At 29.9% G+C, this 72,089-nt stretch overlaps 2 protein-coding genes and 1 pseudogene across 2 annotated transcripts; all 3 read left to right on the forward strand.

Annotated features, from left to right (window-relative positions):
* The first annotated feature begins 8,740 nt into the window (after nt 1-8,740).
* LOC109802352 (NAC domain-containing protein 100) lies at nt 8,741-11,073 on the forward strand. Its single transcript, XM_020363687.3, has 4 exons — nt 8,741-9,047; nt 9,231-9,446; nt 9,578-9,855; nt 10,260-11,073. The coding sequence occupies exons 2-4, from the start codon at nt 9,248-9,250 to the stop codon at nt 10,854-10,856; spliced, it is 1,074 nt and encodes a 357-aa protein (XP_020219276.2). The 5' UTR covers nt 8,741-9,047; nt 9,231-9,247; the 3' UTR covers nt 10,857-11,073.
* A 14,039-nt stretch (nt 11,074-25,112) lies between these two features.
* LOC145954661 (uncharacterized) lies at nt 25,113-38,298 on the forward strand (annotated as a pseudogene).
* An 11,981-nt stretch (nt 38,299-50,279) lies between these two features.
* Nucleotides 50,280-53,166, forward strand: LOC109802091 (transcription factor MYB16). The gene is made up of 3 exons (XM_020363305.3): nt 50,280-50,548; nt 50,730-50,859; nt 51,708-53,166. Exons 1-3 carry the CDS (start codon nt 50,416-50,418, stop codon nt 52,693-52,695), a joined length of 1,251 nt encoding a protein of 416 aa, XP_020218894.1. The 5' UTR covers nt 50,280-50,415; the 3' UTR covers nt 52,696-53,166.
* Nucleotides 53,167-72,089: the final 18,923 nt, after the last annotated feature.

Here is a 72,089-nt window from a genome sequence, read left to right on the forward strand (position 1 = left end):
TTAAGATCATATAGTAAATTGTCAATAAGATTTTAGTTAAATAATTTAAAATAATTAATGTTTCAATTATATTGTTAATTAGTAAATAATTTATTCCAAAACTAATTAATTTTTTTTATATTAATTATTAGTAAAATTTAATAACTTTTAATTTGACAATTAATTGGATCGATGAAATTCAACACACACCATGAGTTATTGAGCGGAATAACTTTACCAAGAGTTATTTTGTAAGTTATCTTAAATCAAACATATAAAATTCAAAAAATGTATTTATCCATGTTTTATTTTTTAATTATCAACCATTAATAAAATACTAACTTAAAATCTTATCTAATTATATCATGATATTTTCATATCAAATTTAAAACTAGTTCTTACATTTTCGACAAATATAAATTTGTCTGAAATATTCTATTAATAATATAGCTTTTCCTACAAAAATTTTCTCATCGAAAATATAAATTTTTCGATAGATTTAATTTTGTTTTATAAGAAATCATCTTCGATTAATATAACATTTTGTATATATGAATTAAGAGTAAAAGATTTTCAATTTAACGGTTGAATTTACAAAATTCACATTTAATATAAAGTTATTGAGCGGTGTAACACTTAGTAAAATTTATACCATTGTAATTATAGCCCCCTCATATATATATATATATATATATATATATATATATTAAATGTGACTTTTACAAAGTATTACACCGCTCAATAACTTTATATTAAATGTGAATTTGGTAAATCCAACTGTTAGATTGAAAGTTCATATCTCTTGTAGATTATATATACAAAACTTTATATTAATCCAAGATGATTTGATACTTCATTTTTATAAAACAAAATTGATGTAATATATTCATTTCAAAATACACTAAAATATGAACACTTGGATTATCTTCCAGTTGTTGTTCAATTTTAACAAAATTTGATATACACGTATAAAGTGATATGAACTTTCAATTTAACGGATTTACAAAATTCACATTTAATATAAAGTTATAGAGCGGCATAATACTTAGTAAAAGTTACACCGGTATAATTATAACCCCCTATATTATATATATATATGTATATATATACATATATATACAATGACAGATGCACGTTTGGAATAGTGGGGCACTTGCCCCCACTACTATTTGACATATACATAATTTTTTATCTAAAAAAATAATATATTTTAAAAAATAAAAATTATATTCTAATAAAATAAATATGTAGATTCAGAAAAAATGTTTATTTATTTGATATCTGTCAAATTTTTGAAGGAAATTAATTCTAATGTGATAAAAAAATTTCTTAATAATGAATTAATTTTTTAAAAAAGTTTAATTATAATATATATATATGTATATATATATATATATATGTCTTAATATTCACATGTTTGTCTTTTGTATTTTTTATTTATTTTATACGTTGATTGAAAAAATCAAAATAGTAAAATTGTATACATTGATTAAAAAAATCAAAATAAGAAAAATCAGAAGATTTATGTTCCATTTAGAATTGTTATTATAAGATATATTTTAAAATAAATTATCATCTAAAAATATATATTAGATATTAAAAAAATATGTATATCATAAATAAATTAAACTTTATTTTTATAAAATTTAACGTATTTATTTTTATTCTTAATAGTGTTAAATTATTATAAAATAAGTCTTTATGATTGTAGTTCTACCCAAACATTTAAAAATTGTCTATGATAGATGAATAAGTCATACTTAAAATATATATTTTTAAAGAAAGTTAGGTTCAAACCAACTAATTTATAATAAAATATAGTGTAACCTAATTTATTTTCATCTTTAATACTAATCGTAAATATAAAAAAACTTGTAATAAATAATTATAATATATATTTAACTTGTAAATAATAATTATAATATATATTTTATGATCATCCCATCTCTTTCAAGTCATTTTTTTAATAATTAAATATATTAAATTTTATATGATAAACCCAACAGATCATAAACAAATAAATAATTTTAGCACCCTAACATAAACCAAAACATGCATACACAAAACCTCTTAACTTGAAGGAGCATATGCAAGAGCTTACAATTATATCACACATTTGTATGCATGTTAGATAGGGGTCACCTAAAACACCGGATTGTCATATGCTGTTAACCGACATTGTTCAGTTACAGTCCTTCTTTTTGTTGGTTGGAAGATCAGGTTCATTGGTTGTAGGTATCAAGCAAAATGAGTATGAGCCACTTCATACATGCATTCATTTCTTCTCCTAATTAATTTCACACATTAAATGTTTATTATACAATTAAAAATTATAAATAAATATAATAATTAGAAATTAAATTCATAAAAATACTCTTGTATAATATAGTAATTCATGCTCAATATAAACGAATTGATTGATGGAATTATTTAGTTACATGTTTGCATTTTGTAACAACATACACATGCACATTCCTCTAAACACTTCAATCGAAACCTATTATTTGGTATAAAGCGTATGATGAAAAAGAGAACGCTGAAAAAACAAATTGAAACAAGTACTTGAGCTATACAATGCATATATGTGCTATGAATTTCATATTGGAAATGAAGGAAGTACAATACTTGGGTCCACCCATTTGTTAGAATATAGTTTTCGCCAATAATGAATGTAATGTGAACCTCGTTTCAAGAAAGACAAATTTTTGGGCCGTTCACTTCTCATACTACCAAATCTCTAGCTAATTCATGAGTGGGTCATATATACCAACAAAAGGCTATGATACTATTTTTTCATAATTTTAGTATATTATTATTTAGTTAGCATTTAAAGTCTTAATTTAATTTAATTAATTATGATTACTTCAGTTGTGGAAAATCTTAGTAAAAGAATGTTAATTAAGTTGCTTTCCTAAATATAAAGAGTTGGTTTGTTTAAACTTTAAAAACTATTGTGGAAAAAAAATGCTTTTTTTAAGAAAAAAGTATTTTTTTTAAAAAATAAATAGAATTTAAAAAGTATTATAAAACATTTTTTTAAAAAAAACACGTTAAAAAAATTCAAAGCTATTTATTTTATTAAAAAAATCATTTCTTTTAGAAAAAAGTTAAACAAACGGGCCAAAATATAATTAAAATTTAACAAAAAAATATCTTGATAATTAAGTTGTTTTCATCATTAAAAAATACAAACATCTTTATGATAAATGAGTCTTTATTATGAAGAGAAAAAAAAAAGAGAAGAAATAAATACAACAGATGCAATCGGTGTAATGAGGAAATTGGATTCTATTTAAGCTACATTAATTAACATGCTTTCCCATTAATTATTCAACAATTTATAAGCTTTTATTAAAAATAAAAGTTGGTGCTAGCCAGTGGTGGACGTATATCTCTTTTGAATGATATTTATGGTTGATAATTTGAGATAAACATGAAGAAAGAATATCTTAATGCTTAAGCTATGCAAATTCATCTGCCACAAACGGTAATTAGATGTAATTTCTAAGTAGGTAAATATAAAATTTATCTGTTGTCAGCTTTTTCTCAAAAGTTAGTACAACTTTGCATGTATTGTTCCAAAACTAATTGTTTTTAAAAAAATATTTTATTTTCACGTAATTTATGTACTTTTGAGTGTGGATCACAGTTTTGGATAAGGTGGAGTTGGTCATATATGTTACTCAACGTTTATTCTTACTACATCTCACGAAAAGATTGTGTGCTTTTGGATAAATATCCAATCTCAAAATTAAACTAGAGAATAAATTGTTTGCTTTTGGAGGTATTTTGCTCGATCTCTTTATTTTTCATCCTCAGAAACAGAAGAATTCCAATTAGATAAATTAGAACTTGTTATTTTAAGCGTGTAGAAAGATCAAATTTTAGAACATATCTCATCTGTTAGTATAATAAGTGTTATGTTTGAAAAAAAAAATCTAAAATAAGTGCTAAATTATTATTAATGTTTTTTTCAGAAAATAATTATTATATTATGTCATTTTTAATAAAAAAAATTAGTTATAAAATTAGTTTTATAAATCAGCACTATTTTTTATATATTTATTATTTGTTTTTCTTAGTTTGTATGAAATATTTAATTTAAAATTTTATCATAAATCATTATAGCTAAATAAAGAAGTCAAAAGTTTTCGAGAAATGCGGCTATTATTATTATTATCAAAAAAATACCGGCATATTTTCTGCATATCTTTATTATTGTTTTAATATTTATTATTATTATTATTATTGAAAAAAAAATAGATAGAAAATGAAAAGGTGAGATCTAATTTTATAAATAAATCATCAATAAATTGTTGATTTAAGTGAAACTTGATCAAGTTGAATTTATTAAATAAAATTTTGAATTTAAATTTAATAAAAAAAATTACGAAGATAAAATCATACAAATTCTTGTAATTAACAAAGCTGATTTATCTTTGCATTAATAACAAAATTATTTGCAATATATATATAGAGAGAGAGAATCTTGTTAGATTTATTTCACCTAATAATAAAGCTGTCAAAACGGGTCAGTCCGGTCTATGTGAGTCGGTCCACCTTGACCCACTTTAAAAATGAGCCAACTCAACCCGATTTACTTTTAATTTTTTCAAAAATAATTTGGCCCGGCTCGGCCCGTCACTGTTGGTGGGTTATACGGGCCAGCCCACCAACCCACCAAAAGTAATAAAAAAATTATCAACAAAATTTAAAATTTTAAATTAATTATAAATTAACGTAATAGTCATAAAATTAGCATTATTAATAGTCATAAGTCATAACTCATCATACAAAATTAAATACAAATCATGATAAAAGTGTAAAATAAAAATTTTCAATATCCCATCATACAAAATTAACTACAAATCATACTTAAATTTTTATTGCAAAAAAAAATGGTGGGTTGGTGGGCTACCCGGCCCACCACGGGTTTAGCCCGGGTGAGCCGGATCAAAGTGGGCCAGGTTGAGATATACCCACCTATTATAAAACTTCAATTTCTTTTGGTCCGGCCCGGCCCATTTTCAAAGTGGGTCTGGTTGGCCCACGGGTTCCGACCCACTTTAACGGCTCTACTTAATAATTCATGTTATATATTTATTATTAGATTTCCTTAGTCTTTACTTTATGATATTTATCATGAATAGATGAAATATTTAATTTGAAGTTTTACCATAAATCATTATAGCTAAATAAAGAAGTCAAAGTCTTCAAAAAAGAACATAATCATCATTACTATTAACACTAGCGAAAATATTGACACATTTTTTGTTTATCTTTATTACAATTTTAATATTTATTACTATTATTGAATATAGAGAAAAAAATAAACAGATGGAAAATGAAAAGGTGAGAAATAATTATATAAATAAATTATCAACAAGTTGTTGATTTGAGGGAAACTCGATCAATTTGAATCTCACAAGTAAAGTCTTGAGTTTGAATTTTAATAAAAATATAATTAAGAAGATAAACCCTACTACAAATAGTTAACCAGATTTCAGACAAATATTAGTTATTAACAAAATTTATTAATTTCTGCACCAATAACACAATTATTTAAAGAATATATATATATATATATATATATATATATATATATATATATATATATATAGGGCTTAGCATATTTACTTCACTCAATAATTCATGAAATTTTTATTATATTATATCATTTTAATAAAAAAATCAATCATAAAGTTAATTTTATAAAATCAGTACTACTTTTTATATATTTATTATTGGTATTTCTTGGCATGTGCTTAAGATGACACTTATCATGAGTGGATGAAATATTTAATTTAAAGTTTTGACATAAATCATTATAACTAAATAAAGAAGCCTAAATTTTTGCCATTACCATTATTATCACTTGCGAAAATGTCGGCATATTTTATGTCTATCTTTATTACATTTTTAATATTTATTACTATTATTGAATAAAGAGAAAAAAAAACAAATAGAAAATGAAAAATATAGATCTAATGATATAAATAAATTGTCAACAAGGTATTGATTTCACTGAAACTTGATCTATTTGAATCTCTTAAGTAAGGTATTGAGTTTGAATTTTGTTAATAAAAAAGTAATATAATTAGAAAGATGTACCCTACTACAAATAGCTATAACCAGATTTTGGACAAATATTGGTTATTAATAAAACTAATTAATTTTTGCACCAATAACACAATTATTTACTATATATATACACACACATAAATATATATAGGGGTCTTAGCATATTTACTTCACTCAATAATTTATGTAAGTTTTATTGTATTATATCATTTTTAATAAAAAAAAATTATTCATAAGGTTAATTTTATATACTATTTTTATATGTTTATTATTAGTTTTTCTTAGCATGTGCTTAAGATGACACTTATCATGAATGGATGGAATATTTAATTTAAAGTTTTACCATAAATCATTATACCTAAATAAAGAAGCCAAAGTCTTCAAGAAACGTCTTCACCATTATTATTATCGCTTACGAAAATGCCGGCGTATTTTTTGTCTATCTTTATTGTCATTTTAACATTTATTACTATTATTAAATAAAGAGAAAAAATAGATAGAAAATGAAGAAGTTAGATCAAATGATATAAATAAATTATCAACAAGGTGTTGATTTGAGTAAAACTCGATCAATTTGAATCTTTTAACTAAGGTATCGAGTTTGAATTTTGTTAATAAAAAAAATATAATTAGAGCTAATCAGATTTTGGACAAATATTAGTTATTAACAAAACTGATTAATCTTTGCACCAATAACACAATTATTTACAGAATATAGACATACATATCTATAGTAAGTCTTAGCATGTTTATTTCATTCAATAATTCATGAAAAATTTATTGTATTATGTCATTTTTAATAAAAAAAAATTAATCATAAGGTTAATTTTATAAAATCAGTACTACTTTTTATATATTTATTATTAGTTTTTCTTAACATGTGCTTAAGATGACACTTAACATGAATGGATGAAATATTTAATTTAAAGTTTTACCATAAACCATTATAGCTAAATAAAGAAGCTAAAGTCTTCAAGAAACGTCTTCGCCTTTACTATTATCGCTTACGAAAATGTCGGCATATTTTCTATCTATCTTTATTACAGTTTTAATATTTATCACTATTATTGAATAAAGAGAGAAAAAAAACAGCTAGAAAATGAAAAAGTTAGATATAATGATATAAATAAATTATCAACAAGGTGTTGATTTGAGTGAAACTCGATCAATTTGAATCTTTTAAGTAAGGTATCAAGTTTGAATTTTGTTAATAAAAAAATAATATAATTAGGAAGATAAACCCTACTACAAATAGCCAACCAAATTTTGGACAAATATTAATTATTAATAAAATTAATTAATCTTTATACCAATAACATAATTATTTAAAGAAGATACACACACAAATTAAAAATTCTTAATATATAGATGAATTTTATAAAATTTTGTAAAAATTAAAAATCATATGATACTTTATTATATTATATAAAATAGTGTTAAAATTGAGGAACCTGAATTAAAAAGTGAAGGGATATTCAGTTAAACGTAATGAATAAATTAATAATAAAAAAGAGTGGAAGAGTACTTCGGCTACATAAGATAAAGGGTAAAATAATTAAAATATATATAAAACACAAAATCTTAATGCCTTTATTAATATTAGTGAGGTCGAGACACTTTATATTTTTATATTTGCTTAAAAATGTTGAATAATTACCAATATTTGTTGAATTAATTAGTGTTGTGCTTTGTCCTAAATCTCAATGTCTTTAGTTTGAGTCTTAGGTTTATAAGAATAAATAATTTTTAATATTATTTTTTATTTTTTAAAAATTTAAGACTAAAACAGTCTAAAAATTATGTACACGTAAATAGAGAATTATTTTTACAAATAGGTATAAATTACAGAAGATTATATTATTAAAATGGAATTTTTTTATGTTATACATATTATTCAAGTATGATTGATATATTTATACCTATGTATAAAGGAGATACATGAATTTATAATTATTTTTTCGTCTCCACAATTTTTAAACAATTTTACTCTTAAATCTTTAAATAATAAAAAATAATATGAAAAACTAATCAACCGTGTAACAATTCAAATAAGTTGACAACCTTTAATCACTCAAATTCTCAAATTGTTACACCCATATTACTTAACCTCAAATTTTATTTTATATTAAAATTTTTAAATAAAATTTAGAGAGACAATCACTCAGTACCTAGAATCACTAATAGTTTATAATTAAATAAAAAGCAGTAATAACGTAAAACTTTCTCAAACACTATTATCCAATCTTAAATTCTTATACATTAAGATTTTTTTAATAGTAACCTTAAGAATTATATTGAAAATAAATTTTAATTAATTAGTAACATAAAAATTTCCATTCATATATAATATATTAAAATTAATTTAACAACTAAAGTCGATCTATCAGTACGAGTGAGTTATAGTAGTATATGCATTATCTAAGATTTAAATCTTATTCTCGTTATTGAATTTTTTTTTCTTCTAAATATTAAAATTAGTTTCTTCTTTAAATACGTTGAACATGATTTAATTTTTAAGCCGAATTAAATTAAGAATTAACTACATGCATCTATTGTTATTTTCACTAATGTAGAAGCGTGTATATTCATGGTGATTAGCATGGTATTACATAATAAGATAATAAGAGAATGCGGTGACATCAAACAGTTGCGTGCAGGCTCACTTGGTGAGCTGTTCCTGGTCAAATTAAGGATGAAAAACAACCTCAAAAAAGTGAGAAACGACACATCCAAAAGCACCAAACCACAAGTTGCTGTGCAAGCCACGGTTCTCTGAATCCTCAAAACAAAACCACTATTTAAGGACTCATGTTTCTCACAACAGTCTTTTCTCAGCAACACCTTCACACACACACCTCAACACCACCTTTCTGAACCCTTCACTTCATTGTCTCTATCCCCTCCCTATTCTCTCTTCAGTTACACACATTCTCAGCGAAGCTTTGTGATTCTATATTGCCACATCCTTATCTAATCTTGTGTGACAGGTAGGCTATTTTGTTTCTGTTTGAGTTAAAGAGAAAAAAGAAGGGTCATCAAAAAACGTTTCTGATCTTTCATGTGTGTTAACTGATTCCCATGTTTTGTGGGAAGTTGTTGTCCTTTTGTCAGAATCACTGATTGAAACTGATGGGGTTGTTTCTCATCATGTGGCTTTTTGTGAAACACAGGACTTAAAAAGTGTGTGATGGAAGCAATGGAGAGCAATCAGAGAAATATAATGGAAGAGCAAAAGATGTTGGACTTGCCAGCAGGGTTCAGGTTTCATCCAACAGATGAAGAACTCATCACTTACTACCTCTCACAGAAGGTTCTTGATAGCTGCTTCTGTACAAGAGCCATTGGAGAAGCTGATTTGAACAAGTGTGAGCCATGGGATTTGCCTCGTGAGTCTTTTTTTTTTTTTTTTCTTTTTTTTTTTCTTGCCATGATTCTGTTTTGGTGATCATCATTCTTATGATTAGAATTGTGTTATGTCTATATTCTTATTTTTTTATGTTTTTTTTTTTCAATGAAGGGATGGCCAAAATGGGTGAAAAGGAGTGGTACTTTTTCTGTGTGAGGGACAGAAAATACCCAACTGGTCAAAGGACAAATAGGGCCACTGGTGCAGGCTATTGGAAGGCTACAGGCAAAGACAAAGAGATTCACAAGGCAAAGGCACTGATAGGAATGAAGAAAACTCTGGTTTTCTACAAGGGAAGAGCCCCACAGGGTGAAAAAACAAACTGGGTCATGCATGAATACAGATTGGAAAGTGAACATCCTGTGCACAATCTACCCAAAAAGGCCATGGTAAGGTTTTCTGTTTTCTATTTCAGTTCTATTATTTGATCATAACTTTATTTCTATTTTCACTTAACTTTTATCCTTTTGGTAAACACTCATCGCATAAGTACTTTACAAAAATAAATATTTTCTGGTAACACCGTTCAGATATGATGGCCGCATCTCTCTTATTCCGGCATATCTGAGATGTTACATGTAAAAAAAACCACTAAAGTTGGTCCAATAATAAAGTACATGGATATTTTTATGAATTCTTAAGTTCGATTCATATTGTAGTCATTTCACGCACACAGGAACAGTTGTTTCATAAAGAATATTACTCTTTCTGCTTTTGCTTCTGTTTTATACTATTCCATTTGGTGTTTTTGAATGTTTGTTGATGTGGTTGTTTTGTCTTGGTTTCTTTTCAGAATGACTGGGCCATCTGCAGGATTTTTCAGAAGGGTAACGGTGGGAAGAAAATGCAGATTCCTGGGTTGGTGAGGTTCAGCTCCTTTAGAAAGGACATGCCACCACTGATGGATTCTTCTCCATACAACAGTGAAGGAAAATCTGTCATGGGGGATTCATCACATTCACAGGCAACAACCTGCTTCTCTGGTCCAAATCAAAGTGAAGAACGAAGGACACAAGATGAAAACATAGTCGACAGCTTTGACAATACTATGTTTGCATCCAAATATTCCTCAAATAACCCCTCTGATATATTTTCCCCTGCCTCATGGAATTTTACCAAACCTGCCCCTACTGTGTCCCACCAATCACTCCAGTTTGGGAATTCACAGTGCCCAGATTATTACATGCTTCAAGATCATTCCATGTTGGAGATGTTGATTGAAAACCATGGATCAAGTATTCAGAAAGCTCAGGACAAGGACTCTTTTGATGCTGACATGTCCTCTGTTATGTACAGCAATGAAATGCTTCAAAGATCATTTGGGAATCAGGAATATCCACCAGCTTCTGTAGGACATGTGTATACTAGTAGTGGCCTATGGGGATTTTAAAGAAGGTTGAAGGACTCTATGTGGTTAAAAAATCAAAGAAAGTTTAGGGAATAATATTATTATACATGTAAATAAGTTGCATTAAAGTTAAAGTTATCCTGAAAGTACAGGAAATGGATGTTTTAGGAGAAATTAAATCGTCATTTTGGTTATAGTTCTCCAAAGTTGTATGGCTTGACAGTTTTATATTATAATAATTTTTTTTTTTTTGGTAGTATATTTTTATGGTAGTGCAAATTTTTTATTTTTCTCAACCTCCAATTTTTCCATGGAGAATTATATTCTTTGAGGTTAGTAGGTAGAACCAAAATTATGTTTCTTTGCATATTCAATAAGTTGAGTATTGAAACTTATTCAGTGAAGCGAAATCTGGGAGCTCTGCTGGTAATAGGACCCTGATTTCCTTTAATGAATTGGAATATTAACTTAATTTGTAGATTAGTAAGTACTATGTGATGATTTGCAAAACTATATACTCACATAGATGATTAACAAAAACAAATGAAAGCCATAGGAAGCATTGAATCTTTTGCTCTGGCAGAAGCAAAACTCAAAAGTCAGAGCCTCCAAATTAGTAGCAAAGTACTAGAATTAAGTTCCTTACTCTTGTACTTGATTCATTCAATAATAAATTTGTTCCGTTGTTGCTTATGATTATAATAGATATTGTCTGGTCGGGACTCATCATTGTATCTATTTAATTTTATAATCGGAGAATCCAGAATAAATACTCAAATCGATTATATAGTATCATTAGAGTTAATTTAGTAGTCGGGGGAGAGAGATTGGAATAGTTAGAATTAAGCAGACCTAGATTTTATCTTCATTGTTAGGGATGGAAATGAGGTGAGATAGATACGAGTTTCACTATCTTCATCTCTGTCCCTGTATCCTATACCTGTCTTCATTTTCATACTTGATAGGTATGAAATTTGTGTCTCTACTCTCATCTTCATCAGATATTGGATATACACTTACCCATCTCATACTTGTCTAAAAATTAAGTAAATATTTTTTTAAAAAAAATATAAAAAAAAACAAAAATTTCAAGGTAGAGTAATAATTACAAAATTATATTAATTAAGTTTTATTTGACATAAATTTAAAATAGAGGTAAAATTACATAAATATCAAGTAAATTTATAAAAAGTTTAAACTAAGTTTCTAAAAATTTAAAGTAAGTACGAGTACAGATATATGTACGAATACGAGATAGGTAAGTATATATCTATTCCGATCCCTATACCTAATTTAATATATTGAGTATTATTTATGTTCGTATCTGATCAAATTGGATATTTCCCATCAAAATCAGGGTAGATTTGAGTAATAGCCACAAGTAGGAGTTTACTTGTTAACCTTACTTATTTCGACTATCTTTATAGTCTTTTCTATCTCTACAAAATTTTTTTTGGCTATATCCTAAATCACTAAGATCAACTTAATAATAATAGATAGTGTATAGTGGTGACTCATAATTTTATCTATTTAATATTTTAATAGGAGAATTCAATATAAACACTTAAACTAATTATACACCACCATTAAGAAAAATGAGGGTAGAGGGAGAAAGTTACTATACAACTTCAATAGTTTTTACATCTCTATCATATAACATAATTGATTATGATTATAAAAGTGATTGATAAATAATTTTATTCATATAATTATATATGTATATATAAATAAATAATTGATTAAATATATACTAATTTTATATTTATTTATTTTAAAAGTTAAATAATTTAAAATATAAAAATACAAATAATAAATATAATTATTATAATAAATAAAATAATAATAATAATAAATTAAAATTTGTTAATTTAATTTTACTTAAACATACTTTTAGTTCTTATAAAATGAGTAAGTTTTGATTTGGTCCTTGTAATTTTTTTTCTTTATTTTTACTCCTGTAATCATTTTTAACTATTTATTCGTTCATTAAAAGGTTAAGTGCACTCATCTCAAATGTTATTTACAACTGTTAATAAAATCACATTAACATGCGACACCTCTAAAAAATTTTATAAGTCATTAAAATAAATGTTATTTATATGTCTTAAAATCAATTTTAAGGATAAAAAAATAGTGATTTTAAATTTTAAAGAGATAAAAGTCAAAGAAAAATATTTTAAAGGGGGCAAAGCCTAAATTTACTTACTTTACAAGGACCAAAACTATTTTATAAGAATAAAAATAATGTTTACAAATTTTAAAATAATAAAATATATATATATATATATATATATATATATATATTAATTATAGGGAGCAAAATCCAATCTAATCCATTTTGAAAAAAATATATAAAAATATACTTAAGCCTTCAATTTTTATTTAATTTAACTTAAATTAATTAAAAAAACGTTATATTTCTTTCACTTGTCTTCTACCCCTTCTCCTAAACAATCTCAATTTCTAATATATTTTATATCAATTTCCTTTCTTTTTTCTTCGCTTTCTCTTCTCTTTGCTTCTTTCTTTTGTACCGCATACTACTTTAATGTGAAGAAATATTTTCCTAGCCCTAACTTTCCACCTTTCTATGACTCATTCCGTTTGTAGAAAGTTGTGTTGAAGTTAAAAAGAATGTAGTGTGGAGATGGGGAAAATAATGACTCGAGTTATGAAAACTCGAAATGTTTTTGTCACAAAATTGTTAAAATTGGACAAATTAATGAAACAACTAGGCTTTCATGATATGGTAAGGATAATGATATTTCCACAAGTATCCAAAATTATTTCCTCCTCTTTTCATTTACTTTTTCTTGTTATCTCTATATGCTTCTCCTTTTTTCTCTTTCTTTATTTGTTTCTATTTTTTTCCCCTTCATTTTTTCACATTATATTACACCCGAAAATTGGAGTGATGAGGATCATTATCCACATGATAACGAGGGAAGTTTTTGCTATTTATACATGTTTAAACATCAAATATAATATATTTTATATTATTTTTATATAACGTGAATAACTCTCTCTTTTCAGTTAAACCAATTTTAAATAAAATAGTATCTTTAATAATAACTGAATATTCAAATACTCGACCAATTATTTTTAATTAAAAAGTACAAATATCAAATCATTTATACTAATAATTATTAATATAATCAAACACAATCTAGAAATAAATAAGTTAATAAATTATATATGTATATAACTATTAGTATAATAAAATAAAATTTAGAAATAAAAAAAATAAAAAAGTATATATTTGAAACATGAAAAAAAGGATTTGCATAATTTGATTAAAAAAACTTAAAATTTAATTAGAAAAAAGGTTTTTATCTAATTCTTCCTAAAATATATTAGTTTTTTTTATAGTAGTTAAATGTATTTAAGGATGAGGATGAATAGAGATGAGTATATATGTAATACGTTACAGGGCAACTAAGTCCTTTTATGTTTCTTTCGCATTATCCCAATTTAACGGATTCGGTAAGGTTGCTTTGCAATATAAACACGTTTCATTTTCATCATATGCAAATGGCTTAGTCGGCAAACTAAAGATAAAAATAAAAATAAAAATAATTAAAATTTAAAATTAAATTATTATAATTTATTTAAAAAGTATGGAATGTTACTTGTTAATAATTTATTAAGTTTCATAATAATAGCATTATAAATAAAATATTTTCTTTTGTCCTTAATTCACTAGATAACGGATTAATCTTGCTTACAATTCTATCACTGACCCAAAATACTTTTTTTAAAGAGAATATAATAAAGGACAAAACTTGAGCACTTCTTTAAATATGATTATTACTATTTTCTGATCAAAATTAGAATTTTATTTTGATAATATATACATTTATTTTTAATTAACGTAAATTTGACTAATTTAAAAAGAAAATACATATTAAAAGTAAAGATATATTACCAAAACAAAATTTTAATTCTAATTAAAAGACAACATCAACTATATTTAAGAAATTATAATTAAATTTTGTCCTACAATAAAATATTAATGTCCACGAGTTGGTCTTTGTTGACATGCGAATGAAACCTATTACATTAAGAAGTGGGTCAGGAGAATCCAGTTTTAATTTTTAGGATAGGTACGTATAAATTGAATTCAAACATCGAAATATTTAATATAAGTCACACACATAACTCAATTAACCGAGTTATGCTTTCTTAATTAGGTAGATAAGTTGAAAAGCTTCATAATAGCTTAGGTTATAATTAATTATGTTTTAGGTTTCTTTTTAAACTGGTATTTTACAATGCATAATGCACAAAATAAATATTTATTTTATATAAAAATAATTTATAATAAAGAAATAGTTTTGAATATATAAATTAAATATAATTAAAATTCATAATAAATATATTTTTAATATATACATTATATTTTTGAAAAATCATATATGTTGTAATAATAGGATTTTTTTAATTATTGGTATTTAAAATAAAATAAAATTCAATATAAAACCAAAACTAAAAAAAATTTTGAAAGAGATGAAAAGTTCAGAAAATTTCTTAAAAATAATTTTCTTGATAAATAAAAGGCTAAAAACACTCTTGTGGAATAATTGTCTCTAAAAGTATTTCATATAAAATAGTTATTCTAATTTATATAAAAAGATATTATTAGTATAATATAAATTTTAAGTAATTATTTATTATTTTTTCAATCGTACCTCTATTTAATAATTATGTCTAACTCTACTACTATTCTTACAATAGATGTTAAATGAAAATATTTTAGACTAAATATACTATTTTATGGATCATATTATATATATTTTTTAATTTGTGTTTATTAATCTTAAACATTAGTAGTGGTTTTTAACCTAATTAATTAAAGTAGTATTTAAACGAGTAACATATTTAGTACCCACTACTTGCACAAATCACAAATTAAATGGACTATGAGATGAATTTGAGTGTTTATTCTAAAGAAACAAAAAATAGAGAAGTAAAAGGACACATCATATTATGAAAATATGAAAATACAATAAAATACTAAATCATTTTTAAATGAAATGATTTAAAATAATATTAAAATTTAATAGATAATTAAGGTTTGTATCTTTTACACCATTAAGGTATAATGTCATATATAGTATGTTTATTAGAAACGATTTTGGAATGAGGTTTATCATGTCAAAAAGAAAAACACGAAAGCAAAAAATCTTAAAAAAATCACGTCAATTAATCATGGTTAGGACTCATATATAGAACTCAGCTAGAAATGGAGTAAAATCTAGAGGACTTAACCACTGTGGAAGTTTGCAAAATCTTATGTGATACATAATAAAAGCAATTCATACATTTATCTTTCTTTTAAAATATGTTTGTCCAAATTGTGTTTGCACTCTCAAATCCGAACCTTTCCCCAAAGAGAAACAATTGACGAATGATTTTTGTAGGAACTGTACGAGGAAGACCGTTTCCTAACCCTCTCATTTTCATTTTATTTTTCTTTACTTTGTTGGAATTCTAACTCCCATTTCATAATTACATTAATTATCGGTGTGTGAAAAGAAAAATCATGAGATAATTAGAATTATCAAGTATTTTTTATTTCAGTTAACTACTACATAATATATATCTAAAATTTTCAATCTATGAGCCAAAATTAATAACACTTTATTATATGTTATGTAAATACATTTAGAATCATTGAGGACATGGATTAACTAATATTGTATGGTTGTGGATTAATGTATTATTGTTTTAATTTAACCGGTAATAATCTTGAATTTGAATCATTTGAGTGTTTTTGCTACCTATAATAATTTCATAGACTAATTTAATATGATAGCTTGCGATAAAAGATGTATGTAGCATAGAAAGAGAAAAGAAATTCAGATACATGCACATGCACTAACTAGCTAGATTCGACAATAATTTATATGGATAAAGTGATTTCAAGCTTATCTTTGTTTATTATCCCCATATGTTACAAAAAATAAAATAAAACAAAACTGAGTTTCCTGATTTGGTATATATGAAAGAAACCTTTGTTTCCTTTCCATATATAGTGAATGATACACCGAATTGAACTGTGTTATTTCTCTTCATTCTCTTTAGCCACAATGTCTTAAAATCAATGTGTGACACATCTTTATTACTATATTAGTTATTGTTTCTATTTACCACGGCTTATACTAAGTGTCCATTGTTTTAAACTTTTTAGAGTACTCTATTTTGTAGTTTTTCCTTTTCTACGGTCAAAGAACTCGACTAGTACTTAGTTGCGCTTTTTAATTTCCATTAATATTAAATAATAAAGATTTATTTAAATATATTTTATTTAAAAAATAAAAAAAATACTTGTAATTAAAACACGACTAAACATAAATAAGAAATGTACTTAATTACTATGATATAAAATCAAAATAATATATATGTCTCTTATATATTAAGTCAGTCACACATACATGTGATAGGAGGAAAAGTTTAAAAGAAAGAAAATTAAATAACCAAAAGATTTTATAAGATAGAATTAAATATTTATTTTTATTTATTTTTAAATAATAAAATGTTAACACATAGATAATTATTATCTATTAATTAACATCAATTTAGATTTATATAAATATTTTTTTAATTTTATAATTAATAAGAAAAATTTGAACATTTATTTTGTAGTCTTATTTTCTTTTTATAACAAACCAAATACACGACGGAGCCAATAAAAGACAAAGAAAACGACATTCTATATAGGGATGGCAACGGGGCGGGTCGGGTACGGGTTTCATGATACCCGTCTCCGTTCCCGCGACTCAAACCTGTGACACCCTTACTACCCCAACACATATATTGTAATAATATAGATAAACTAAGGAAATCAAATTTTCAAAATAGGTAAAAGGGTTCACATAAAACCTTTAAAAACATTCTTCAATATCCAAAATATTCTGAAAATGAAACTTGGAAAATAAAACATAAGAGGTTACAAAATGTTTTCAAAATAATAGGTTCAACTCCGTATACAAATACAATTCATGTCCTAGAAATTCTCTGCCCCGATGTCACAATATCAGAGCATACCCATAAATCAACTGTTGACACTTTAGATGCCACTCATAGCTGGATCTTCCTCACCTAAAACATCCACAAATTGTACAGTGAGAAAAGAAAACATCTATATATAAAGCACATAAGGAAAATGCAACATATCGTCTCATTATGACTCTATACTTAAAATATTCATAAACATTTCAACATATCATAACTCGATCAATCATACATCATTATCACGTCATAATTCGCAATCACACCAATCATCACAAATCTTGCACTTCACACTATGCCAAGGTCACGTTACCCATTTAACAATCCAAGGTCGTGCTCACCCCCGATATAACACTGTGCCAAGGTCACGATCCCCCTATAGCATATCTAGCCCAGGGTCGTGCTCACCCCCGACATGTTATTCAAGGTCACGATACCCACGTAACAATCCAAGGCCGTGCTCACCCCTGATATAACACTATGCCGAGGTCACATTACCCCTAACCCAGGGTCGTGCTCACCCCCGACATGTTAACCAAGGTCACGATACCCATGTAACAATCCCGGGCCGTGCTCACCCCTGGTCATAGGTGTGAAGAACCACAATCACATCACAATCCACACAATTCTTACAATTAACTATGTCAAGGCCACGCCACAACTGACATAAGTGATACGTGTTAATTGTCTCACTCATCCCACATCATGCCAGGGTCACGCCCTCCCTGTAACATCACTTACCCAGGGGCCGTTCCATCCCTAGTCATTGATGTGAGGAACCTCAATCATAATCATATTCACATTCATCACATCTCATCTTATAGCTCAATAACATATCACATACACACCACGGATAAGTCCAACAAAATAAGGGTTTCATACACCTCAAGCAATTCACATATAAATCATCAATTCTTATCAATTGATATAACAATAATATTCATAAATTAATATAATACTCAACAAAATTACCAATTTAATATAATTTCAACATAAACAGTAAAATTCCCAATTGTTCCAAAACCTAGCTCACAGGCACTTTTCTACAATTTCGTTCTCTCTCCCAGATCATCATTCTTACAAATTATTAGTGTTGAGTGTCTTTTATGCATGATTTGCACTCAACTTTTTGGTACTCTTTTTGGTAATTGTAGATATTAAATATGTTATTTTACCCCCTTTATTTAAAGAATCAAGTTATACTAAAAGAGTAGAGGAGTAGTAGCAAAATCTTAAGGAATTTCCTTATTTTTTGCAGGTTTTTTAGGAAGGCAGAGATCCACAGCCATAGCTGTGGATCTGGAGCTCGAGCTGTGGAAATCTGGGGAGAAATTGTGAAGGTCAGAAACTTGCAGCTATAGCTGTGGTTCTGCAGCTATAGCTGTGGAAATCTGGAATGCTCATTTTTGGTTCCAGAGACTTGAAGCTATAGCTGTGGATCTGGAGCTCGAGCTGTGGAAATCTGAAATGCAAACTTGAAGCTCCAGAGAGTTGAAGCTAAAGCTGTGGACTCTCAGCTAAAGCCATGGAAGCACCCAGGACCCAACACCAACTCCAGAGATCCACAGCCATAGCTGTGGCTTCACCGCTTGAGCGTTGGAGGTTCCTTAAGTTTGAAGGAGTTGCCACAGCTATAGCTGTGAAACCACAGCTGCAGCCTTGGAGGTTTCTTCACCCTGAAGGACTCTCCATAGCTATAGCCGTGGATCTGCAGCTGCAGCCGTGGATATAAAAGTTACTTTTTGGCCTTGTTTTGAAGCCAATATAAAAGGGGAAAAACGGATAATACGGAGCACGAATTTAACAGAGAAAAACAGGGGAAAAGCTTGGGAAGAAGGAAGAACGAAGGAAGAACAGAGACTTGGAAGCTGGATCCTTTGGGAACGAAGATCAACTCCATTTCTTCATCCTTTGCTTTGTAATTTCTTCTTTTCACTCTTTGATTCTGTAATGGCCATGGGTGGCTAAACTTCTTAAGGATTGGTTAGATGTAACTACTAACTCCTCTTCTTCTTAAATATATGCATTTTGATCTCATTATTTGTGTAATGATTCTTCGCTTAACGCTTATATCGGCTTGATCAACCGTTGTATGATTTTTGGCTTTTGAATCCAGTTGGAAAATGCTTTCGAAAACCCGAACTGAATCTTGCACCTAATCACCTCTTGTTCTAGGAATAGACTTGATTTGGTTAGTCACATTGTTCAAGTTATTGTTCTTAATGCGAAGTGTTAGACTCAAAACATTGAGGAATCATGTTTTGAGCTTAATGACTTTAGGATTCAACCTTGAGGAATTTTGTTGGATTATTTAATGAACGTGGAAATAATGAAATTAGAATTGCATTTATGCTAAGAAGATCTATGAGTTAGCAAGTGCATCTGAGCCAATCCTTGTTTCTTAATCATTGTCTTTACTACATTTGCCTTATTGTGTTGTTTGAATCTGTTTTCACTCAATTGAATTTTTAAACTCATTCTCTTTTAAATCATTTGAGCGAGAGTTACTACACACGCAAATCCCTGAGGACGATCTTTAAATACTACTTCGAAACTTGGTTCACTTGCCAAGTGATAGGTTTGCGAAAATCTTCATCAATTAGCACATTTATAATCCTCAACACATACTGAATCTAATGAGATCATCAATTCCCCAAACGGAAATCATCCAATTTTCACAACCTAACTTACAGACACTTTTCTATAATTTCGTTCTCTCTCCCAGAGCATCATTTTTACCAATTAATCATATATCCATATTCCTAAATACATACAGAATCAAATAAGACCAATAATCATTCAAACAGAAATAATTATAAAATTACTCATAATCCTAAGGATTCTTCCTCTACCCAATTCCCTCATGTAACTCTACATATAAATAATTCCTTTTTCCCCCGTACCTGGATAAACAGCAGTTGAACTAAAACAGGGATCTCTTGGTTTCCTCCTCTAAGTGCCCCTTGGTCTTCAGAGAGAAGAATAGGGAAAGAAGAGAGAACAGAAGATAATAGGAAGAGAGAATGAGAGATGTGTGAAAATGACAGGTGAGGGGCGCTATTTATAGGATTTCAGGCTCACCTACCGGAACGGCCCGTTCCAAAAGTGGAACGCCCGTTCTGGACCCTTCAAACCTACGCAAATTTCTCAACTGGAACGGCCCGTTCTAAAACCGGAACGACCCGTTCTCAAACTCTGCAGAACGGCCCGTTCTACCTCCAGAACGGCCCGTTCTCCAAACTAGAACGACCCATTCTCCAAACCAGAACGGCCCGTTCTCCAATTGGAACGGCCCGTTCTCCCACTTCATTTTCTAAGCATTTTCTTATTTCGGAACGGCCCGTTTCACTTTTGAAACGGCCCGTTCCGGGCAACGAATTGGGCCCTTGGCCCAACGAAAAATTGGGCTGTTATAAAACCCATCCTCGTACCCGTCGGGTATGTAATTTTCGTCCCTATCTCCGTCCCCGTCGGGTATCGGGTATACCGATACCCGTACCTGTACCCGTAAAAAATTACTCCCTCCGTTTTTTTTTCATAGTCGTTTAAGGTTTTGCACGAGACTTAAGGAAATTATTGATATTTTAGTTTTCAAAAATATTTATTACTTACTTTTCTATTTTACCCTTTATTTATTTTTGCATTTTTGAGACTGTTGAACTGCAATCTACTCTATTAATTATTAATGCATTGATTACACATGAACTATAACCTACTGTATTTAATTATACCTATCCATGAATTAATGGTTATATTGTTTTTTTATAGTATTTTGTTGGGAACATATTACTCTTATAAATGCACATTAACTTTATATGGGTAGTTGGAGAAAAAATAGGTAGACATTAAAAATAAATACACACATTATTCAGTAAATATGTATTAATTATCAAGGGTAAAAATGGAGAAAAAAAATTAATAAGTCATTAATTTTAGTAAAATGACAATGAAAAAAAAATAACAAATTCTGACAAAACAACTATGAAAAAAAAACGGAGGGAGTATTATTTATCTTTTACAAAAAATATATAATATTTTTAAATTATTTCTTCATTATATTATAATTATAATTAAGTTGTTTGGTTTATTTATATTCTCTCGAATCAACGTTTTTGTCGACAAATTGAATTGAAAACTATAAGGGTGAATGTGTGGGCTATAAAGAAGCATTTGCATTCCAGGATTTATGCATGAAAGGAGACCAATATTTGTGTTCTATTAAGGAGAAGATCAGTAAAAAAATTCAAAACAGGAGAGGTTTAGGCTTGCAGTTTATTTTATATATATATAATATATAAAGAAAGATCCATTTATTTCAAGAGTAAGTTTACTTAAATTTACTTTGTTCAATATAAAAAAATATATATATATATAAACTAACACCTATTATTTATTAAAAAAATATCTATTATAAAGACTTTGAAGTAAAGTGTGAGTATATATATTGTATGTATATATATTAATAGATATTATATAATGTATATACATTATATTAATAGATGTTATTATATTTGTAAATAATAACAAATTGTTAGATTTGTTAAGTAAAACTTTATTTGACAAATTTGATGATCATGTTATCAATAATTTTTATTTTTATTTTGTATATATACAATATATATACACTACATTTTGCTTGGAAGTATATGGAATGGAGTATGAGGTGTCAATTTATATATGTATATATGCATAAGGAAAAAATAAACTTTCAAAAAAGTATTTTCTAAAAGAAAAAATATAATTATGAAAGATATATAAATTTATTTCTTTCAAAAAATACTTTTTCGAAGTATGTTTTAGCATCCCAAAATTCACGAGTAAAAATATATTTTTGAAAAGTACTTTTCAAAATATAAAAAAAAAAAAATTGGAAGATAAATAAATTTATTCTTTTCACAAAGTACTTTCTGGAAGTGTTTTTAGCACCCAAAATTCACTACTAAAAATATACTTGTAGAAAGTACTTTTTAAAAGATAAAAAATATACTTTTGGAAACAATACTTTTCGGAATTATATTTTAAGAATTAGAAAGCACAATTTAGGAATGATAATATTAAAAATTATGTTGCTTATAATCAATAATTAGTTGTAAAATTAGCATCTCATACTTTTGGAAACGATGTTTTCATAAAATTCATAGCCTTATATGATTCTAATATATGCAATATTAAAAATATAGTGAATAATTAATGTTTAAAAAATGTTAAAATTATGAGTGAAAAAGTAGGGTTTAAAAAAAATAAGGATGAATCACTAGAGGTGTTAATTGTTGGACAAAAAAATCAATAAAAAAAAAAACAATGACATACGAAGAGTGATTAGCAAGGTATAGAATAAGAAAGAAAAGGAGTGGAGGAAGAGGATGTAAAAGATAGTTTTAGAAAATAAAATTATGTGTATTTAAGAAAATTTTTTAAAAAAATTGAGACGAGAGATATTTCTCTTCCAATATTTTTTTGTTAGTTTTTTTATTCTAAAATTCAAGTGTAATAATTATTGTGACTTTTTTCTATTAACATATTTAGTATATGTAATAAATAAAAGGTAAATAAATAATTTATTCTCTTTTTATATTAAAAAAATGGTTAAAATTTGATAACGTGACAATCGTTTTTAGTTTTAATATGAAAAAACACATATATTTTATGTTAATCACATGTATCATCTTATAAATTGAACCACTATCATCAATCTAGTAGTGAGAGTTAAAATAGTATATACAAGATTTTAAATGTAAATCATGGTGCCAACATTGTAATTTTAATAGATAAAATTGAAATAATCCAACCCATTTTGTTAGCCACATGATTTTATGATTAAATAATGCACATTCATTTATTTTTATTGGACACATATTTATGATATAGTTTTATTAGATTGGACTAAAAAAGGTTCGTATTTAATTTAGACTCCAAATCTATAACTCAAATCTTATAATTATCAGTGAATTTAGATCAACTTAACAAGTCTGACTTATTTTATCGACTCTATTATTATGATTTTATCATAAAAAATAAATTAAAGAAAGAAACATATTTATAAAATTACTTTTAGTCTTGGCTTTTAAGTTATGTAAATTGTTTTGGTATATATATATATACATTATGAATAAATTAATTTGAATAAAAGCTTATAACATAATTACAAATATTTTATAATTCCTACCCTGCTACAGATCTATGTTGGTTTACAAGCAACTGATGGTGATCTATCAGAAACGCATAAAGCTTGCGGCAATTGGCTGTATGCTGTTTTCCATTTATAAATGCTTATAGCTAGTTAGATAATTCTTTTTCAAATAAACTCCTTAAAAGAAAATTTTCAGCATTTTTTTAAGTAATTTTTTTTTTTGGAAAATAATTTAAAAGGAGATATCAACTAATTGTTTTAACTTTTACCATCGAGTTTTTGTCAGTTAATTTTTGGGTCTCTCTTGGGCCAATATGTTTTGATGCGACGGGCTTGTGGAAGTATGTGAGTATGTGAGGAATATGGACCTTGTTGGTGTGTCTTTGAAGTTTGAAAGAGCATCATTTAGTAATATACATGTTGAGAAATATCTATTAAATGAACTGAAAACCGTAACGAAAGACAAACCAAAATTGGGCCATTTTACAAAACCCATTTGTCAATAAATTCAAAATATTATGGGCCCATACCTCTTTTGGTATGATTAACCAGTGAAGTGAGTCAACGAGGGTAGACCAATTGAAGTTAAAGCTCCTTCACATTTGCACTTCCCTCCCATTGGTACATCACAAAGGAAATAACTTATCAATGTTTTAATGGTGTAAGAAATAAGTAGTATATAATTATGTACATTATTGTAAAATTTTTTAGTTTAATATGCGATGTAATGATAAGCTAATTATAAGTAAACAAGTTCACAAAATCTTTTTTTCTTTTTATGTATGTTATTATTAATAATATATTGGTGATATCACTCTATAAATATCATATAAATATATATAATATTATATTTAATAATATATATGATTTGGAGGATGGGAGTTGCAATTGTAGTTACAAAATACCCTTATCGGTTTTGTACAATGGTAATTTCCTTTGATTAACATTCTTTATTTTATTGTATTTCCTTTTATGCATTCTTTTTACTTAAATGATTACATTAATTATTACATCAACCTTTTTTTAACAACCAGGATCAGAAGATTCTACAAAACATGTTGCAACAAATAGTAACATGAAAAAACTACAATGCAATTTCTTCACAAGTAATTAGTACTTGCGTTACAGTTAATCTTAAAAAAATCATTAGACAACCAATGTCAGTCATCAACTCTCTACATATAAAAACATTGAATTTTGATGACCAGGTTCGTATCTTCTAATGTCAATGTAAAAATAGAGTTTCTAATCTTTTATTTTATATAAGTCCATATTTCTTAAGAGACAGACAATGTTTAAGTTACATATGTTTTAATAATTATATGAATTTTTGGTATTTAGATATCAGATATTCAATCAGAACAAGAAGTACACGACTCTTTCTCTGACTCTTATGCAAAAGCTGAAATTGAAGATAACACTTTAACTGACTACATCCTACATATTAGCATTTATTTAAAAGTAATTTGTTCTTTGATATCTTATAATTTCCTCACAGAATGTGTTAATTATGGAAAACCATCAATTGAATGCCAATATTGCCAAGCTCAACTATGGTATGAAGAAAGAGCAGAAAAATCAAAGATAATGATAAAAGTGAAATTCTCTTTATGTTGTCAAAAAGGAAAGGTTCAATTACCATTTCTAGATAAACCTCCAAAATTGCTTCTTTCCTTAATGGATGGAACAGATAAAAGAAGCAGTCATTTTAGGGAAAACATTAGAACATACAATATTATGTTTTCTTTTACTTCAATTGGTGGTAAAGTCAACATGTCAATCAATGATGGAGGTGGTCTTCCTCAATTTATCCTTAGTGGTCAAAACTAACATAGAATTGGAAGTTTGTTGCCAGAGCCAAAAAGTAAACCCAAATTTGCACAATTGTATATTTATGATACCAAAAATGAAGTTCAAAATAGAATTAGTCACTTCGGGTACGGATTCTAAAACTTACTCACTTCAACCTATTTCTTTTTGGTATTTTAAATAATTCTTCTTTGTGCTTTACAGGGGAAAAAATGACCAGCTCTTTGATATATCTCTGGTGGAAGATTTAACAACTATGGTTGATGGATTCAATTTACTTGCTAAAAAATTCAGAATGGTTAGAGACTTTTTAAACACAAATACTACAACTAATTGTTGTTTAAGGTTATTTTGACATCAAAGTAAAGATCCAAGAGTCTATAATATACCAGATGCAGATGAGGTTGCAGCGTTGATTGTAGGTGACTTAGATATTATGGACGTTGGGAGGGATATTTTTATAAAGAAGATTATAGGTGAATTACAAAGACTACATAAAACACACACATCTTTCATCCCCTTACAATATCTGCTCATTTTTCCATATGGAAAAGATGGTTTTAAGGAAGATATACCAATAAGAGATCCACAAAATGGTTGTCATAGTCGTAACAGAGTTTGAGTGACTTTTAGAGAGTGGATTGCATTTAGAATTCAAGAAAGACAAATAGAATATAGAAATATTATCAATGCACGTAGACTTTTTAAACAATTTGTTGTGGATACATACACTATGGTTGAGTCTCAAAGGTTGTCATTTATTAGATTCAATCAAAAGGCCATAAGATCTAATGTACTTAATGGTTTGCAAGAAGCGGTTAAACGAGGTGAAACAGATCTGATGGAGTGTAGCTTAGTTCCATACACGCCCTTGATCTTGGTTCAACAAGGAGACTCCAAAATGGTGGTGATGTTGGCGGAAGCACAAAGAGATGATGGTGAAGATGGTTTGCTCAAGGTAGTATCATCCAAGTGTAGGATGAGACCTAAGTAGGGTTTTGCTTTTATGGTGGAGATGGGAGGAGGTTAGCCAAAGGCAACCTAGAACTATGGAAAGGTTGATGTTTAGGGTGGTTGAAGGTGGCGCACAAGGTGAAGGGAAGGTGTTTGGTGGAGGTGATGCTCCTTTTGGCTAGCTCACTTCACTAAGGTGGTGAAGGCCAACTAAGGAAGGCCAAGCTCACTCACTCACGGTGGTTTAGGGAGGAGGAGAAGGGAGGGGCCGTGGAGTTCCTAAGACTAAGGAGAATGACAATGAGGCAAGAATGCACACTCAATATCACTATAATCCAAAGTGTCTACAAGGAGCTAGACTAGGGGAATATATAGGAAGGCTTGCATTTAGGGTTGCATTTAGGGTGAGTGGCCGAATTTCACTAGGGAGAAATGCACCCTAAATGAAATGCCAAATGCAACCCTAGATGCTACTTGGTGGCCAAGTTTGGCATCTTTAAGGGTTTAGGTTGGCTACAACAAGGTGCATGATAAGTCCATGCATCCTTGGCCCTCCAATTGGGCCTAAGCCTACCTAACACCAACAAAAATGACCAAACAACACCACTAAGTGTGCGTCACCTCCTTAATGGATGCACCCTAGCCCAATTAAAATCCTAAGCATCTAAATTACCCCAAAATACAAGGGCAAAAATGGGAAATACAAAGAAATAAATCCTAGGACTAAAATACCCCAAAATACAAGGGTAAAAATGGAAAGCAAATTAATACTAGACTACTCTAATTATAAACCATGTGATGGGCTCCACATGAAGTGTCAAGGATGGTCCTCCATCATACCCTCCTTCTTGAGAAGGATTTGACCACAAATCTTCAAGCTCTTCCAATCCATTGATCCTGCAAAAGATGTAACCACAATTAGGGAAGTAAAATACTAAAACTTAACTATGCAATCCTTAAGCACACAATTTGTTGAATGAAAGCACTAGGGGAAAGGAGAGAGCCAAAGAGGCTTCACCTATTAAAATTATTGGCCCCATGCAATTCATTTACCAAATTATCTAACTTAGGGATTGGGTGCCTTTTATACAATGATGGCTTTCTAAAATGGTGCACATCCTCTATTGCCATCTTTCCTTGGCACCAAAGAAAAGAGGATGGCACAAGGGTTAAGGTTCACTTGAACCTAGCCCTTTTTCTTCAAAGGAAAAATTCTTTTTTTCTTTTCTTTTCTTTTTGTTTTTGTTTTTGCTTTTCTCTTCATCATCTTTCTTAGCCTTTAGTTTGAGTTGGTCCTCATTCACTTGAGAGGGTGATAGAGGACACCACACAAACTTCTTACCTAAGTGTTGGAAACTTATTTTATTGGTGAGGCCATCATGGATTATGTGCTTGTCAAATTGCCATGGCCTCCCAAGCAAGACATGACTAACCTCTAATGGCACTATATCACACAAAACATTTTCTTTATAGTTGCCAATAGAGATTGGTATGCTTGCTTGTTGGTTAACTACAACACCTCTATCCTCATTGATCCATTGCATTTTGTAAGGTTTAGGATGAGGTTTTGTAGTCAAGGCTAACTTATCAACCAATCTAGTACTACAACAATTTGAAGTAGACCCACTATCGACAATGAGAGAACAAGTACTTTCTAAGACATTGCATTTTGTTTGAAACAAGTTCTCTCTTTGGGATTGGTCAATTTCACTAGATTGATTGTTAAGGAGCCTTCTAACCAACAATAGGTCTCCTTCACAAGGTAAGATTTCTTCCTCGGATTCTAAAACTTCTTCTTCATCTCTTGAAGATGAGGAAGTAGCTTCATCAAGGCTACTATAGTGATCTTGGCCTTTCAAAAGCATGGTTTTCTTGGTGGGACATTGTGAAGCAATGTGCCCACGGCCAAGACACTTGAAACACTTGATGTCACTTGTTTTAGTGTCTTTGGAAGATGCCTTAAAAGATGAATTTTCTTTTTCTTCTTTTTTTTCTTTTTCTTCTTTGGGATAAGGTAGGGAAGAGTGGCCCTCCTTTTTAAAATTCTTGGAATAAGAGGGAGTGGAGTCTTTTCGAAAAGTTTTTCTTGTAAGTTGATGCTCCACTCTTGAACAAAGTTGAACTAGTTCATTTAAATCCCTATAAGGTAAAAGTTCAACTTTGTCTCTTATCTCAAGATTAAGACCACTTTGAAATCTAGAGATTGTGGTCCTCTCTTCCTCCCTAATCCCAGCCCTCATCATTAGCAACTCCATAGATTGCCTATATTCTTCCACACTAGAGGACCCTTGTTTCAATCTTTGTAGCTTGTCCATAAGCTCTCGGTCATAGTATGGAGGAATATGCCTCCTTCTTAAGGCACTACGGAGCTCATTCCAATATTGGATTGGGGGCTCATGATTTATTCTCCTTTCTTTTTCTAAGGAGGTCCACCAATACATAGCATGCCCTTGGAAGCTAAGGGTTGCTAGAGAAACCTTCCTATCTTCACTTATTCCATGGCAAGAGAAAAGTTGTTCAACTTTCATTTCCCAATCTAGATAATTTTCAACATTATCTTTGCCATGAAATGGGGGAAGAGTGATGTTAGGTTCCCTATTGGAAGACTCCCTATGTCTATGATGCCTTGGGGGTCTTTGATAGTAACCATCATTGTGATGGCTACTAATGAAGGTATCACTTAGAGGTTGGGTGTGATGCCCTTCCTCCTCATGATCACTTGCATACATATGCCCCTTACCTCTTGAGGGTTGAGGAGAAGTGACTTTTGGTCTTGAACCACTAGCCTCTCCTCCCACAACTAATCTTTCTAACAATCTTTTTATTTCCTCATTATTCTTTTCCAATTCTTTTTCTTTTCTTCTTATTTCTTCTTCTCTCTTTATATTTTCTTCTTCTTTTCTCCTTAGGTACTCTTTGAGTTGCCTAAGTTCATCCCTAACACTAGACCTAGAACTATGTGAATTATGACCATGTACACTAGAATGTTCACTCATCTTTGATCAAAAAGGTTTTCACAAAATTTCACGAAGAGTTAAAAAGGTTTTCACAAAGATTGAGTGAGAAAAGATTTTCACAAAAAAAAATTTTTAAAGGTGCAAGATTAGTATAAAAGGCCTATGTGTACAAATTGAACCTTCAAGGGAAGGTGGACTACTAAGAATCACTTAAAAACCAAGCCCTTTTCAAGTAAAAATCACTAAGCCCTTTTTACCTTTCTTACAAAACAATTTTTTGACACTACCAAGTGTGTGTGTGCACGCACCCCTAGTAGGCAAAGTAAGCCTTCTAAACGTTTTTGGAAAGCAAAGTAAAAACCTAAACAATTATACTAGGAAAGCTAGAAAACATGCAATGGAAAGCAACTTAAAACATACACTAGTCGGGGTCCTAGTGAAGGTTTTCAAATCACCTTCTCTACACGCACTAAAATCCAAGTTGAAGAGGTTTAAAATGGCCAAAATTACAAACCAAATAAAAGAAATTAATGGCCTAAAAACAAGGTGGCCGAATGCAAGAAAAACCAAAGTAAACAAAAATTAGGTCTTCAAAGCTCCTTCTCTTTGGTTCCTTCACAAGTAGCAAACGTGTTAGCACCTCTCCCAAAGTGTTTACTCTCCCTTTTTGGTTTAGTGAAAACCCTTCCTAAGGCTAGGTTGGGTTTTGGTTCACTCCTCCACTCAATCCACCAAAGGATTGCTACTTTGCTAGATAAGTGCTTCACCTACAAGTAAATGAAAGCAACCAAGAGCAAGAGTTCCAAAAAAATAAAACTGAAAAGGCTAATTATGAAAGGCTAAACTCAGATTGAATAAAGTTGAGACAAAACAAAGAGGCCAAAGGAAAGAGAAGCAAAAATTAAGACTCAATCAATAAAAGCTAGCACACAAAGGAATAAACCTAAAATGGCACTAGAATTGGTTTGTGTTTAAGTTTCACTTGCTTAAGTCTTTTTAATGTTTTCGGTTCAGCCAAGGTATAAGTCCCAAAATGTGTCCAAAAATGTCAAATGTCCAGCTCCAAAAGTATAGGTATTGTCCAAGTCCACAAGTCTAGCAACTAGTCCTTTTTGTCCAAGGAAAATTTTTTTGTTTTTTTTTTTTTGTTTGTTCTTTATGTTTTCTTTAGGTCACGGCCTTTCCTTTTTAAAAGTCCTTGGGTCCAGATTTTTTTTAACTTTTTCAGCCCAATTAGTTGCTTAGGTTTTGCACTTGTGGTGGCACAAAAAAAATTAGGTCAAAAATATGTAGCATAGGAGCAAGACAAGTGGCGCATCCTTAGAGGTTCTTTAAGGAATATTTTGAGTGGAATTGGTTTTGTACTATTTAGGTCAAGTTGTTTTAGCACAAAATATCCAGCACCTCTTAGATTCTTTTAGGGTTCTTGGAAAACAAGAAAGCAACTTAGACAAGTGAAAATGCAAGGGTAAAGATGGGCGGTTTTTCTAGCATGTGCAAGAAGGTTCACACATGGAAAATCATGGCAACATAGAACATGCTAGAAGCTATTAGCATGCATGAATGACCTAGATAGGAATTCTATATGACACGCCCACTTAGTGTGTATGTAACATGGTATTTTTTTTTATGTTTTCATGCAAGGTGTTTGGGCACATACATGGAAAATATGTAAGACAAAATATAGGAAGTAAAAATGACAAAACAATAGGTAGATTCAAAAAGAAAAATGCATGAACATGTAATACTCAACCTAGCATAGAAATATGACAACCTAACAATGGAACCTAAAACATGGAAGGTTCAAGGAAAACAAGTATGAACCACACAAAAATATTCGGTCAAGAGAGGAGAAGAAGAGAAATGACCGAATACAAAAATAGAGAACAAAGAAGACTCAAAGGGAAATAAGGAAGGAAAACATTTACCCTTGAAGAACCATGGCTCTAGATACCACTTGATGGAGTGTAGCTTAGTTCCATACACGCCCTTGATCTTGGTTCAACAAGGAGACTCCAAAATGGTGGTGATGTTGGCGGAAGCACAAAGAGATGATGGTGAAGATGGTTTGCTCAAGGTAGTATCATCCAAGTGTAGGATGAGACCTAAGTAGGGTTTTGCTTTTATGGTGGAGATGGGAGGAGGTTAGCCAAAGGCAACCTAGAACTATGGAAAGGTTGATGTTTAGGGTGGTTGAAGGTGGCGCACAAGGTGAAGGGAAGGTGTTTGGTGGAGGTGATGCTCCTTTTGGCTAGCTCACTTCACTAAGGTGGTGAAGGCCAACTAAGGAAGGCCAAGCTCACTCACTCACGGTGGTTTAGGGAGGAGGAGAAGGGAGGGGCCGTGGAGTTCCTAAGACTAAGGAGAATGACAATGAGGCAAGAATGCACACTCAATATCACTATAATCCAAAGTGTCTACAAGGAGCTAGACTAGGGGAATATATAGGAAGGCTTGCATTTAGGGTTGCATTTAGGGTGAGTGGCCGAATTTCACTAGGGAGAAATGCACCCTAAATGAAATGCCAAATGCAACCCTAGATGCTACTTGGTGGCCAAGTTTGGCATCTTTAAGGGTTTAGGTTGGCTACAACAAGGTGCATGATAAGTCCATGCATCCTTGGCCCTCCAATTGGGCCTAAGCCTACCTAACACCAACAAAAATGACCAAACAACACCACTAAGTGTGCGTCACCTCCTTAATGGATGCACCCTAGCCCAATTAAAATCCTAAGCATCTAAATTACCCCAAAATACAAGGGCAAAAATGGGAAATACAAAGAAATAAATCCTAGGACTAAAATACCCCAAAATACAAGGGTAAAAATGGAAAGCAAATTAATACTAGACTACTCTAATTATAAACCATGTGATGGGCTCCACATGAAGTGTCAAGGATGGTCCTCCATCAAGATCCTTCTTCCATTGGTAAGTGTGTGATATTACCTCCATCTTTTACTGGTGGTATGAGATACATGTTTAATAATTGCCAAGATGCAATGGCCATATGTAAAAAGTTTGGGTATCGTGATCTTTTTATCACAATTACATGTAATACAAATTGGAGTGAGATCCACCATTTTGTTACTAAAAAAGGTTTATCAACATCAGATAGACATGATATTGTATGTAGAGTTTTCAAGTTAAATCTAGATGAATTGATGACAGACTTCAAAAAAAGATATACTGGGTAAAGTCAATGCAGGTATGTCATTCTGATCATAATTGTATATAATCTATTTCATTTAAAATGTTGGATCCATCTAATTGACGTATATTTGTAATTAAATAGGGATGTATACTGTTGAGTTCCAAAAAGGAGGACTTCCACATGCTCATATATTGTTGTGGTTAGATGGTGAAAATAAGTTGAGCAATGGAAATGATATTGATAAAGTTATATCAGCTGAGCTTCCTGATCCAAATTTGTACCCCAAATTGGCAAAGACAGTTGCTACTTACACGATGCATGGCCCATGTGGAAGTGCTAATTATAAGTCACCTTGCATGAAGGATAAAAAATGTTCCAAGTAGTATTCTAAAAGATTCCAACAAGAAACTACAATTGACGATGATGGTTATATATTGTATCACCGTAGAGACCATGGTTTTTCAGTGCAAAAAAAGGGTCAATTTGGATAATAGGAGTGTTGTTCCATATAATCTAATGCTTTTGATGAGATATCAAGGAAATATCAACACAAAGTATTGAAAAAAATCAAATTCTATCAAGTATTTGTTCAAATATGTAAACAAAGGACCTGATAGAGATACTATTGAGATCAATAACAAGTTTGAATATTCTGAAGTTGATGAAATACAACGGTATTATGATTGCAAATACATATCATCATGTGAAGCAGTTTGGAGATTATTTGCTTTTGATATTCATGAGAGATGGCCACCTATTCAACGGTTAAATTTTCATCTCCTAAATCAGCAATTAGTGTTTTTTTAAAGATGAGGATAGAATCAACATGGTTGTTGAAAACAACCAGAATCTTAATACAATGTTTTTTAGCTTGGTTTGAGGCCAATAAGACATTTGATGATGGAAAAAATCTGACTTATGGAAAGTTTCCATGCAAATTTGTATTTTTGCATCAAGAAAAAAGATGGAAGCCTAGAAAGCAAGGTTACTCCATTGGTAGACTTACCTACACTCCAGTTGGAACAAGTGAATTATACTACATGAGGATATTACTTACAATACAAAGAGGGTGTGTTAATTATGATAATATAAAGACAGTTGACAAAAAAACATATGACATTTCTAAGAAGCATGTTATGCTTTGGGTTTGTTAATGGATGATAGGGAGTTCATTGGTGCAATTAAAGAGGCAAGTGAACTTGCTTCAGGTAAACAATTGAGAAGGTTATATTTTACAATGTTATACATGAATACAATGTCAAAATCATATGTTTTTTGGGAAGCAACTTGGAAGTTGTCAATATATGATATTTTGTACACAAAGAGAAAGGAATTCAATATACCAGGTATTTAAAATAACTAACATTTTAATTTGTCTGTTATGTCGTAATACATTTATATTTTAAACAAGTTTGTTATTTGCATATTAATCTTTTTTAATATAGTTGTTTCATTGTTGCAGATCTTCAAATTCGTGACAGTGAACTTCAGAATTTATGTCTCATTGAATTGGAGAAGTTATTGATGTCAAACGGAAGGTCCTTAAAAGATTATAATTGTTTCCCAAACATTCACATCTCTAATTTGTTTGCATTCCAAAATAAATTTATTGTGGACCAACTAAACTATGATAAAAAGGAGTTGGCTGAGTTACATGATTCTCTTTTTAAAATGTTGATTGAAGAGCAAACAACAGTTTATAATGACATAGTCAGCTCTATGTTTGCTCAACAAGGTGGGGTTTTTTTTATATGGATTTGGTGGGATTGGAAAAACATTTATTTGGAAAACATTATCTGCTTGCTTATGCTCACAAGGAATCGTTGTGTTAATTGTTGCATCAAGTGGTATTGCTTCTCTACTACTCCCTGGTGGCCGGACAGCTCATTCTACATTTTGTACTCCGCTAGTTGTAAATGAAGAGATAACTTGCAACATACCTCAAGGTAGCCCACATGCAAAGCTTCTCATTGAAACTAATAAACTGATAATATGGGATGAAGCTCCAATGATGAATAAACAGTGTTTTGAGGCTTTTAACCGAACATTAAGGGACCTTATGAGAGTCAAATCCAAAGACAACAAACATAAACCATTTGGTGGAAAAGTTGTTATATTGGGAGGTGATTTTAGACAAATATTGCCAGTTGTTAGAAAAGGGGCAAGACAAGAAGTTGTGAAAGCATCAATAAAATTCATCCCATCTATGGAAAAATTGTAAAGTTCTCAAACTTACTCAAAATATGAGGTTGTAATCAGAAACAACAAGTCATACAGCTCAACAGATCAAAGAATTTGCAGATTGGATACTTCAAATAGGAAATGGTGATATTGATTCAAATGGAATTGGGGAATCTGAAATTCATATGCCTATAGAGTTTTTGATTCCACAATGTGCTTTGGTTGATTTTGTTTATCCAAATATATTACACAATATTGGAGATCCTCGTTTTTTTGAACAACGGGCAATTTTGTCTCCAACCATTGACTCTTTTGAACAAGTTAATGAATTCATGTTGTCTTTAATTCAGGCAATGAAAAAGTTTATTTTAGTTCAGATACACCTTGCCAATCAGATGAAGAAAGTGACATTCAAGGAGAATGGTTTACAATAGAATTTCTAAACCAAATAAAATGTTCTGGAATTCCAAATCTTGATTTGAAATTGAAAATTGGAGTACCTGTGATGCTTTTAAGAAATCTAGATCAATCAAATGGTCTGTGTAATGGAATAAGGTTTTCAAATTAAGGACTTGGGCCAAAATGTGATAACAACTACTGTAATTATAGACACAAATATAAGAGATACTATTTTTATTGCAAGGATGGATTTAGTACCTTTTGATTCTGGATTACCATTCAAGTTTCAAAGACGACAATTTCCTATTTGCTTATGTTTTGTAATGACAATCAACAAAAGTCAAGGAAAATCTCTTTCTAAGGTTGGTATTTCTTCCAAAACCAGTTTTTACTCATGGGCAATTGTATGTGGCTGTATCAAGTGTGAAATCAAAAGATGGACTAAAAATAATGATATTAGATGAGGAGGGAAATGTATGTACTTCAACTAAAAATGTTGTTTACAAGGAAGTCTTTGATAATTTATAGCAAATGTATAACATAAGGTGAAAACTATTTTTTGGTTTCACTGATATATTGGAGTGCAAGTACTAATGCTTCATCTGAAAAATATATAATAGACAAATATATATTAGTGACTTTGTAGGTGTGTACAAATTTATTAGTTGTTCTGTCTTTATTTATGATATTGAGCGCCAAATGTAAAAACAAGATTAGACCAATACGTGTATTGTGTTGTTGGTTTAAAGGCTTGAACAGAGACTTCCAAATCTTGAAAGATGACAAATTGCAACCTTCACCAAATATTGGGTTAATAAATTTCAAAAAACAATACTTGTGCATGTTCCAAAAAATTTAATGGTTATGTACTAAAATTATATTGGGTGTTATAATTAATTCCAACTTTATTAGTTATAATTATTTTTATAGTTTTATTTTTATATAAGTTAAATCTTACGAATATAATAGTTACTATTTTAATTTAGAAATTTAATATTTATTGACATTTATATATGGTATTGAGTCACTTATGGATAATTTTAGAGTAATTGTTATCTATGGTATTAAATTTATGGCTTTGTGGGTGCATATCTAGAACTTTAGCATTGTGTACTGTTACATATCACGTTCGATATATAGCTTTGTGGGTGCATTTGATGAACTTGGTCCTTATGGAAGAAGATGGTATGGTGAAAACATGGCACCTAAGATGTAACAGGTCTTAGTGGTTTGAAATTAGCCGAGCATTAACTGTTAGGATAGTTAAAGACAACACTTACTATCCTAAGCTCAAAGAATTCTGTGTACCACACAAATGCGTGGTTAATGAGCATTATTTCCAAACAATTTTAACAATTAATTAATACTCCTCATCTTTTGGCAAACAGAAGCCTCACTCTATAGAATTTGAAGTATGTTTGGCTTCTTAGCTGCACCTTTGAAGAAAAGCTAATCGGAGCATGTTAGTTAGCAATCTACTACATTTTAGTCACATGATCATCACCTAATCTCCTACTTTGCATAAATAAACCATACTTTATTTAAGTATTATTAGCCCAAATATTGCATAATACTTTATTGGATTAATTATTAGTTAAATAAATATTGTAGTTATCTTTCTGGAATTTCTTACCATTGAAACAAGTTAATCTTATTTCTAACCATTAAATATGCACTAGCATATTATTTATACGCATTCAGTTTGTGGTTCTTTCAAATGACAAATTTCATCTTTACTATTGGTTTGTCTTGCTACTGAGATAGTAAGATGCCAAAGGCCAGAGCTACAAAACATACTTAGGTGTTAGAATTAATTAAAGTTTTATTTCGTGTTGACTTTATTAACCTTATTTTCCTCACAATTGTTGCGATAATATATTACCATTATCACTATCAGAGACATCATAAATATAAGAGACAAGACATGTTTGAATAGTAAACTAAATAGTTTTTGGAATGAAAATATACATTGTGTTTTGTCTTTTAGGAAAAAATTTGTCCAACAATATTTTTTTAGGGTGGCTAATGCTTGAACTAACAAAAGACCTACCATAGACCAACTTCCTAATAACTACATATTGAAGAATAAAAATTAATATAAAGTGATAAAGGAAACCGATGAAATCTTTTTCATCTTTCCTTTTAATTTTTATTTTCCTTTTTGTGTTTGAGTATTACTCCTAACTTTCAATTAGCTAAATAAACATCCTTGATTTTAAAAGGAAAGCTCTTGGAGTCTAACAGTAACTGTAAAAAATATTAAACCGCAATGTAACTATACAATTCAGGATAGCTTTATTTCATTTGTTTTTTATAAACTAAATATTAAAATGGTAGTTTTGTTGCCTCATTTGACAGATAAATATCTTCTATAATTTAGTATAACTTTGTCTTGCAATATATGAACAACTAAGTTTATTGAATCTCATAAGTCAACACCCGTGCAAGTGCACGGGTTAATGCTAGTTAAAAACACATTAGCCGAGACTAAATTGACAATAAAAATAAAATTAATAATTTTAAGGACTAAAATAACATTACACTATATATAAATACTTCTCACTAACTCATCTTCTCCCCTTTGCTCATCCATTACGACAACTCCAAAATATTAAAAATATTCAAACCTAATCTCATCATTTTCAAAGTCGGATAAACTTGTGGCTCATGAGAAACACAATTATCATTTTCAAATCATTTAATTTACTTATATAATTTTTAATAAGTTATATACTAAATTATAAATTATATATTAATTCAAATGATATATAAATTTAATAAATGATTTGATTCATATATATTAAAAATAATAGCTAAATTATTTCAATAAATTGTGTAATTTTAATATTATTATTATAATTTAAATTATTTATTTATTATAGTAATTAAATTATTAATATTTTACTTTTAATTTCAAGGGTGGGGTGAGGGTTCAAATCCTCAAACCCAACCCACTTCTACTAAGTGAAGAAAACTCAAATACTACTTTGGTCAAAGAAACTTTTTCATGACAAAGTCGAGTCAAAATTAGACGAGTAGTCGTGGGTTAAAATTTAATTTTCATGCCTAGGTGGAATAGAGAGAAGAAGATGAGATTACGAGTGAGGAGTAATAGTAATTAGTATGGGGTGGTGATCCCATGATTTTTTTTTAATTATTATATATATATATATATATATATATATATATATATATATATATATATATATGTTTTGTTCATATAGGGCTCAATTTTTTATGGACATATGTCCTAGTTGGCCCGATTAGTGTTTATGTAATTTAATGATTAGGTAGTCAGGCCGCAGCCAAAGTGGTTGATACATGCCATATAACACGTTTGCTAACTGAGTTAGTGGATGGACTTATTTACTACCAAAATTCAATTTAGAGGATTTATTTGTCATTTTCTAATTTCGAAAGCTGATACGAGAGTCACACAATTTGTTAGACGAAAATGATACTTTGTTTATTTTCTATTTTCATTTTTCAAGTGAGGTTGATGTTGAAGATTCATGATTTAATGGGGACATCTGTCACCAAAATATTTGTAAGGCATGTGTGACATGAGAGTGATATTTGGAGTGGAAAGATATGCTAGCTTGTTAATTATGAGGAACTGGTGGTTAAATTTGGATTGAAACGTACGTAAGATGAAATTGGATTATACTAACTAAAAAATAAACAAAAAAATGTTAATTCCCCCCTCCCCCTTTTTTACTTGGCTAATATACAATTATTGGAATCAAAATTGAGCCTGATTTTGTTGATTCAACCATAAATGAGTAATCATTTGGTGAAATAATACCATTCTAATTATTCTGATACCTTTCTCTTTTAGTGATTTTGTTTTCAATTATAACTTATGTTTAGCTAGTTGAATGGTCTTTGTTGTTTTGAACCTATGAGATCAAGGAAAACTACATTACGGATACTATATACTAGTTATCTTCATTAAGTACAAAGGAGAGTGGGTTTATATATACTTTATAGTTTATACTAGCTAGTCTATTTTTCCTATGTGATGAAATTGATGTCTATATCTTTCATTTTTCCAAGATGACTTCCACTACTGGATTTGACCTAAGCAAGGCTTCTCCGGGGTGCTTGGAAATTTTACCTAAACTTTCACGTGCATAGGATCTTTGCCTCACTTTGGTAGGAAAACAGATGTTTAATCCAAAAGGCTTTAAGTCATGACTATACCTTCTATTAACAGAAAGTCTCAACAAAATGTACCAGTATACTCACTTGAGTTTCATCGATTCTTTTTCCAATCTAAGCTAAAACAACTCAATTATATGAAAGTTATGTTGGAATCACCCTATCACCAAAACACAATTTTGTAGGTGACATTGAAAAAGTTGCTCCCTCATTAGGATGGACATATTTCAGGGACGCCTACGAGGTGCATAATTGAACCCTAAAAAGCAAAATTTTGAAGAACATGAAGTGGTCATTTTCCATATGTTGAGTACTACATATGCATTAGGTGTATATTCAACGCATGTGATCTAAGTCTTGAAACACAATAAGAATTGAAGATAATCATGTTCATGATCGTGAAATTAGCAACAACTCAAACCTACTACGTACTCATGGACTCATGATGGTTTAAGTTTTAAAACCCTCAAAAGTCGATGTCACCAATTGATGATTATGACATTGTTGGAAGAAATTTCTCTAATGAAAAAGACACCTTTGTTAATGCTTGGTGCTATGGTACTAGTTGTGACCAATATTAATACGCATGCATACACTAACAAACATTGCAAAAGAAACGAGCTAGTTGATTTACTTTTTGATCAGTCATTCAATGAATTCATGACCCACCTAAGCTATTTTTTCCTGCCTAATTGACGATAATACATTATATTGAAACTTAGCTTTTCCTTTTGCATTGCCATCATGTTCATTAATGATTGAAATCGATAGCTTGTTTTTTCCACTCGTACAACGAATACCGTTCGTTCATCTCACTAGTTCCTTTATCTAGCTTGCTAAGTGGTACGGACTTTAAGATTTATGGATACACTTCCCTTTAGGTTTTAGTTTTATATTCATAAAATAGGCCCCAGGCAAAGTTTGGTTACAACAAAAAATATTAAACTTTAATTGATATACCCACAAGAATTTAAAGATAATATATTTCACATGCTTAAGCCCTTTTTCTTTTTGTTGTAATATATTGATATCAGCTTTTCCCATTTCTTTTTAAACATTTATTTGTGATCGACAAAAGTTGTCGAATTTCATTGACCATTCTTATTGTAACTCTGGATTAATTTATCATTTTATATTTATACATCCCTCTAAGTTGACGGCATGCTTCAACCCGGTTCAAATCCTGGAATTTATATTTTATATATCATGTGTGAGCAGTATTATAAATTTTACATATAATTTTTAAAAACATAAATATATATCATAATTATTTTTTACAAGCTTTTATATCTATAATTACAATTAAAGATGAAAATAAATTAGGTTAGACTAGATTTTATTATAATTTAGTAGGTTTGAACATAATTTTCTTTAAAAATATATATTCTAAGTATGACTTATTTATCTATCATAGACATTTTTTAAATGTTTGGGTAGAATTACAATCCTAAAGACTTACTTTATAATAATTTGATACCATTAAAATATAAAAATAAATATGTTAAATTTTATAAAAATCAAGTTTAATTTATTTATGATATAAACATGTTTTTAATATCTAATATATATTTTTAGATGATAATTTATTTTAAAATATATTATATAATAACAATTGTAAATGGAACATAAATCTTTCAAATTTTCTTATTTTGATTTGTTTAACCAACATATATAGTTTTACTATTTTGATTTTTTTAATCAACGTATACAATAAATAAAAAATATAAAAGGTAAACATGCATACTGTAAATTTTATTTTATCAAATATTGATTTTTTTAATATATTACATTATATATGTGAGTATTAAGATATATATATATATATATATATTATAATTAAACTTTTTTAAAAAATTAATTCATTATTAAAGAATATTCTTTATCACATAAGAGAATTAATCTCTTTCAAAAGTTCGATAAACATCAAATAAATGAACATCTTCTCCGAATCTATATTTTATATATATAATAATTTAAACATATATTTATTTTTTAAAATATATTATTTTTTTATAAAAAAAATATACGTGTCAAATAGTAGTGGAGGGAAATGACTCTACTATTGACAATGTGGATCTGTCACTCTGTGTGAGTATTTTTTTTATACACGCGCGTGTATAAAATAGCAAATTTGAGTGGTCATACAACTATACATAGAAAGTCAAGATTATTTTTTATAGTGTTACATAATCACTTAAATAGTCGTGACATTTTAATTTTTTTTTACATAACCTATATGTTTTAATCTTAATATTTAAGCTATACTAATATTCTATCCCTCAATTTATTTAATTTAGTCTCTTTATTATTAAAATGTCTAATCTAAACTCTTAATTTTTTTAAATGATGCAATGTGATCCTCTCCATCAAATTAAGACTAACGATGTTAATTTTTTGTACATACAACAATACATGTTATTTTGTATAAGAAGTTAATTAATGTTGCTAGTCTTAATTGAACATAAAATATTACATTGTATCATTTTAAAAAATCAAGGAACTAAATTGTACACTTAGTATTATTAATAGAGAGATTAAATCAGTGTTTTAAAAATTGATGCCCGGTCAAACCAGGAATTGGTGGTCCAACCGGTCCAAGCCTTGAGTCGAATTGGTTATGCACATACTTGTTTCCAATCGGAGTGAATCGGTCAATTTTTTGGTTCGACCAGTGAACCGGTGGGTCAAATCGGTTCAACCACAATTTTTTTTTAATTTCTTTAAGAGACTACAAACCACAAAAATAACAATAAAAATTGAATCCTGTTAATGAAAGAGCAATGAGTCTTATTAAACATAACAATGACTACTTGTTCTAATGTATTTGTTTGTAATATATGCAACCTAAATAACTTTTATAGTATCTTATTAATTTTAAATTATATATTTAATAATATAATATCTATGTAGATATTACATATATTATTTTGTGATATCAATTGCAAGTATATTCTATATATACATATTATTTATATTTTTAATTTGTATTAATATACAATTTAACATGTAATTGTTTTATATGTATTTCTTCATATAAAATAAAAATAAAGATAATTTTAAATAAGATGAAAATTGAAATTTAAAATGGTATATGAATTTAATGAAATTTATAAGTATAAAATATATTTAATATGAATATTTTTTTAAAAAATTAATAAAAATTGGATTATGCGATTTAATTAGTGATCCACCAATTCAACCTTTGACCCATTGATCCAGTACCTTAACTAGTTTGATAATTGGTCCGATTTTTAAAACTATGAATTAAATTAAATAAATTGAAGAACCAAAGAGTAATTTAACCTAATATTTAATATTAAGATTTATTCTTCTCACCTTTACATGAAAATTGTATTATTACTGGATATATCCCCTTCCCCCTCCATGTACATATATAAATTGAGAGTGTGAGTAAATCTAAATCATATAGTAAACATGGATGATTAAAATTAAGACTAATTATAGTTTTAGATCAAGTTTGTGGCTTGTTCGAACAATAAATTTGAAGTGAACTTGTATTAGAGGAAAATGTCGGCAAATCAATATTTGATGAGGAGGGAAGATAGTAGTGGCCACCTATAAGAAATCTAACACCCAAGTCATTATGTATTTCAGTAGAGTAACAATTAATAAGGTAACTAGAGAGTGTGAAAATACTTGAAGATGATACCATTATATAGGGTATAGTGAGTTGTAAAAAGTGAAGAGTTAGTTAAGTAATGTTGATGTTAATTTGTTAGGATATTTCTTTAGTAAAGCGTAATGAAGTTAGCCAAGACATGAAAAACATGAGTTGATTAGTTTTCAAGGTGATCTCGGACAATGTCTCAAACAAGTCTTCAGTTAGCCTGCTAGTAGATTAAGTGTGAATATGATAGAAAAATTAGGAAAAGGATATTTTGACCAAAGGTTAGGTTGGTTTGACTGTAGAATATATATCCATGACATGGCTCAATCCTCACAATGGATATCCTCAGGCCTTAACATAATCTTAATTCCAAATGGTAGTGTTGACTAAAGTTGATAACCAAATGCAGGACATAGGTGAAAATTATATCATACATTTTTTTTTATTTAAGTGAAGTTGCATTGTTATTACCTCATGATAAGGTATTGTTGCCCACAAGAGACTTTAGACCTTGTGTCAAGGAATCCAAACCATCCCAAATTTAAGTAAATATAATAAAGGTCATTGTACTAAGTAAATATTTAATTACTTTGTGAAATCACTCACTAAACAAAATTAATTAATGGTGGACAATATTAGTGACAATCACATATCATTGTAATTAGTAATAACAATAATTAGGCCATTGAACTTTAAACCCTAAACTCCCATTTGACCATTTGTGACATTCCTTTTTCCCTTCTCTTTGCTCTATTGATGATGACGATGGTGGCATAATAAGGTTGGCAAGACAATGATATATAGAGACAACTATATATGGTTTTGATTTTTCTTCCTCGATCTACTGATTTTTCATTTTCTTTTTCTCTTCATGTGACGATAGTGAAATAGTAATGGAGGGTTGCAATCGATGATCGATTGTGGTATGGTGAGACAACAACAATGTGGTATGGTGAGACAACAACAATAGGTTGTAGTTTTATTGGTGGCAACAAGGATAGAATGGAAATGGTGGTGGGATTTTGGTTTTGCCAATCGATAACCGTGACACTATTGATAACAATAGTTTTTTCAATAGTCTCTATTATGTGTTTTCTTTTATAAATGAAATCGTGTCTTCTTGATTTAACGTTGACTTATCTGTCAATTTATAGTTGATACTATTATGCAACGATCTCTATCGATCTATACAAACACATTAGCGACAATTATTTTATTTTATTTTATTTTTACAATAACTATGGGATCATTACTTAGTGGACAATAAATTTAATATTTATGATGACCTTTGCAATGACCGAGAGTCATAGTTAATCTACAAATTTCTTATCATAACAATTAATTTAAACATTAAAGATTTTTTTTTTACTAGTATTCATCTATCTTTTACAGAATTTCAACCTTATCCAAGAATCCATCAAATTTAGAAAGCGGTGTTCAGTCAATATCCATCAGATTAATTGCAACCAACCGTATATCAGTTTAATCCCTCTCAAACATCAATTTTAACAATCCATACATCACCTCTTTTTTGTGCTCTCTCACTCTAGACATCATATCATGCATGTACTCATATTACATTTCATATTTTTCTCTGTGCTGAACAAAAACTAGTTATTTGGCAATAGTAAGAAAAAGACGTGGTGGGTAAAAGTAAACAAGATTACATACTACATTGTTGAATTGATTCACTTGTAGATTTTGATTTCCCTTTTGTCAGATATGAGGCATGTGGGAGCTTGTATCACTTTGACAAGTGTAATAGTTACACATTAAATGGGATCATTAAGGCTATGCTGGACCATTACGATGCTTAGAGCTGGCAACGATCAAAGAAAATTTAAGGAGGGTGTCCCCATTGTCCTGGTGCAGCCAATACGAGTCTTGGATCCACGAGACTTTTTCCATCGCACACACCACCACGTACGAGCACGCACATTTAAGTTTTCTATTTTGGCCCTTTTTTTTCATCACGGGACCCTTCTTTTGTCTTTTCATGCACCAAATCATTCAAGATATACCCCTCCGCAACCCTATTGCCCCACCCTCATAAATTCTTAAATTACTGAAACGCCCCTAGTCTTCTTTCGTGGTTTCACCTTGCTCGATCACGTTCACAGCCACCTCTATTAAGTGCCAACCTTTTTTGGCAGCACCATCCATCAGTTTTCTCATCTGGGCAATTCGTGACTTCAGTGTTGAAATCCATAATTAGCCCTTTAGTCGATGCCGACTTGGTTTGCCTTTCTCCTCTGTTTTTTTCCCTTTGCATATGCCTAAGTGCTTCAATGAATTTCGAAGAAATTACAGTCCAAGGTGAAGTAAGAATGGTTTATATACTATACTTTAAATGTTTTTAATTCTTCACTCCAAATTTTCCAATATTAACCATGCCATTTATTATGTAAAATAGTTTTTTTAAACTAAATTAACCTTAATAATTTGAGTGTAGTCCAATTTAATAAATATTTATAGATGAGATACCAATAAATTAGAAATGACAATGGATACGATCTCGATAAGATTCTATAGTACCCATTCGTATATTTATGTATAAAAATAATATCATATTTAATCTCATATCTATTTAGATAACAATTTTAATGCTTATTCCATATCTATCATGTATCTGTGTACTTATATTTGCACTTAACTAATACTTATGTATAAAATAAATAAATCAATAAAAAAATAATATTTCAAAAAAATAAGCATAATATTAATTTGTTAGATTTTTAACATTACAAAAATCTAACATAACAATTCTTATAAATAAATATTACAAAAAATTTGATTCTTGTAAATATACACTTTAAAAAATTCAATAGAATAAAAGTTGTAATTAAACTTCCAACGTCATAATTATGTGTTAGCAATATTTTTCAAGACTTGTCAAAAAATTATACAGAAATTAGTTATATTAAAATTATAGATTAAATTATATATTATAAATTTTAAAAAAATATATAATTTAAATAAATTAATAAATAAATGATTATTAAGATTATAAATGGGTATTTACTTGCCTCTCATGCAAGTTTCGGATATTCATAAGATCCGAGTCTATTTTGTGATCCTACAATAAATAAAGATATTATTAGAAAAACTAATTAATGCTTTATTGATTGTTAAAATAATACATATTTCCAAATAAACCAAAACTCTCAAGTGATTGGTGAAGTAATTTGAAATAAAGACAACATTTTAACACCAAGTCAGTGACTATATAATTAACACTATCTTTTTCACATCTTTTAATACAATTTTTATTATATGAGGAATTTATTTATTTTAAGAAAAAATTTTGATAGACTTATTTTATTTAGTAATTTATGTTCTATATCAAATTTTAATGCTCTAATTATTGAATTAAAAGTTCTTAATGTGTAAATCAAATTTATAAATTTTTAAAAAAATTAAAAATTATGATATTTCGTTTCATTAGTTTAAATTGACAGATAATCATAAAAAGATTTTATACATTGATTTGAATCTATATAACGAAATATTATGTAACTTTCATTTTTCTTTTAAATTTGTAAATTTAATTTATACATTAAGAAATTTTAATTTAATAATTGATTCGTTAAAGTTTTATGTCGAATACGAGTTATTGAATGTAATGAATCTACCAAAAAAATTTATTTTTCAAGTAAATATATTATTGGTAATCGATTTTTACTAGCTAACAATCATGACATGCGAGGATCATTTAAAAGAGAGTTTAGACTCAAAGGAATTCATGTGTTTTTATTTATTTATTCTTTTATTTTTATATATAACAAAGTTAATAACAAAACAAAAATATATTTAAAAAAACTGTTAAAAAGATATGTTACTAATCTTTGTCCCGGTGTCAATTATAACTCCATAATGTTTGAACAAGGTATTTTATGAACTCTTATATATATAGGCTTCTGTATCTTCTTATCCTAGTGCTAGATCAAATATGTTGCTCTTTTTATTAGATATACTTTTGGACTGTATATGTACCATTAGATGAGGCTTCAGCTAGACACAAATCAGAAAGGAGAGGAACTAGTCTCTGTTCTCTTGGTATAGGCTGTAGCCGACCTCCAATGTATATCTCCAATTTCTAGCAGGAATTCTTGATTGCTACGAAGAGTCTATTATTCAAGCATCACTTATGACTGCCATGATTATTGTTCAATCAACTTTTTGGTCAAACCTACATAAAAGCACAAAAAGGAAAACCTAAGGTAAAAAGGGCCTCGAAGCTTCAACTCGTAAGCTATTTATTATTCAATTTGTTATAATAATTTAAGGTTTAATTACTCTTTGCATCCTATAGTTTTACTAGAACAAGATCATTTAAATACGATAATAATAAAATTGACAAATAACCAAAATAAGCAATAACACTAATGAATAAAATAGGCAAGATAATCAAACATAACATACAAATCACCTACTCTAATGCTTTTATCTAATCCAACCACTATAAAAATATCAATTATTAACAAATAAAAAATGTCAAGCGTTATTAGAATTATTTATATTTATAAAAAGAATTTTAACAGAAAAAATATTTATAATTTAGTATAGAAATTATGGGTATACATTAACAATATGATGCGTTATACTAATACTAGTATTGATATAATGATAGTATTTATCATATTTCTACACCAACGAAATCTATATATTGGACGTAGTATCATATATTATTATACCCACGATTAGGAATGATAATGGGGTTGTAGCTACCTCAAGTCACCCATTTCATTGGATTAAAATCTGTCTCATATTTACACGAGCATAATTTAGTGGATATTTACGAGTTTTATGAATATTTGAGTGCCACGAATATTTCTTAAAATATAAAAAGTAAAAAAACGAAAAAACAAACAATTAATTTCAAAAAATATATTTATACTAAAAATAAATAAATAAATAAATAAATATATATATATATATATATATATATAGACAATTTAAAATTACGGTTACCATAAGTGGGAGAGTACTTGTTCCCTCTCTTATATTAAGTATTTTAAACCTGTAAAAATTATAAGACAACATATATATATATATATATATATAATCTCTTACTACTAGGTTCATGAATCATTATAGTGGTTCACTCTATGTTAATTGTTAATAAGTGAGTAGAGACAAAAATTATTTATTGTATCTGCAAATACACGTTACACTATCCAAGTTTAATCCGTGTAGGGTTTTACCCGAAAATCCGAAGCTTACGAATTTCTTTCGTCATGTCTCGCTGTACTATGGCAAAAACATCCATTTCTATATGTATTGCTTCACTTAGCTTTTCGATTTCACCCAATGAACTAATTTCACCGAAAAAAAAACTTAGCTTTTCGATCCTCGTCATTTAATGAATTAAAGCTCCTAGCTAGTTAATAATGTGTTTTTGCATTATTAATTATTATTACAATTTTCATTAGAGCTTATTACATTATTATTACGTAGATAAAGGTAGCAAAATGATGTATCGGGCATGATGCAAATAGGCTCAATGATGTGGGTTATGAATATTATAGTGGGTTAGTAAAAAAAGTCAAGATTCAATTTAAGTATCCGATGAAAAGTCACTTTTTTTTTCGGATTTTAAGGGCTAGCTAACTCATCATATCATGATTAGATTAAGTTAAAAGGATCTGCATTTGATTTGCATTTAAATTTTTAAACTTAAATCCTACATTTTATAGAGTGGGTTCAATGGAAGCAGCTAGCCTAAACTCATTTTCTCAGCTTTGCCTAAGAAAGGATGTAAAGAGAATAATGTATAAATAGCATTATTGAAAAAGAAAAATATATTCCTGCTGATATTGATGGATGGATGGATAGATAAAAAAAAAAAAAAAAAAAAAAAAAAAGAAGGAGAAAGTAGCCATATGATGAATAATTAAAAACCGGCCTTAGCCATGCCATAAATACTAGATGACGTATCACTTGGAAATTATGGCTATAACTTGCTATAGCTCATTGCTGTAGTGTGTCAATGGGTTCAAAATTCTTCAACCAAAGTAAATAATACAAAAAGACAATTGAATCCCTGGCTAGTCTTATCGATCTTTCCATCAATATATTTCATAAAATATCCACTAGGTCAAGGAGAAAAATTGTTTAATATCGTTACAACAAGTAATTAGATATTTTTATTTTTAACAAAGATTGAATCTCAATTTTTCATTCTTTTTTATATATAAAATTACAATAATGACAATAAGATTGAAAATTAATATTTTATGCATACTACTTAAACTTTTAATTAATACTCGACTCTAATTATCCATTTAATTTAAACATGAAGTGTCATGTTTAAAGATATAATTTTGCTCTTAAAATAGATTGATTCGATAAAAAGAAATTATCCAAGGTGTAGATGATACAAGTAATATTTATTCTTTAATCGAATTATTCATGATTCAAATTCTTACTTTCATATGGAATAAATTATGTTGGACTAAAAAATGAAAACTTAATACCCACTTTATATGTATTCACAATTTTTAACAGAGAATTGTTATTATTAGTTTTAACAGTAGATATTTTATACTTAAAGTTATCAAAATTGAGTCAGGCCATCGAGTTGATTTGATGTCCTGTCAAGTAAGACTAAATTTTATTTTTAGGCTCGAAAAGAATCGAGCCTATTTGGTTAAATGATTTTTATTTATATTTTTTAAAATTACATGTAAAATTATTTAAAATAAATAGTGATCTAATTTGGCTTGATTGAATAGATTAACGAGCTCCGTTGAATTAAAAATATATAATGTGTAAATGTCCGACTAGGTTAAATTGACCTATTTTTCATGCATATGATATGATAAATTAGGTTGGACAGAACCAAACTAACTCATTTGATAGTTCTATATATTCATACTAATATCATGGTTATCTTAAATAGAAAATAATTATAATAACTAAATATTAAAATAAAAATAAAATAATGAACTACTATATACATAGATAAATCAGTTGGTAGGAAAGGGTAGTCTTGTAATGATATAGTCCACACACATGTACGTTACTGTTAATTTAGTTTAGTTTATTATCCCATTTATGCCGCTGACCTTTCCTCCTTGCCCATCTCTTCATTTATAATTAAGTCCATGTCCCTCTCTCGTTCTCTATCTCTCTATCTCTCTCCATAGTTTTCTTCTCTTCCTTTGAGCTATATAAATAAGAGGAAAAACTACTACTGTCTTTAGTGTTTCCACTTGGAAAATGGGACGATCACCATGCTGCGATAAGATAGGCTTAAAGAAAGGACCATGGACTCCCGAGGAAGATCAGAAGCTCTTAGCTTATATCGAAGAACATGGCCATGGAAGTTGGCGTGCCTTGCCAGCAAAAGCTGGTACTTCTCTTTATTTTTAGTAGAGAAACTTTCAAAAACACTTGTGAAAGTGTATTCAAATATGTTGATATTGTTGTACATATGTAGTGAATGATATTATGTAAGTACACATGGATGCAACGTATTGCAATGTAGTTCAGTGTTGTAAAATGAATCTTCTTGTGCTATTGTGTATATATAGGGCTTCAGAGGTGTGGCAAGAGTTGCAGACTAAGATGGACCAATTATCTTAGGCCTGATATTAAGAGGGGAAAGTTCAGTCTGCAAGAAGAGCAAACCATCATTCAACTCCATGCCCTCTTAGGAAACAGGTTTGGTATCTTTTTCTTTGTTGAGTATTAGGATATATGCTTTTTTTTTTCTTACACTTCTGCATCAACTTTTTTTTGCCTCTAGCTTGTCATTTGCTTAGTCTTAAATTAATTGATTTATTTCTCAGTTTTTTTTTTTTCCTTTGAGCAAGGTACCTACCATACATACACATTCAAAACTCAAGACCTATTACAGATTTTTTTTTTGAAAATGTGAAAGTGATATATATCTCTCTCCTTCCACAAATATTGTCCAAAATTTTGGAAATTTATTGCAAAAATATAAAATGAAAATAATTATAATTATGTCACTGTATTTTGCACCTCAACTTGATATTTTATTCCCATTCTCACTCTACACTAACTATGAATCATCCATTTTCCGTGTTGGAGCTATAACTTCTTTCTGCTCCTGTGGTCTTGCCGTGGCAGAATGTCTTAAATGCAATGACCTCTCAATTTCTTCACCCAACTATTCCAACCCTTCCACAACAAATAATTTGAGAAACTCTGCTCTGTGCCGTTTCCAAAAATTTTCTCCCTGACATATACAAGTTTATTCGAGGTGAATCTTAATTGCAAAATGATATATCTTCTGCCACAACCAAAAGAAAGAAATTAAACCAATGCCATATATGCATGCATATATGATTATCTAATATCATGCATACATACACAGATACACAATTCTCATTCTCTCTCATAAATTAAGTCTCATATTTTTTACATTTTAATATTAAACTAATAGTTAAAACAAATATGTTTTAGTAGTTGATGGATTACTCTAGGGTTTATCATTAGCTTTTTGTGGCGTGTCTGTACTATGGTTGTGTTGTCTGTGTACTCAGGTGGTCGGCAATAGCCACACACCTGCCAAAGAGAACGGATAATGAGATCAAGAACTATTGGAACACGCATCTTAAAAAAAGGTTAACCAAAATGGGAATTGACCCTGTGACGCACAAGCCAAAAAATGATGCCCTTCTCTCTAGTGACGGTCAATCCAAAACCGCTGCAAATCTCAGCCACATGGCTCAGTGGGAGAGTGCTCGCCTTGAAGCTGAAGCAAGACTAGTGAGAGAATCAAAGCTACGTTCACATTCACTGAAACACCAACAACTTGGAAGTTCTTCTACATTTGCATCTTCATCATCAGCATCAACCTCAGCTAACAATAAACCAGAAGCACCACCGCCACCGCCGCCGCCACCACCGTCATCGTCGCATTTGCCTTCACGATCTTCCCTTGATGTTCTCAAGGCTTGGAATAATGGAGGGTGGTTAAAATCCAATGAAGGAAATGGTGGCATTGCAAGCACAGTTGGGGTAAGTGGTGACCTTGAGTCTCCTACCTCTACACTATCTTTCTCCGAGAATGCACCACCAATTATGAATGCAACTGGAGGAGAAAATAACAACAACAACAATCACAATGATAATGCAATGCCAATGATTGAGTTTGTGGGTAGTTCAGGTAATTCTTCATCTCTTGTGAAAGAAGAAGGTGAACAAGAGTGGAAAGGTTATGATAGTTCCATCACTACTTTTAGTTCTGGCCTGCATGAGTTCACAATGTCCATGGAAGGCACGTGGGCCTCTGAGTCTCTTAGGGCTAGTGGTTCACATGATGATGCCATTGTTGAAGAAGGGTTCACCAATCTTCTGCTAAAGACAAACTCCGACGACCTAAGTTTGTCGTCAGAGGGTGGAGGAGAGTCTAACAACGGCGACGGTGATGGTGGTAGTAACAGTGAATTTTATGAAGATAACAATAATTATTGGAATAGCATTCTCAATTTAGTGAATTCTTCCCCTTCTCATTCCCCTATGTTCTAATGTTAGATGGGAAATGGATCATCTCAAATTGAGTTTTTACTTAACTTTGTTACGTGAAGATTTTGTGTTTATCTCTCTCTTAGTAAATGTTCACAAAATTCTTATAAGGCTAAACTTATTAGATGCCTAAGAAGAAAGAGATAAACGCAGTTTCATGTGACAAGGTGAAGTGAAAATTCAATACAAGAGGATTTATTTGCGTATGGGAAAGTGCATGTCTGAGTCACATATAGGGCAGCATTTTCTTCAAAACTTTTAAACATAAGTCAGAAGTCGATGATGATCATCTTCTCCATCACCATGTGGATTTGATCCATAGAGTGGTTTTTGCTGGTGCTTGAGACTCTTTTATTTTTATTTTTTCTTCCCTTGGAAGTTTGTTATGTAATTCTCTGATATTGTTTTTGGGAAACTTCTCACTGGTTGGTCGCTTCCACCATCAAATGTTCATATCAATTTGTTTGGACTTGACACGATTTCTGTTGCTATAGTATTTGGATTTCTCTGAGTGGAGGATACGCTTGGATCGCTAGTCAAACTGATAATAGACAAGTGTGTGTGCGAATTAAATGACTTTTATGCCAAGTAATTAATTTTCGGTGTTCAAACTGTATACAAAAAATTCAATAAAGGAAACATTTAGTATGGACTTTATTGCTGTTGGTTTCATGTCGCATTCTTGCTTTTTTATATGTTTAAATTTTTACAGATTAAATTTCAATGCACCTTATCTTGAAACTAAATTTATACAGTTCTACAAATATCATACTTTCACATTATCACGAATTTATTTCTCTCTATCTCTAAAATTTAAAATTACATATATATATTTGGGTTCTCTCTCTCCTTTCTATTCATTTGCTTGGAAGTCATGTACTTGTGGAACCAAATATGTATATATATATAATTTTGGAACTAAAAACAAATTGTGAGTTTTTGCATTTTCCTTTTTAAAAATACTCCTATAGCTAGTACGATTGTTTAAAAGATAATATTTTATTCTATTTTTAGGGTTAGCTATGGTTACTAACTAGGTATATATTATTGATTTATGAATTATTCAATTAAAATGAAAAGAGATTCTAACATATATCAATGAGAATTTAATTCACGAATCAAAGCACAATAAAATTTAACATTTTAAATTTCACCCGTACAAAAGTACTTTTTTACACTAGTTAAATTTTTAAGCGATAAAAAAAAAAAACTTTTTTTTCATCGCTTAAAAATTTAACTAATGTAACCAAGCTTTTAAAAAGTCATCTCCCAACAACAAATCTTATTGCTGCCTCTATGAACTCTTCACCGAAACCCTTCCTGCTGGTCCTCCTTTGTTTGACAAACAACCTCTTTAGTCCTCCCTAGTCTTGCTTGCCACCACGCGATTGGGATGCACCCACCATCACAACGAACCAAGTACACTATTTTCAACCAACTATTCTTTTTTCTTATTTCTTCTCGTATTTGCACTTATTCTATTCATTATTGTTGGGGAACTTCGCTTTGAAAGTCTCATAAGTTTCGTATGTTACAGAAAAGTGTGTTAAAAATGTTGAGTAACACCTATTGCGCATAAAATGATCTTAAGAAAAAGTACCTTATCTCAGTAGTAATAATATACGGTCTTTTACCAGTTTGAGAAAATAACACATTAATTATCGGTAAAAATGTAAAAATAAATTACAAGAATATAATTAAATAGCAAAACTAAGTTGATTGATTTTTAGAGACTTAGAACCCTTGAATTGTGACTTTAATTGACCCTAAATTCTCCAAATTAATATTTATGAATCCCAAATAATTATATGTTTTCTTCAAGTAGTTAATCATGTTATTCATAGGAATTAACCGTCTTCCCTAATTTTAAATTATCAATTGATCTTAATTTAATTCATAATTAGAGAAGTATAAGCATAGATTAAATAGTTAAACAATAAGAGGAATTTAGAATTAATTTGATCGTGCAAGCTCTTAATTCCAATTGTTTTATAGATCTATTAATTTTTACTTATTGATCCTTCTCAAATATTAACCAAGATGCGCACTCAAAATTAATCAATTATCATGGAGAGACAAAATAATAAAATAATTTAAATATAGAAAGAACTCGTCATATTTAATCGAGGATCAAAAGAGAAAAATTACATTACAATCCTAGTAGTGAGACTTAGTTAGACATGACAGATAAAATCCTAATATTTGACTAAAACTCATGAAAAAATAGAAGAGAGAAATTGTAATTAGAGAATTTTCTTTTGTAGAGTGCTCTTAGTCTCTAATAGATCCTCGAAAAACAATGACACAAATTATGGGAAAGAAAAGCTAAAAGCTAAAGTAAAAAACATATAAAATGTATTACTAATCTGTCCAATTTAAGAGAAAATTAGGGTGATCCATCAAGCATGGCTATGCATCTTAAGTAGCATGGTCGTGTATCTTCAATACATGGGTCTGCTTCTTTTGATTTAGGGTGTGCTTCATTTTTGGCACGGTCATGCCATAAGGAAGCATGACCACTTGTTCCATCCCAGGAGTGCTTAGAGTGAAGCACAATCGTGTTTGTTTGCACCAAGCATTCTTAGGATGTGTAACTGAACATGATCATGATTCATGTTAGCATGACTGTGCATAATGTTTCAGCTTCCAATAAACTCATTCTTTTTAGCCTATTTTTGCACCAATTTCTTTCTTTTAACATCTCCTCACCTATTTGTTGCACACTTAACCAAAAAAATAGTAAGTTTTTCCAAAGAATGTGCTCATAAAATAGGACAAAATGATAGTTAATGACATGTTAAAATGTAGCAATTGAGAGTTTAGCAACATCACATGCCCTAGATTTTGGGAACAGAACAATCTTCACCACAATGAGATGCGAAAAATAATGTTGGAATTCTTCACCCTAGATTTAATTTGACACATTGGTCTCATGATTCATTGGTGAGAGAGTTGTTGTGAATACTTGTTTTGGTCTCGATGTTTTTTTCCTCCCTTTTGGTGGTATTAATGAGGTGAATAAATATATATATATATAGAGAGAAACCATCCCATGTGGCTTGTTCCCCTCACTTAAATGACCCTCGTATTGTCAAATTTGAACTCGATTGATCGAAATATTGACTTAAAGGATGTTTTTGCTATGGTTAGTAATTAATGAAAGCGGCAGCTGTGGCAGAAATTTCTGAAAATTGTGCAGATACATTTTGTATTCTAAAATCGCTAGAAAACCTTCAACTAAGGAGTAGGCTTACTGGTGCTTTTAATTAGAATCTGATTTGCATGATCTTTTTTTAAATATTATCTTTCCTGTTTCCCCGCCAAATATATTAAGAACTACACAAATCTTATGCTTAAGTGTTGTGGAGAAATGCTTGCAACAAAAAAAATTATTTTGATAGTTATATATATATTTGTCACTAAAAATTAGTTTTATCAATAATATTGATATAATATATGTTGATACATTGTTAAAAAATAGAAATATAAATTATAATGACATACAATATATTTTGTTAAATTTTATTCAAAATTAATACCAAAATTATGTGTAATTATATGTCAAATAAATTTACACACGCACACACACACACACACGCACACACACACACATATTGTACTTATAATAATACTTTTTTATATGTCTAACATACACACACACATATATATTGTACTTATAATAATACTTTTTTATATGTCATTATATGTAACATTTCTTGTAGCTAGTGTTTCTATTGAAGTACTAAGAACATAATAAAGAGAGAAAAAATAACACCACTAAATTGAAATATGAAAAAGAGGAATAATAATATATATATATATATATATATATATATATATATATATTCTCTAACACACTCTTCTAAACACATTTAATTATTTTTTTTGTTAGAATTTATTAAGAGAAAAAGTAAAAAAAAATAAGGTGTGAAACTTTTTTGTACTTTGCAATAAATTTTAACTAATTAGAATAATATATTTAAAAGAGTATGTTAGCGAATGTATTATTAGCATTTTTCTAATATATTAGACTAGCGACTAATTTTGTTTAGTTTTGTAACTCCGCAGCTTGACCTGACAAGTTTTCGGGCTAATGGTTCGATGGGAAACTGAATTTGTGCCAAGTTATGGGTCCAACTTAACTCATGACACGTAGGGGCACTATGAGAAAGGACAAAACGTGCATGAACATGCACCTAAAAGAAATCTTCAACTTTCATATCATGTTTGTACGCTACCAACTATATATCATTCTGCATTCCAAAATCTAGATAGTTTTTCTCCATCAACGATGTTCCACTTTCTGTCCTTACACATGCATAGAGATCAACATAGAAGTTTGAGGTAGTATTTGAATGAAAGATGTACACAGTTGAATGTTGGCATTCTCTCTTTTCCCGATAAATCATGTGTTAAAACTCTCATATTAATTAAGAATAAGGTAATAATAGTATATATAAATGAAAAACAATTCTCATCTTACAAATTAATTTTATACTCTAACCTATTTTCTTAAGGTGATATTCAATCCTACAAACTTCACTTTCAAGATATTCAGTCTTCAATGTAAAAAGATGTGTTAGAGATCTCACACTAACATCGACTATATAAAAATAAGATCATAATATATAGTGTATATACATGAAGAACAATTCTCATCATACAAGTATAAGACTATAATAATATATATAAATGAAGAATAATTCTTATCTTACAAATCAATTTTATAAGATTAAGATGAATTTTTATATAAGGTTAAAACCTTTATTTAGTCCCTTATAATATTTTTTTGTTTTAATTTAGTCCCACTTTAATTTTTGGTTTCAATTTGGTCCCCAATAATTTAAATTATTACAATTTGAGACTTCCGTCCAAATGATTTAAACGGAGTTAACTGTTGGCCACGTGGATGTCAGGTGGATGCCACGTAGATGCGTAGGTGGATGTCAAATTTCTTAAATACAACTGGAACTAGAACGGCCCGTTCTGAAACCAGAACCGGTCTGTTCTGGTTGCACTCTTAGTGTGTTAATTTTGTACCTAGAACGAGTCGTTCTGGTTTCAGAATCGGCCGTTCGAGTTTCAGAACGGCCCATTCTCCTGCACTCATGGTGTGTTAAATTTGCATTTGGAACGGCTCATTCCAGTTGCAAAATTAACGCATAACATGTGCAAGCAGAACGGGCCGTTCTGGTTTCAGAACGGACCGTTCTGGTTCCAGGTGTATTCATGGAGTTTGACATCCACCTATGCATCTACATAACATCTACCTGACATCCACGTGACCAACAGTTAACTCTGTTTAAATCATTTGGACAGAAGTCCCAAATTGTAATAATTTAAATTATTAGGAACCAAATTAAAAAAAAAAAATTAAAGTGAAACTAAATTAAAATAAAAAAAATATTATAAGAAACCAAATGAGAATTTTAACCTTTATATAACTAATTGAGTGAAAGGACATGAAAGTTAATTTTTCAAAATAAAATAACTAACCAGAGATTTGGGAATGCATGTCACTCATGAGTATTGGCCAGAATCACGTTGAAAACTATGATTTATACCATACCAATATTATTGACATGATTTTATTGCCTTAAGTATTTTTTAAATAAAGACTAACACGGAGTTCTTCCGGTTTCCCTACAAATTTTAGAGGTTTTAGTATCTTGATCAATAATATGTTCTCATGTCAATATTTTATTTATTTATTTGTTTTAATACGAATTTCATGTGACTTTTTTTTTAATCTTTTAAATTTATTATACATTTTGTTTTTAGTTATTAAGAGTCTTTCAGTCTGAACTCTAAAAACAAAGAGTCTTTTAATCATATTTCTATTTTTATTTTTCGCCATCAATTATTTATATAATAATCTAAAATTTTGTACAGATTTTTAGTGTTTTTTTTTTTTTTTTTTTTTTTTTTTTTTTCTATTTATTCTATATCTATAATCCATAAACCTATTGTTTAGTTTTTTTTTTTTTAAATCAATTTTTTTTCTTCATTTTCTATTTGTTTCGGTTTATTCTATTTTCTTGCATCTAATTATTTTCTTCTTCAATTATATTTAATCATTTTAATAGTTATTGAATTTCGTTATTTGTTTTTTGTTTTTTTTAACATATATATATTCGCCTTGTGCCCCCTCTCTAGAATCACATGCATTAATATTTTTGTAGGTTCATGTAAAAATTATTACTTTATTAGAAGTTTTCCTAATTTCTTTACTTTTTTTTTATTAATTCTTTCAACTCTTTTTTTTTTGGTTACGCATTTGTTATTTTATTTATCATCAAAGTCTTTCTCTATTTGGAAAAGGATTTATTTTAGTTTTTCAAATATTTTCATCTTCATATATTACTTTTTCTCTGTTTATTATACTTAATTAATGTTTCTCTTATATATCTTCTTTGACATTTTTTTTATATATTGTATTATAAGTATAATTTGAAATTTTATTAGTATTTTATATTATTAAAATTATGTTTTTATTGATATCTTTTACTAAAATTATTAATTCTTTAAATTTTGTTTCAATTTCTTTTAATAATTCTATACATTTTATTATTTCATTTTGCTCTTGTATCGGTACCTTTCATTTTTCATGGGTACCTTTATACTCACATCGTTTGAATTCTTTTCAAATTACTATTATATTCTCTCTTTTTTATAACAAACATTCACCTCTCTTGTTTTATACTCTAGTGGAGGAACTCACGGAACTTTTACAACTCTATCCTACGATTCTTGAGAAGTCACAAGTAGTTGCAAATTTCAAAAGCAAAGTTATTCTCTATATTGTTTGGAATATTTAGAGTGAGAGAGAGGAATATTGAAATTTTAAAGAGTTATTGTTTGGAATTATATGAAAATTAGTGATCCTCTATATATATGAAAAGAAAGAAAAAGAAAATAAAGGAGATCTAAAGTAGTGTTTGATACATAATTTTTTTTTTACTTTCTCGAAAATCTAACATTGAGAATCTCATAGTTTCTCTTGTTTGTTTTGTTATTTCAAAAAATATTATTTCAAAAAATATTGTTTCTCAAGAATAATATTTCAAGGTAAAAATAAAATTTTAATACAATAAAAATGTCAAGTTACTTTTATTTATTTAATAAAGTAAAAAAAAAATTATTCTCAAAAAACATTTTTTTTTTGTTCGTCCCTGGAGTATCCAGGGCCGATAGAGCGAGGAAGGCACCTCAAAGAGTGGGATAGATACACAAGGCAGGATTTGAACCCCTGACCTTGCTTAAGCGTGGATCAACCCCTACCGCTGAATCACACGCTTGGAGTTTCTCAAAAAACATTTAAGAAACACTTATAATTAACTAAATAGATTTTCATGATTTATAAGAATCATAATTTCTAAAATTTATGATTCTCAAGCATGAAATTTTTTTTCATATATCAAACATTCCCCATTTGTCATCTAAAAAGATCTTAAAGATATATAAATGGAATTTATTTCCCTTTCATTTTGTAATTGTAACTTTGAACATTACTACTATTTTTAAGATGATGGAGGCACGTTTTGATCGTAGTATTAAAAATAATGTGGCTGAAGGGTTTGCTATTAATTAATTTTGCCGAAAAATAAATACGGCCAACAAAGTAATTGCAAAATATGGTCCCCCATCTTCTGTTTGATCCCTTTGTCTGCTGATTGCTGTCCTTTATTTTTGGAAAATTTCATATAAAAGATAAGCATATGAAAGAATACTTTTGATGGATGACAGGAAAATAAATTAAATTCAAGCAGCATGTGAATGAATGCACCATATATTTTTCTTGGGATAAGGTTGCCAATTCCGGTGCGCGTGATTTTGCTGGAAATATTATAGGTGTTACAAAGATTGCAGCAGATTTTGAAGAACCAATATAAAATTGAGGAACATCAGTGACAAATCTACACTTTTCATAATGCCTTACGTCACGTTGTACCCCGAAGAAATGATAGACTCTAAATCTTAAACCTTAAATTATCACATGATTTTTCAATCAACTCAATCACTGACGGATTTAGAATCTTTAAATAATGAGGATAATATATATTTATTTATATATTTATAATATTAAAAATTTATATATAATTTTTAAAAATATAAATATATATCATAATAATTACTTTTTACAAACTTTTATATCTATGATTATGGTTAATTAGAGGTAAAAATAAACTAGATCAAATTAAGTTATATTATAATTTAATATGTTTGAGTTTAACTTTCATTAAAAATATATATTCTAAGTATGAATTATTTATTTGTTATAAACATTTTTTTAAATATTTTATCAGAATTATAATTCTATAGACTTACTTTATAATAATTTAAGATTAATAAAAATATAAAAATAAATATGTTAAATTTTATAAAATTAAGTTTAATTTATTTATGATATAAACATGTTTTTAATATCTAATATAAATTTTTAGATGATAATTTATTTTAAAAAATATTTTATAATAAAAATGTTAAATAGAATATAAATCTTAAGATCTTTAATATTTTGAATTTTTTTAATTAACGTATACAATAAATAGAAAATACAATAGTTAAACATGTATGTTATAAATTTTATTTTATCAAAAATTAATTTTTTAATATATTACATTGTATATGTGAATATTAATATATATATATATATATATATATATATATATTTATAATTAAACTTTAAAAAGAATTGATTACTATAAAAAAAATTATTACATAAAAGAATTAATTTTATTTGAAAGTTTAATAGATATCAAATAAATGAATATTTTCTTCAAACATAAATTTTATACATATGATAATTTAAATATATATGTTTATTTTATTAAAATATAACTTTTGTTTTTTAAAATATACTATTTTTTGATAATAAAAAAAAAGTATATATGGATAAAATGCTAATGGGGAAATGTGCCCCCACAATGTCACTACAACACAAATAACTTTTAGCAACATTTGAAAAATGTTACTTAATTATGTATAAATGTTACTAATTTGTTTTAACAACATATTATCAAATGTTGTATATAGTCCATGTTACTAAAGACTTTTAATAACATTTTTATATAATTAGGTAACATTTTTCAAATGTTAGCAAAGTAGTATTTTTGTAACATTTTAATGATGTTGCTAATATTTTGTTAATTTATTAAATAATAATTAATTTTAATTTAGATATATTACTATCAATTATTATATTTTTATGCCTCTTTTTTTTTTTTTAGTGAGAAACCAGGCTTAAAAGCCCAAACTAAAATCCACGGTAAAAAGATACAGCTGCAGTGTCAGCAAACAAAGAAAAAACAACCCCGTGAGGGGGATTATTAAAGATTTGAAATTTATCTTGAATATCGAAACTGAGGTTTGCCATTGCATCAGCCACTTGGTTAGCTTCTCGGTGGATATGCGAGCAATTCAGATCTTGTTCCATATCAGCCAACTCTACAATATAATTAATCAAGGGTGCACAATTATGAGAAGCACTACAACCTTCATTGAGAAATTTAATAGCAAGGCTAGAGTCTGATTCTACAATGATATCCTCTTTAAAACCTTTCTCCTTAATGATCCGAAGTCCGTGAAAAATTGTCCATAACTCTGCTTGGAGAATAAAACACTGACCAAGCTTACAGGAAAATCCCGTTATAAAACCTCTCAAATAGTTCCTAATAACACCTCCACAACCCGCCTTCCTTCCAACACCACGCACTGCTCCGTCACAATTGAGTTTGATGGAACCTAGGGGAGGAGGTTGCCATCTAATAGGAGATGATCCATAGGGATCACCTAGAATTTTTGAAGAAAAAGTAGAACACTCCTTATAGGCTCTACTAATTTTCAAACATCTGCGCATCTGCGCTTGATAGACACTACCAAGCCACAGGGATTCATGTGATGCTGATCAAAGATGAGCGCATTCCTAGCTTTCCATAACTCGTCAATTGTAACAACAAAAATGAGTCTCCAGTTTTCATTTCTACACGTAAGGTTTCTTACAATCTAAGTTCCCAGGTTACTATTAATGAAATTAGGAGGTATTCCACCATTAGCTAAATGTGACCAGACATTTTTTGACAACAACATAGTCTCTTAAAGCATGGAGACCGGTTTCAGGTTCCTGGTGGCATCTAGGGCAAAGGTTATCCAAAGCTAGGCCTTTACTCGCTCGAGCAGTATTAGTCAACAAGCTATTATGAGCCGTTTTCCAAAGCATCAATTTTATGCGTTCAGGTCCCTTCCACCTCCAGATAGTTGAGAAAACAGCTTGGTTACATTCAATCTGGTTATGATCAAGACAAACATACGCAGACTTGACAGAGAATTCTCCATCAGAGGAACCTAGCCGAGCTAGACTATCTTCCTTGGGGTCACGAATTGGTGTAACATGGCTACGTAAATGGTCCAAAATATTAGCCGGTAGAAGATTATGCAGATTATCCCAATCCCAGGTGCCCTCTTCTGTGACATAATCAGCTACCGACTTACTAATCTCATTCCCTAGAAGATTATGAGGTACATGAGTACTGAGTTGAGGGAAACCATCCAACCACGAGTCTTCCCAAAAGCGAATAGATGTACCATCACCAAGACGCTAGATGATATTAGGAAAGAAGTCAGGCCAAGCTTTACACATCCTTGCCCAAAAATTTGATCTGCTTTTGGGTAGAGACATAACTGGGATATTATCTTCCCCATACTTGTATTTTTCTCTAATAACTTGAACCCATCCTTTTGAGTGTACAAGTTCCATAAAGCTTTCATTAAAAAAGCTATATTTAACTGACTAGCCGACTTCATACCCAAGCCACCTTGATTTTTGGGTTGAAAAATAGTATTCCATGAAATAATGTGAATCTTTCGATCATATGATCATTTTCACCCCAAATGAATTTTCGGGTAAGCTTATCCAATTCTTTACAGATGGTCTTAGGGAGGAGCAACGTTTGCATGGTGTAAGTTGGTAAGGCATTTAACACTGACTTTGCTAAGGTTACGCCCTGCCTGCCATAGAGAGATTATTTCTCTTCCAACAACTCATACGATTCCTGACTTTATCCAGAATATTACTATATGTGTTGGTTGTAACCCTTTTGTGATGCAAAGGCACACTAAGGTATTTCCCTAGATCCTCTGTGCGTTGGACACCTAAGGAAGAACTTAACTGATTCCGAACTGTCCAACTAACATTCTTAGAGAAGAAAACTTTTGTCTTTTCTTTGTTGACTTTCTGACCGGAACTTTTGCAGAACAAATCTAGGCAGGTTTGTATGACTTCAACTTGTTCTAAACAAAATGAATTTTTAGTGGCATTTAATATGATTTTTAGTGGCAATAAAAATTGTTACAAATTCTTTTACTGACATTTCACACATTAGCCATTGTATGTGGTGTCGCTAAAATATTTACCGGCAATTATTCTAAATGCTGGTAAAGATCCTCATAATGGTCGGGAAAAGTGTATAACTTTTTGTGTCATTTGTTATTGGCATTTAAAATTGTCGCTAAAAGTTTAAGAAAAGATTTATAATACTCTTTAATTGTCTTATATCTAGTCGATGTAGGACTTGTAAGATGAGTACAAATACTCTTTAGTTACCTTATTTCTAATTGATGTGGGACTTAGAAGATGAAGGTTATCTTCTAAGTATATATATTTTTAATTTTTTTAATTATCTTATCTCCTAAATACCAACTTAGAATAGTAAGTTATAGGCCTAACTCAACCTTATAAAACATACTTGTAAGGTAAGAGTTAGTATTCACTTATATACTCTTTAATTATTTTATTTCTAGTCGATGTGGGACTTAAGTTTTTTCTAACAAATAATTGTCTCTAATAGTAAATTTTGATGTGATGTAAATACATTTTTAGTGGCAATTATATAATAGTTATTAATATTTTTATTAAATAATAAAATAGAAGCAATTAATTTATTGCCATTAAATAATTGTCGGTAATACTAAATTTTGTTATAGTGTAAGTTAGCTTCGGCAAACAAAACTAAGTCATCTGCAAATCCCAAATATGAAAATTTTGGACCTCTCTTTGATAGTTGAATAGGGCTCCAAAAACCTTTCTGAATAGCACACTCAATAATGTGGAATAGGCGTTTGATACACAAAACAAAACAGAAATCTTCTTATTATCCAATTCGATGTCCTTTATTAACTTGCACAAGGTAGGACCCATAGAGTTCCATTGAGTTTGATAAAAAAGGGGTTGGAATCCGTCTGGCCCCGGAGCTTTGAAACTGCCCATGCTACGCACCACCTTGTGGATCTCCTCCCTAGAAATTCCTTTTCCAAACATGGCTAAATCTAGTTCTCTTAGTTCCGGAAAACAGCTTTTCAACCAGAAATGATCAGGCGAAATGGAACTATTAAACAAAGATTTATAGTATTCAGTGACCATATACTCCAAATCTTTTTTTATCAGAGATCCAATCCCCATGATCATTCTGTAACTTCTCAAACTTGTTTTTCTTTAGGGGAAGACATTCTTAATTAGTTACTACTAATTATATATAAAATATCATATTTCATTTATCTTAAGTATAACTATATGGTTATATATACTCTTTATGAGTCATTAATCTATTCAATGTGAGACTTTAATTATGAATAATAATTAGAGATAAGAGAAATATGTTTTTTTTTTACTTGATGTGAGACTTTGATTTTAGAAACAATTATAGTAACATTTTTCAAAAAAAATGTTGCAAAATAACCTATGTGAAATTTTTTCTACTCGATATGGGACTTTGATTTTGAAAACAATTAGAAAGAATAATATTAAAATAAAAATGTTACTCTATCTATAATGACATTTTTTAAAAAAGTGTTGCAAAATAACTTATTTGTTTAATATTTAGTAACATTTTAACAAATGTAAACAAAAACATGTTGCTAAAGAATTAAAATCTAATAGTTTGTATCATATAATCAGTCCCTGAACCCAAGATTTCATTGCTTCATTCAATCAATGCAACGAGGTGGTGGCTTTTTCAAACAAAATCAAGCTTCACTAAAGATAACGTTACTCATTTATTAAATTTTTTAATGGTTTGTGGTCCAATAAGAGAATAATTGCCTTTGTACATTAGTTTCAAATTTTATTCATTTTCACACACACAAGTGATACAGACAATAATGGAAACGTAGGTATTATTTATATATTTTTTTTTTGAATTAATATTTTATTTTGTAGATACAATGGATGATTTTTTTTATATATATATATAATTAGGGTTGACCTAGTTATTAGAAAATTGAGATAGATGTAGAGGTGTTAAATAAGTCAAGTCAGTCTAATCCAATCTGAGTTACATGAGTCAAATGTTATTTTAACTTATATTTTTTTGTGCTATCATTTTTTGGCTCAACTTAGTTCATGTTAGGCCATCGTTCCAAATCAACCTAATTAAAAAAAATATTTTTAAAAAATTAAATATACTTCTTACAAAGAAAAAAATAAAAATTATAACATAATAAATTATTACTATATACTGTCACGAAAAATCTAATAGTTTTACATGTATATAATTTTCACAATCATTACATTAGCATTTATCCACCCTACCAACTAAACAAACCTTTTCATAATAATTCCAAACCTTAGAAGTATTAGACTTTGTTTTTTTAGTCTTTTTAATATCTTGATCTTCGTCATTAATATCTCTACTCTTACCTTTATTGTGACTTTGTGAGCATAGACACAAATGTGAGTGTGTCTTTCTCTACTTCAATAAATAGAACAGAGATGACATGCAAGTCATAGGATTAAGTCATTAAGGGTGCAATAGGAGCAATGAAACTCTCATAATGGTTAACCCTAATTTTAAGTTTGTAAACACAACTTTGTAAACAAACACAAAAGATTAAAAAAATATATATATTACTATTATAATGGTTTAATTTTATTCTATTATTTCATAATGCATTTCAAATTTACAAATTGACAATAATTTAGATTATTCCACTTATTAGTTTAATGGGTTAGCTTGTAGGCCTATAGATCAACTCAACTTGGACTCATTTGGCCTATCGAGCTTAATGAGGTTGGCCAAAATAACCTGATTTTATTTAGGGCATTTTTAAGGTCGAACTTGACCTTATATATGGGTTGGCCAAGCTGGCCCATAGGAATGAACTCAAATTGACAGTTTTAGATAGATAATGAGAATTTAAGTTTGATTTTTTTATTGTTACTATAATCTTTCTTATTAATTAAAAAAAATATACAATTAGTTAGGTATTATTAATATATAGTTAAATCATAATAGTAAAATAGTTCATAAGTTAAATTGTAGAACTAAGAAGTGAATTTTACTATAATAATTAATATAAATATTTAAAAAGTAAAAATTACTATTCAAAAACATAATATTTAATGTTACCAATACATTTTTTTCATTGTTTTAATATAAAAATATTTATTTATTCTTTAATTAATTTGTCCATATAATAATGATTAAAAATTTCAATAAATAAATAAGAACCACATTTAGTAAAATATGATATGGTTTAAAAATTTTATTTAATTCGTTATTATTTGTTCAAATGGTGAATAGTAGGTGAACAGGAAGGTGAAGGCTCTAACAATGTAACACAAGTTTATGGAGAAAAAAGGTGTTGACCACTTGTAAAAACTTTAACACCCAAGTCATTAGGTATTACAACGGAGTAACAAAGAGTGTGAGAAGTATCTAAGGGTCATGATGCTTAATAAGGGTAGGTGTAATGCAAAACATGAAAGGTTGTAGGCTATCTCAGAGGTTTTTAGGACATTCCATACGTAATGTGTGTTCTAGTGCATAGACCATGAACATGTCAATTATAATGGTGCCTCAGATAGCATGTATGGGAATATATGTGAGGGCTCGACGCTTATGTTGGATAAGGGCTAAGTCGATGAGGCTCCAAAAGTATTTGGTATCGAATGGAAAAGGATACTCCAACCATAGGTCTTGACTTAGAATATTTCTCCATAAATGTTTCCCTCCAAGTTAGTATAGTGCTAGAGTTTTGTATCAATTTGTGTGTGCCTTAAGATATTTCTCCCATAGCAGTTGCATCCTAAGTCAGTATATATGAAGCTAAAGTTTTTTATTGACTTGAACGATTGACAAGTTGACATATAAGTTAAGGTATTGTTTACAGTGGAAATTCGTTTTATGGATCATTTTTATTCGAACTAGCACTATAACGGTTTCAATTTAGGTATGTCAGTGTGTTTATAACTTTACTAAGAACAAAGACGGAGTGAATGATTTTAATAGTTACTTGTTTCCGAATATTCTTCAATGATTACCAATAAGTAACGTTCATGCACGCAAATAATGATACGAACAGAATGAACAATACATATATTTCCAATACAAATCATGGTTCAACTTGCATACTGTTCTAGAATTACCATATCAAGGTGTTACAACTACGTGATTAACGGAAATAACTAAAAGAACTAGGCTAATCCTACTCCTAAGATGAAAACAAGAAAATGGCCGAGAAGAGATCATACCCAAAAACAATTCTGTGTACGAAAGCCATGTGTGCAGGCAGAGAGTACTTCAGAGTGTAATTTTAGTATGAGTTTTCCGACCTCGTAAAAGACTGAAATTGGTCTATTTATAGAGTCTCTCGAGGACAGTTTTCTTTTACGTGCAAGCATCGTGGGTGGGTAACTGCTTTTCCTATCAGCTACGTGCCCGTAACTTCCTATAACTGCCTATCCCACGTGTTTTTTATCGTTTCGATTGTTTTTTCGTAACTGCTCTACTTCCCTGTTTGGGATGTCCATAAAAACTTTCATTTCGAGTAATCTTTGCTTTCTTATTCGACCATACCTCGAACACAAACAAATAGGGTTTCTGAGTAACTGTCAATTACCATTTTTCGACTTTTGCTGTTTTCGATCAGTCTCAACAAATGCCCCCCTAGGAATTCAATCTTGATGCACTTATCCATCAGAAAGATTGGAATTCCTATTAGGATTAATTTTCGATTCTTCATGACTGATATCAACTAGTGGCTTGATATTTCTTTGATGAAAACCTAGTCCCCTATTTAATGTAACTGACCGTTTGATGGGACATTGATTACCCCGACGGCGCGTGCTCATGTGACTCTATAAATTTGTCTTATGATAATGACCATTTTGGCTATTGTTACGAATTTCGGTTTCAATTTTGAATTATTTTGACAAACCCGTTTCATTTTAGGCCTACCAACGCGTCAAAACCCTATTTTTTACCCTAGAGTCAAATCACTTTTACCATTCTGTGCTTTCTTTCCTTCGCGCCCAAGCTTCCTTGCCCAACTCTTTCTCTGGTTCTTGGCTCTTGGTATTCTCGTTCTTCTTCTATCTTCTTCGTTCTCAAACTCCTTGCTTGCGTTTATCAATGGCCTCCTCTGCTGCATCATCCTCTGCTGCCGTAGCATCAGTAATCTCTCCGGTCTTGGCCTCTGCATCTTCTCCAACTATGGCTTCTGCGTCTTCCCCCACTGTGGCTTCTACATCGTTCCCCACGCTGGCTACTACGACATCTCCTACTGCGACGGCGACTGCAACCTCTACTCAGTCTATTCCTTTGTTGATAAGCAATGCGCAAGCGTGTACTATTCCTGAGAGCAATGAGACCTTTGTTCCCATTCCTGGTATGGAGGAAGCCAGCCTCAAGATTTACAATTCTCAGGTACTTCTTCCCTTCTCTCTTGAGAACGGTAATATGCATGCTTTCTTAGGGCCATTTTTTGGTCAAAATAAGAAAAAAATTTGGCAATACCCTGTTACCTGATGACTCATCTACTTTACCCTTTATTCATTCGCCAAAGATAGATCTTTCTTTGTTTAAAGATACCACCAAGATTTTTAGAGCCTTTCCTCCCGTAAAAAATAGACATTTAGAATGGTTGCTTCGTGTGGAAAAGGAGATGAGTTCGTCATGGGTCGAGACTGGTATCTTTGAGTTTATTCAGCTTGCAAAATTCGACTTACACCTATTCGACCCACAGATGCTTTTGTCTGCGATCTTTTTCTGGAACAGAGAGACGCGAGCTTTTGAGTTTCCCTACAGGTTTGTTGGCCCCACATTACTGGACATTGCTGCAATAACTGGTTTAACCCCTTTAGGAGACCGATTCCACCCTGATGTCTTCGAGGATGAAATTTTGATGAACGAGCATTCTATCACATGGGATAAGAAGACGTATCTGGCCTTCATTAATGCCCATGTAGAGCAACCTGGGACCCCTGTTTCCCCTTCTGAACATATTGCTTTTTTAATGTACTGGTTGTCTGCTTGCGTTTTTTGCACTCCTTCACTGCAGGTTCCCAAATACTATTTCACTCTCGCTCAAGCCTTACATCTAAAGAAGAAGATTTGTTTGAGTAAGCTCTTGCTGGCCTCCTTATATGCCTGTCTCAACGAAGCTTTGGAGAGCCTCTTTCGAGAAAATGGCCCTCAAAATCTCTCTGGACCATTGTGGCTGCTTCAGTTATGGCTTAATGCCATTTTCGAAAACAAACTATCTCTAACTTCTGCTTACTCTCCTTCTTGTGACCTCGAGGGTGCTCGACTAACCACCTTAACCCCTCGAAAGCGATCAGTTGATAACTTTGCCACGTATATTGCTGCCATTCTTAACTTCACTAACTTTCATGAAGATCTAGCTCCTTTTATTCGACCTACCTTGACGGGTCCATCTTGGCTTCGACAAAATAATCAAGCTTGGAATATCACATCAGCTTCTGTCGAGATATGGGCTGGATTTCTATCCTGGGACGTGATTATGTCTGGTATGAGGCAAAAAGATGTTAGGATTTATCCCTACCAGCCTCAACTGTTTGCTCGCCAATTTGGTCTTTGTCAGATGAAGCCTCTTCCCTTACGGAGAAAAGAAAGTATTGACTCTGACCTCTGTATCGACACGGGAAACTATGAGGAAGTTTTACAGTTTATTCTTCGACCAAACAAGGAACTTCGACTCACCCCATGCCGTTTCTCCCCTTCTTTCTTAGTTTCAAGATGTTATCTTCGTTGGTGGTGTACATATCATATAGATAAACTTCTTGATTTTGAATCATTCTTAAAAAAGCTGATTAACTCTCCTCTCTCTTGTTCACAGGGGCCCAAGCAATCAGGTACTTTCAAGAATCAAACTATAATTTATCAATTCGAACAATTTTTTAAGGTTTGTTATCGACCTGACAATGTGCATCGAACCATCTTTGATGCTTCGGTCTCATTATCGAAAATGGTACAAAGGAACATCCGCTCAAAAAAGGTAATAAACCCTCGAGGTAAAACTGATTACGAAAGATTTTGTCCAAAATACATACCTCATCTTCCAAATGCTCTTTTTGGTTTAGTTAAACATTTATCTCACCCTCCTTGGGTTAAGACACTCGACCCGTTTTACCTTGAGCGTAAAGAGATTCCTGTAAAGAATCGAGTTACCTATGCGAGATTTTCCGTGTATGATTTTCCTCGAAACAAATGGTGGCCACTATGTTGGGTCAATAACATTAACCCTCCTCCTGGTAAATAACTTTAGCCGAAGCCCTTTCTCGAATTTAGATTTGTACTTATCTCATCTTCCTCTTCCAAATTTTCTTTTTTGTTTTCAGCTGCCATTCCTCAACGTGTTCCCCAACATGTTGAGCAGACTCCCAATTGGGAGAGTGATGATGAAGAGGGTGATGCCAAAGAGTCATCTAAAAAGGGTCGAAAAAGAAAAACCGCTGCTGAAAAGGTTTCCTTACGCTCCAAGGTACAAATCTCTTCGATTTCACTCTTTATCGAGATTCTTATGGTATCTTACTTTCCCTTTTTGGACTCTTGCTTTGCAGAGTATCGAAACCTTCAAGAAACAAAAAATGGGCTCAGACAGTACTAAAACTGTAAGTAATTCGTCTCACCTTTCGACTTTTGTAATGTCGCATTCTTTCTCGAGTTTTTTAATAATAGAAGATTTTTGTTTTCAGGTCTCGACCACTAAAAAACCAGACAAAGGGAAAGGGAAAATGGTTATTTCTCTTTCCAAGAAGACTCAGAAGGCTCCAACTGTGAAGCTTCTTCAAGATGCTATGAAATCGATGCCTAAGGTATTTTCTTTCTTTCGACTAGACTCCTTTATGTAGACATTTACGAAATGCTCTAAGTTCTTTATCCATTCATAGGGTGTCGAAATCATCCCCATTGACTCTTCTCGAGAAATGTCTAGAGATATTCCTCCTGTCGCCGAGACAACCCAGCAGGTTCGCTTCTCTAATTCTTGCCTTTTATGAACTTCCATCCAACCTTCTAATTACTTAATTTGTACAGCTGGACTTGCCTCAGTTGAACGTTGCTGAGATTGCTTCTGTAATGGCTTCAATAGAAGTCCCTCCC

This window comes from Cajanus cajan, chromosome 2 (genome assembly GCF_000230855.2).
Source record: "Cajanus cajan strain Asha chromosome 2, NIPB_CcT2T_4, whole genome shotgun sequence".
Lineage (NCBI taxonomy): Eukaryota > Viridiplantae > Streptophyta > Magnoliopsida > Fabales > Fabaceae > Cajanus > Cajanus cajan.

Bases quoted from the DNA above. Each gene is read 5' to 3' on its own strand.
- LOC109802352 (XM_020363687.3), top strand. From the start codon at position 9,248: ATGGAAGCAATGGAGAGCAATCAGAGAAATATAATGGAAGAGCAAAAG. The intron at 9,447-9,577 runs GTGAGTCTTTTT...TTTTCAATGAAG, and splicing joins TGAGCCATGGGATTTGCCTC to GGATGGCCAAAATGGGTGAA. The intron at 9,856-10,259 runs GTAAGGTTTTCT...GTTTCTTTTCAG, and splicing joins ATCTACCCAAAAAGGCCATG to AATGACTGGGCCATCTGCAG.
- LOC109802091 (XM_020363305.3), top strand. From the start codon at position 50,416: ATGGGACGATCACCATGCTGCGATAAGATAGGCTTAAAGAAAGGACCA. The intron at 50,549-50,729 runs GTACTTCTCTTT...GTGTATATATAG, and splicing joins TGCCTTGCCAGCAAAAGCTG to GGCTTCAGAGGTGTGGCAAG. The intron at 50,860-51,707 runs GTTTGGTATCTT...CTGTGTACTCAG, and splicing joins CATGCCCTCTTAGGAAACAG to GTGGTCGGCAATAGCCACAC.